Here is a 55,562-nt window from a genome sequence, read left to right as displayed (position 1 = left end):
GGTAGGGAGATAGTATAGCTGGAAATTAAAGAGTGCTAGCTGGTGTCTGGCATTTGAATACCTATTGTAGAAACTAAGTGAGTTTGAGTAAATAACTCAAGGTCACTTTCCATCTGTTAAACAGGGTAATGATAATCATCTAACTTGTAGGGTTGTTGGGAGCATTAAATGTCAATCCATATAAAGTTCTTAACAATTACCTGACACATACTGGATGCTCAGTAAAGGTGAGCTTTTACTATCTTAATTGGTAAAATCCCATTACAAAAATGTTTTTTTTTTTTTTTTTTTGTAACAAAAGTCATTCCATGTCTTCTTGGATGACTGAAAAGAATTGTGTTCTGGAGGGTACACTGAATTTTCTGCATCAGATGTTTGCTCTGATCCCAGACCAGCCATCTTTCTATAATGAAAGAACCTGATGGTGTGCACTGTGTGACAGGAGAAATGAACTTAGTTGGCTAGTTTTTGTTATCCTTTCATTAATCACAATTATCTTCACCTGCCTTCCTCTCACCCTACCTCAAACTTCCAAAAGAGGAAAGAGACCCAAATCCCATAAATACTTACACCTCATGTTAAAATATGCAAACGGATTCAGAGCCTGGGTTTACAGTACATTTTTAGCTCTGTTTCATCAATTTACCCTGTGGTTTTAGCAGTGGGTTCTTTTAACCAAATTCCATACAAAAAGAGAATTTGGATGTTATTCAGAGTTTATTACCTTATTTTGGTATAAATAAGAGTGAAGATATAATTTGAGGCATACAAGAATACATACTCTTAAAACTTTTTGTATTACACAGTAGAAAGTTGACTTACTTTAAAAGTTTTATTTTTATTAAATGCTTTCCTAAGATTATAGTGATGATAGACAAACTGAAAACAATAAAGGAAGAAAAACCTCAGCTTTTCTAAGTTGATAGCATATTTATTAACTTACTTTTAGACATAAATCCTTACTGCCTAAAAAGAGTATAGTTGTTTTTTTTTTAAACTGTTTTTTTTTTAAGTGTGTTTTTCCTGGACGTGTCAGCTCCAAGTCAAGTAGTTGTTTCAATGTAGTTGTGGAGGGTGCAGCTCACACTGGCCCATGCAGGGGTCGAACAGGCAACCCTGTGTTATGAGCATCGCGCTCTAACCAACTGAGCTAACCCCTAATGGTCTAGGGGTTTTCGTTTCCCCTTAGCTCCTTCTTTTCTTGGTCTGCAACTTACCTCTTTTCTGGGATCTTTTAAAGACTTGATGTAGTAACGGGGCCATTGCCAGCAATTTCTGAACTGTACTTTGAAAAATAAGTGAAAGCAGAAAAGTGAGTATGTAAGGAAAGGACCACAAAATAATACTTTTGACTCATTAGCCCTGGCGCCCTTCCTCTTTAACCATGGGCACCTTCAGTTGTCTGAAACAACGAAAGTAGAAAATTGAAATGTAGAAAATTCATCAGTGACAAAAACAGCTGAGCAGAGACAGTGAAGGTTACAGAATACAGGATGTGACTGATCACTTTGTGAAAGCAGAAGAGAATGCCTAAACCGGATATTGACATTGATGAAAAAGAAGCCCCACTAGTATCAAAGGCAAGCAAGGACAGGAATAGAGAAAAATGAGGGAAGAAGGGGAAAAACAAAGAGCACAAATACAATAGCAGAAATAAGAAAATGGGTCATTGTGATGCAATCTGGATAGAAAAGAATGACTAGGAAGGGAGAAAATAGAACTTTCAGCATGTCTGTCTCAGAACATTTGAAAAACATGCTATGATAAATCATGACAGAAGTTTCAGTTGTGTTTAGTAGACTGTTTATTAGGGCAGCAGTATGTGTAATAACTTTAGAACAATATTCTTCTAAACCAGTGCATTTTAAAAAGCTGTGTTTACCTTGAATAATACGAACAGTTTACTTTCCTGAATGTACATCCTCACTTGCCCCGGTAATTTAAACGTTAACTTTTTAATGTGGTGTGTTTAGCCAGTGTAGATATTCCTGCCTTTATGGAATAGGCCAACTCTGGAGCATACGAAATGTCATGGTAAGACCAGGTACTTCTATGGAAAAATCAAGTGGAGCTCTGACAGGTTTCAGTGCTCTTGGACATGTTTCATATTCAGAATCATTTTCTGGTGGTCATGGGTCCCTGCCCCCAACACCCAACCAGTAGGAGTTGTAGACTGTGGTAGCTATTTTACTGTGGTAATACTTCCAGTATTTTTCTGATCTAGGTTTTCCAGAATCAGTATTACTCCACTCTGAACATTTATTGATTATATTTTGTGTGCCAGGCACTGGGCTAGGGCTTGGTTATAAAGGAGACAAAAATGTGGGACTCACGTCTTGGAGATCTGTAAATTACAATGCCATCACTAGACAGTAAAAATGTGTAGGATACAGAAGTAGCAAAGAGGGTGTGCTTGTCACCCTTTTGTTTCTAGAAAATTCATCTTGGCCTTAGTATCCACTGCAAGTTCACACTGAAAATGTTAGTATCTCATCTGGATAGCTGCAGCTGATAATATTGGGTGTCACTAGTCGTTTCAGCCAGCACCATTACATTTTTCAAAAGTTTAAAACTAAACCATGCAATGCGAGATTATAATTTTCCTATACTAATTTTAAAAAATTAACAGCTGAAGGAGGTCTGCTATTGCCTTTCTGTGAAGATACCAAGGGAACATTATGTCACTCAGAATCCAAGTGAGAAATTCTATTTAGACCTCTTTCAGGAAAAGCTATACTTCCCCTGAGAAATCAATTCGCCTTTTTCTTATGGACAATGCAAATCATTAATTGTTAATCAGTTTTTGCTTTAGTTGTGAGAGATCTCATTAAAATTAGGCTTTTAATAATTATGTAGGACTCAATTGCTTGCATGTCTATAACTGATTATTCATATTTTTCTAGATTCTGTTTTTTATCTACTTAATGTTTTTCCTTATGTTTTTATAATGTTCCTCAAATCTCTTCTGCAATAAGGCTAAATAGTAATACATTTTTTAAAAAGCTCAAACTGCTTTATTTCAAGGTGTGAGGATAAGTAAGCCCCAATGGGAACTTTTTGGGGCAAGGAGCCAGTAAAATGGTGCCTCTCCAACTAGAATTCCCGAGGAGTGGAAATAATATATATGAGTTTGGCAGGTCTTGAGCTTACACCTTGGTTTAGGTTGCTGATCTACCTGGAAGTAGGGAGTTTGAATGAAAGCTACTATACCGTTTTCATATTTCCATTTACTCTTTTAGCAAGAGAATTCAGAAAGTAACCTGGTACCAAGATTTATTAATTTAGACTTTTTCATGTGTATTATTTTCACTACCCTCTTTTAATTCAAAATAACAATTAAGCCTGTGTTTACTTTTGAAAAAGAGTTCAAAACCAGTTTGGAAAAAGACTCCTAGGGGACAAAATGGCAAAGAAAGCATTTTGTAAAAAAGGGAAGTAGGCTGAGTTCTCAGAAGAAAAGAGCAGATTGGGCTGGCCTTAGGCCCAAAAAGTAGTTTTTAGTCTTTAATAAGATTAAATAAAAAAATTTACGTTTCCAGTACAGGATAACATAAATAATTTAAGGGACACTTTAACTTAATTAGAGCCCCAAATTTTTTTTTTTACTTTATGAAAATACAGAAATGTAAAAAAAATCAAACAGAATGTAGAACTGTCTAGTAATGTGATTTCTGAATAGAAAAGAATGTGGATAATGAATTCTGATTTTATTTTTCAATTAAGCACTGGACTTCCACTGGATTTCTGAAGTGAGATGGTATCAGAATTCTTAGTTATTCCCACTCAGCCTTCAATTTTTTTTGTAACCTGGGTTAGGAGAGAGACCTGTTACTTAATATTGTGATCATGACCTTGACTGATGGCAGGTTTTAGAGAATTTGTGCATGTGTGTTTTAATTTAAATTTTCCCCATGACTAAAGTTCCCTGCAAGTCTAGCTTTTAATTTTACTGACAGCATTTATTTTAAAATAACAGCTTATAATCTATTGTAATAATGGGAATGGAGGGTTCCTGAAGATTGATCCAGGGAGAATTACAGATGAGGTCCACAGGATAGTCCTTCGTCTCTTCCCCTCTCTGCCTCCTCCATACTCTTCCCTCCCTGTGGATGGAAATGCCACCTGTATTCTAGGGTCGCATAGGAACTAAGGTGTTCCCACTCATTGGTTTTCCACTACCACTTTTTCTAATCTTGTGACCAATAGTTGAGTTTTTTGAGAATGAAAAGAATCACTTCACTCTTTCATTGTATCCCTGACCTAACCCTTTCTCTACATTTACTGGTCTGAATGAGTATTTAAAATACTTTTTGTTCAAACAGCATTATTTTCCAACTTTTTCCTCTGGTCCAATAAGGTCTCTAGGAAATGGACTGTGGAAAATAGAGAAATTTCACTGGAGGCCTACTGGAGGAGAGAATAATTTTCATTTTTAGTCTGAGTTTCTGATTCTTTGTGCTCTGTAACTAATCTGACTTGTATTCTTGTATTTCTCTGATTGTAAATTTTGTTTTCACCCCCAAGACTAGTCTAAGAGGTTTTCATATAACATTGATTTTTTCCTTTTTGCTTTTAATTTGCATCACTCAGCATTTATTTGTTCATAGTGAGATAGCATGGTATAATGGAAAAAACAAACATGCACTTTGGATCCACAAATATTTCCACTCAAATTAAGAATCTTCATTATTCGTGGTTAATGAACTTCTCTGAATTTCAGGTTCCTTGTTTTAGAAAAGAATAAATATCTTCTACTTCATATAAATGTTATAATGATTAAATTAGATTATGCATAGACCTTTATAAAGAAGTTATATAAAAGTTTTTCCAACTTTACTCTGAAAATGTATAGAATTTACCTTTTTCCCAATAGGGTGTCTTTTTTGTTGTTTTATTTTTTTTAAATAAGCACTCAAAGGTAGACAGGTGGGAAGGAAATGCTGAGTAGGACCCCAGATTTGCTCTTAGAGAGAGAGAAGACATGAAAAAATAAAATCACTCATTAATTGAATATCTATTATATATCCAACATGAACTAGGAGCTATAAGAAAAGATTAATCTTTTACGAATATATGATTCCTGAGATTTGAATTATTCTGAATCCAAGAGTTTTCTAGATCATGGAAAAGACCTCTTATCTCCGTAATTTAAACAACAGATACTGCCACTTAAAAATATTTTGTCTGCCTAAATTTACCTTTTGACAGGGTGAAGGGAAGATCAAAACTGATTAAAAATTTGGATATAGCCAGCCTGTCATTAGAGAATTAAGAGGGTTGTCTAGAGATGAAAAAATAGATTTAGGAATATGTCATATACATAGTAAATGAAAAAATATCTTATGTCAAAAATATTTTAAATATAATTTTTAATAATTTAAAATTTTAGGAATATGAAAATATAACGTGTGAATCCTAAAAATGACCAGGAGGGCATGCTCCTTATAGTCCAAGATAACCAGTTAAGACAGTGTGTGGTAACAAAAAAATCATTTCTATTTTTGGTATGCCTTATACGAGTTCAACAGAATTCCTTTTCAACAGAATTTCCTTTTTAATTACGGGATTAAAAGGAACCTAAAGGGATGATATGGTCCAGAACCCTGATGTCAAATAAATGGTTGATTATTTTTCTGGACATGCTCTTCCCATAAATTGTTGCAGAAATGAAAACTGCCATTCCAGTATCTTAACAATCTGTGAGTCATTACATCATTCTTTATTTTTCACTACATTTAGTTTCTTTGTTGAAATAGAGAACAGTTGAAGTTAGCATCTCTTTAAACATCCTTTATCTGAGTACTAGCTCTCACTCTAGTTTCTTGGTACCATATCCTTTAGTTTTCTAAGTATTTCCCATTCTTATAAATGCTTTTATTATCCATCTTTGTACCTCCTTATTGTTTTTCTCTTAGAATTACAAGGTGTAGTGAAAGGATTAACTTAATAATATTGTCATTTTTACCTGCCTGTCTCCCCTTTGAGGGCAGTACACTCTAGCCTCTTGTCTGGCATGTAGAATATATTCAATAAATGTTTATTGAATGAATAAGTGTATGTTTTCATTCTATTCGCACATCTTGATAAAATGCTGGTTTTTTATTTTCGGTCAGGTAAGGCAAGATTTAATTCTTATAGGTGAAGAAACTGAAGCTTAAATTTGTTTAGTGACTTTCCCACATTTACAGAGGCAGCACTTTTTTGGTGTAGGGATTCCAAATGGAGAATGGCTAAATTAATGGCTATTCTCATGGCTAAACTCTTCAAAGCTCCAAGTGCAACTTGAACAGTTTAACAGCATGATTTCTCTCCGTGAAATTGTGTATGTGTGTGTAAAGCTTCCTTTCCCTCACTTTTTGGCCAGCCTCCACAGGGTAGCTAGAATGTGCTCCCTAACAGGCAAGTGTGATCATGTTACTTCCTAATTAAAAAACCCTTCAATGGTTCACCATTGTCTGCCAGATTAAGTTTAAACTCCTTGGTATACTAGCTAAGACAAGGCACTCAAATATCTGGCCCCTTCAATTTCTAGTCTTATCGCTCAGCATATCCTCTCTTGCATTCACTTAGCTGGTGGTATCAAACTTCTCACAGTTTTCCGCTACCCCCTCCCCCCCCCAACACAAGAGCCTGTTTATTATAGAGTTTTTCTTGATCACACCCATAGGTAGGACTGATTGCTCCTTTTGGTGTTTGTGTGCCCACACCTTAACAGGCTTACATTCTAATGTCTGTATCACTGTATCGCACTTACCTCCAAGTACCCACTGTCCTGCCCCACACCCCAACTCACACAGTGCTTGGCACAGTGACGTTCTACAACTGTTCAGTAAATGAATGGAGTGGAAATATGGCTGAGGAAATGGGAGAAGAAATGGAAAGCTGAAGAGAAAGCTCGTTAGGGCGAATATGAAATTGTTTTGGACATGCAAATGGTAAGTTGTGAGGAAGGTCAAAAAGATGTAAAAGGGAGGACCTCACTTTGACAGGTACTTACAGCCTCCTTGGGAGGCAAAGTAAGCCTTCTCAACCGTAACAAGGTAATTAGATATCTGGGTGAAATGGCTCGTGCAGTTTTATAAAAACTTAGAGGTTGGGGAAGTCCCGGCTGAGGAGGATGGAGCTGAAAAACGGCTTAATCAAGTGCTTTTAAGTGAAAGGCGTTTTTGTGCGTTAAGCAATTTCATCTTTACAACCACCCTACGATGAGGATATTCTCTCCATTTTAGAGTCGAAGAAACATGATCAGAGAATTTCGGTTGCCCAAAGTCACAAACTACCACCCCGAAGAACCTCATTTGAATTTGAGTCAGCTGCTTCCAACGGCCCCGTTCATTTCGCCATACGCCGCCTCTGAGTTCAGAGCCCCAGGCTCGGGAATTACCTGCTCTCGGGTCGGCGTTCCCGCTGGAGCCCGCGGGTCTCGCACCCCGCACGCGGGGAACGCACCCCGGGCGCACCCAGCCGCCTCGCGCTCAGTGCGCCGGCGCGTCCGGCTGCTGCCCGCCCTCCGGGGAGGGGCCCGCGGCGGCGGAGGCGGTGTCCACGCTTCGGGGCGGGCTGTCGGCGAGCTCGCGGCGGTGGTGGGCGGGCAGGCGGGCGGGCGCGAGGCCGCCGTGGAGGAGGAACTTGTTGCGCCCGCGGCTGCGCGGTGCCGCTCCCTCGGTTCCAGTTCGCCCGGGCGGGCGCGGCGGCGGCGGCGGCGGAGGTGCGGGGCCGGCGCGATGCGGCGCTACCTGCGCATCGTGGTGCTGTGCCTGGCCTGCGGCTTCTGCTCGCTCCTCTACGCCTTCAGCCAGCTCGCCGTGTCCCTGGAAGAAGGAGCGGGCGGAGGTGGCGGGAAGCCGCAGGCCAAAGCGGCTTCCTGGCTCGCGGGCGGTGGACGCGGCGCGGCGAGAGGGGCGGGCAACGCGGGCTCCACAGCGCATCCCGGCGGGGCGGACAGGTACGGGCCGTTTCCCGTGGGGTCGGGGCGGGGGGCTTAGTGGGCGCGGGGACGCGGGGCCCGGCCTGGCCCGGGCTGCTCGCCGGTCTGTCCCGCGCCTCCTGCCGCTGGGCCCGCGCCTCCCGCCTCTTTGCCGCTGTCTCAGACCCCCTTTCACTCTTTTCCCTCCTTCCCCTCAACCCCAGAGGTGAGCCCAGCGTCGCTCCAGCCGGAGAGCATCCCACGCTTTTGTGTTTCTCTCTGACCCTTTGCTTATGCGCTCTTTAAAGCAGAAGAAATTAATTTTCAACTTGTAATTGACAGTTGATTTTTTTTAAGGGATTCTTTGAAAATAAGAGGTGCCCCACAAAAGCCTTCTTGCTGTCTGACTAGTGGGAATTCCGTCTTGTTTCCATGGAGTTCAAGCTGAGATATTTAAACATCAGGCTGGCGCCCTAGTTCAATTTTTTTACCCCTCCTGAATGCGGCGTCTGTGTGTTAACGCTTAAGTTTGTCGTTATTAGTCGATTCGTTAAATCTGGACAGAGCATTTATGCAGATTGTGAATTTTGCTTTTGGAATCAGCAAGAAAAATGAGCGATACTTGACACGCTCAACGTCTTTCGTGAGATAGGATGGAGGTATCCTTCTTTAAAAATTAGCATAATGACAAGTGGATTTTCACAAATCACTGCCAGAGTTGGAATCAGCATGAGATTTAAATGGAGAAAAGAATGCAACGCATTATGAATGCTTAACAAACTCTGAGCATTTCCACTTCCTTGGAAATAGGCTCATCTTTTTGTGGACATCTCTCTGGGAACGATCTACAGTACTCCCTTAGGAAAGAGAGAGGAAAGGCTGCCTTGATATCGAAAGTATTATATGTTGGTCTCAGGGTGTGCAGTTGATGGTCATTCCCAAAATGAAACGGGGTCGTTGGGCAGAGGAGCAGCATGGAAATACTGGATTGTCATGTTTTTATTACCCTTTGATTTGGCTACAGTCTGGCAAATTCCTAGGATATCAGGACTCTATTCATAAAAGCAGACTATTTCCAGAGCCAGGTTTGACAACTCGCAGTTATCCGCCTGGGAGAGGCAGTGACTGCATGAGCTGGAAGACCTGGGTAAGCTTTGAAAAATGCTCATGAAAAGCAATTCATGGTCTGTTATGTTATAGTGAAGCGTTGAAAATTATGGAAAAGAAATTGTTATTGTATTGGCTAGAATTGTAAGGAAGTAACATTTTAATCAAAATACTGAATGAAATTAAACTATGATATTAGCATTTCAATTTGATAGAGTAATATGTTTAGTGCTTTGTCTCACATACTTATACTTTATTTTGTGACAGATTTTTATAAATTGTATTTGCTTGACCAACTTTTAACAAAATGATTTTTTTTTTGAAATTTAGAAAATAAGCACTTCCATTTTAATAGCTATTTTAAGAGCTATTACTGAAATCTTAAGTTTGATGTGTCAGAGTAGAGTCAATTGTAAAGCTGTATATTACAGGTCCTCTGAACAGCATAACCCCTCGTTTCAATGGGGCATACATCTAAGTTAAAACTAAAGCTGTATCAGTCTTGGTAAACATGTGAAGTACATTTCACCACGTGCGCATGTATAAGGAGAAGTTTGGGCAAAGGAGCAACATGGAAAAGCTGGATTGTCACGTTTTTACTCTACAATTTGATTAAAGTCAGGAGAATACCTAAGACATCAGGATTCTTAATTTTAGATACTGTGTGTGACATCTTTTTAGATTTCTCATAGAGGTCAGGTAACTTCTTTAGCTACAGTGGGATATGGAGTAGGTGTCCTTAATCTCTGTTCTTGTGTATAAGTCATTTGGCCAAGCAAGGTTCATTGGACCACGATTAAAAATTATCCTTTGATTACTCTCCAAGTGATTACTCTTTCTATAAAACTACTGGGATAAGAATCTAGTTTGTAGTGTTTCATCAGTGGAGAATGGGGCTGTGAGTCAAGCAACATCTTCCCTTTTTTTAGTAGGATTTGATTGTCATTACATTCTTACTTTTTTTGAAGCCATCTTACCTGAAAGATTAAGGCTGTTATTTCCCTTTTTCATTTAACACATGGGATCTAGGGTTATATTCAGCAGGTTCCATTGGTCATATCTTGTAGCAAGTATTCATTGCACGGCATTGCATGACAAAATACTTGGAAAGATTCTCCTAAGTTCTCAAAATAAAAACTAAAATGATAGTAACAATTTGTCAGTGAATTCTATTATTAATTAGTGCATTCTGTTTAAGTCCATTATTTTGGTAATTAGAAAATGTACAGGTCTTAGAGTCAGACAGCCTGTGTTCTCATTCTGGCTCTGCTGTGAAACCTTGACCACTTCTCTGCTTCAGCTTCTCACCTGTAAAATGTAGATAATAATTGATGTGTAATAGTCAGAATTCTTAGTTGTCAATGATCAAAATCCACTAAAACTGACTGAAGCAAAATAGCTTTTTATAAGCTTATATGAAAAGAACACAATTGAAGAAAAAATGCCCAGTTATTTCCAGAGACCTCAAGGACTAGGGGCTTTCTCATTCTCTTCCACTGTAGATGGGCTTTGCTCATGGGGTCTTTCCTCCCTTCGCAGTGTTTCTTCTCTAATCTCAAATTGGAAAAGGGCACTCATTAGACTTGCTTGCAGCACGTGTCCGTCTGTGGACCCGTCAGTGTTGCCTGGGATGGGGGCCTCTGACTCTCTGGGTCTGTGCCTCCTACACATACATCCCTGTGGTGGAGAGAATAACGTGATTGACGTTGGAGACCTGTGGTTCCTCAAAGGAGGGGAAATGCCACGTAGACACTGGTTCTTCCACATAGAGAGAATCTCTTAAGCTGTTCAGTATGCACAGACTCTGTTAAGGTGTTCAATTTAAAGCAGTTCTTACTACCAGCATCAGGATTTCTGCAGAAGGAGTTATGCCATTTTGTGACTTGAGCTACTCAGTGTGATTAATTTCTCACATTTCACTGATGAATCTTGGTCTTATCAAGATCTCATCCGATGGTGGCTCTATAGCATGTTGGTTGTGGGGAATTAAGAAACACTTAGCATTTCAGTGATACCATTTCTGGACTGGCCATGTCCTTCGTGGGACCAATTTTCATACAGGGAGGTTGTCACCTCATGCTCCTTTTCAGATCTGGTTAGGCCACTGAGTTATCCTTTATATTGGGTCCTGTGAACACTAGTAGGATACACGGAGAACTTAGAGTGGAAAGAGTAAGGGTTTTGGAGACACAGACTTCAGCTTTGCCACTTACTGTCTGTGTTAACCATGAACATATTTCCGTATCAGTTAGAGGTAAGAGTGCTTAGGATATTGAGTTGTTTGTGAGAATTGAAATGATATAGCACATATAGATTACTTAGTATGGTGCCTGGCATGATAAAATTGAAGCTAATGTGGTGATGATTTTGATCATTTAAATTTTGAGCAATTTTTTTTGTTCCAATTTCTGACCTTCGGGCAAAGATCTTCGCTTGGATCCCAGTCAAGACCTGCTAAACCCGAATGCCTGGCAGTGGGGTCTAGGAATCTATATTTTAGATGTGTGCTCCAGGGTATTGTTATAAAACCAAAGATTGAGTACCACTGATTTACCTGAGAATGACCACTATTTGTTCTTAGTAGAGAAATTATTCCCCCTCCTTGCAGTTATTTTTGAAGAAGAGAAGAGTTTTGGCAGTAAACAGTAAAGAAAGGTTAAATTACTTACTAAAGTCATTTTAATCTCTGCTTTGTTCATGCAGAGACATCTTATATAAAAACAATATTTTAGTTCATTGAAAATCATACTTAACATAGTTATAAAGTGCTTAGCACAAACTTAATAATTAATTAATTAAAATAATATTGTTCTATCCTTTTGGAGAGGAAAGTGATTAGGCTAATGACAAATAAGGAGTACTTTTGATTTAGAAATCCTATTTTGAAACATTAAGATTATTATCTATGTGTCTTATAGGTTGGTAGTACTTCCCTCCACATGTTGACTTGCATTTTTTTCAGTGTGTATACTGTGTGAAGTTTAAAATTTTTATGTATTCAAGATAGGCAGTTTCTTTCTTTATTGTTTTTGCTTTCTTCATGTGTAGAAAAACTTTCTGCCAGAGGGTTCCCCCCACCCCACCTTTTTTACATTTAAATTTTTCATCATTTTTTTGTTATTTTTTGGGGATATGGGGGTGGCTGTACAATGTAATGCCAGCTTATTTTTGAAATGGTTAGATAATTGTTCAGTGCCATTTGTATGTAAGCAGTCCTTTCCCCACCTCCTGAGTATTCGTGAAATTAGAGCTTTAAGAAAAAGAAGTGAAGACGTGACTTACAGCTAGAAAGTCAGTTGTCTGGAGACAGTTTTTGGTTGAAAATGAATGACCCAGGCACTGATCTTCAAATAAAGGCGATTGTCAGTGTCATGGGCATGGCTCCCATAAGGGGCTGTGGCCATCTCTGTTTCTCTGGCGCAGTCACCGCAGGTGTCCTGCCTCGCAGTTGCCCTGTTGGCTTGCAGCACTTCAGGCTTCCACATTCTTACACTGGATATGCCCAGACTTATCCCTCACTGTCAGTTGTGCACGGTTTTCACGAAAGCCTCCTGACAGTCGTGGACATTTTGATATGAAAAATACCTTGTCAGTTTAATTTAAAAGTATAAAAGACCTTCTGTTATCAGATTTAAGTCTACTTTAAGTTTGAGAACTGTTATTGTGGTGAGCATTATTATGTTAGATGCTCACTTTAATCCAGAGCATGAAATGTCTCAAATTTTGAAATATTTTTCAAGTACGTACTGACATTGTGGGGAATTTTTTGGCCAGGTTTTTTTGTTTGTTTTTACTTTTTACTTTTGAAATAAATATAAGGTCATATAGGAAGTTGCAGAGATATCCTATGTTCACTGTTTCCCTTGGTGGTAAAATCTTACATGAGCTTAGTGCAATACCACCATATCTGGAATATATATATGTATATACACATATATATATACACACACATATGTATATATGTATATACACATATATATATTCTGGAATATTCTGGAATATATATGTGTGTATGTGTGTGTATGTATGTGTGTATATATATGTATATATATATATATATATATATACATACACATATATATGTATGTATCAATATAGTTAGTGCACTATTATAACCCCAGAAATTGACGTTGTATATAACCCACAGGTCAATTTTCAGATGCCATCAGTTTTACATGTACTCGTGTGTATGTGTAGTTTTATACAATTTTTCACATATGTAGGTTCGTGTAACCACCCTGCAATCAGGATACAGAACTGTTTATCACCACAAAGATCCTTTGTGCTACCCCTGATCAATTTGCTTATAGACAAGCCACCTAGAGTTAGAAACATTCAGTCATACCAGATTTGAGGACGAGCCACAGTAAAGTTTTATTTCAATTTGATCCACAGTGAAAAAACTGCATTTGTGGACTTCACTGACTTTGGATGTCACTGTTTACTTAAGACATACCATTTACTCAGCTTCCAGTTTTGCTCCATTGAAAGTGTTTAGTAAACTCTTTGAATGTTGTACGATCTAATATTTCATTTCCAATAGTTCTAAGGAATAAAAGCAAAAGCAACTAATAACCAGAATTTGGAAAACTACCTTGACTTCTCTAGTATTTTTAAGTTTTATTTTCTTTTCCGGCCTGAAAGTATGAGTGCTAGTCTGCCTCCAGATTAGTTGCTTTCCCTAATTTATTGCTTGTAGCAACAGTTACTGGTATGTAATGAGTTTCTACTGTAGAACTTGATCTTTAAAACCAATTTTTCGTAAGTGAGAAAGAATGTAATTTGGGAGGTAAGAAACTTGAAATACATTATGTCACCTCTTGCCAGCGGTACCTCAGTGTTTTATGATTTTTTTTTTTAAATAGCAAGCAGCCTGTGTACTCACGAGTGCTTATGCTTTGTATTTCCATTAAAGAAATACAGAAAGAAAAACATCCCTTCTATAAACATATTTTCTGACATTAGATTATGGTCAAGAAACTTACCTAAAACTTGACTTTTCCCCTGCAGTTCCATCTGCATTAGTCACTCCTCAGTGATTACATGATCTAGCAATTCCACTGGTGGCTATATCCTCAAGAGAATTGGAAACATGTCCATAGAAAAATTGTGCATGAATATTCATAGAAGCATTATATATTAATAGCCCCAAACTGGAAAACAATTCAAATGCCTATCTTCTGATGAATGGATAAACAAAATGTGTATATCATCCATAAAATGGAATGTTATTGGCCATAAAAAGGAATGCAGTGTACTAATAAATGCTACAGTGGATGAATCTTGAAAATATGCTGAGTGAAAAGTCAGATTCAAAAAGCTGCATATTATATGTTTCCCTTTATGTGAAATTCTTAGAATAGGCACATCTATGGAGACAAAATAGATTCGCGGTTGCTTAGGGCTGGGGCTTGAGGAGTGCACGTTGAGGCAGAAAATGACATTATTACATAATTTCAAGCAATAACTTTTACAGAAAAATTTAATTAGGGAGTCATTTTCTTTGAGACTTTATTTTCCATTTCCATTTGATACGGTTGTAAGGTTTGACAGGGGGAGATGGAATAACCAGGTTAGTTATTTCCTTTTTGGAACAAAGGTACACTGTAGAGTTGATTATAAATAAATTGTGGATTTGTTGAAAGAAAGTGGTAATAATGTCTGTATCTGAAAGATAGTGATACCTGTTTGAACTGGTTTGTTGTGAGGCTTAAATGGATGTGAAAGCACTTAAATCTGAAAAGAACTCTGTTAGTTGTTACCACCGCCACTGAACCTGTCTATAGTATGAAATGCCAAACTTAAAAAACACGTAAGCCTGGGAGGGGAAAAACATAAATTTCCTGATCAAGTAATGTGTTTTACTAGTCTGCATACAGTTTCTTTTTCTGATTTATCAACCTTTTAAATTAAGATGTGTAACATTTTACCCTGTGCTTGAAAATAGTGTCCCTTTAAAAGAAAACGAAATTACTATGTAACTTTTCCCCATTGATTTTAAAATGGTCACTTTGTTGTTTATTATGCAGTAGTACACAGAATTACCTCTGCAGCATTTTAAAAACCACCAGTGCCGGAACCGGTTCTCAGAGGTTCTGATGTACGAGGCCTGGTGTGGGGCATTGACATTTGTGAGAGGTATGATCAAAGATCTTTGCAAATCTGAAATTTCATAGACCTTTCCTTGTAGAACAGTAACTTATAATTGAATCCATAGTGAGAACAAAGCTACATGATGATGGGACATGAGGTGACCTGGTTTAGTACCTGATCCTGCCTTCATACGTGCTTACTTTATTACCCAGGCCTCCACTGTAGTGAATGTCAAACTAGACTCTTGTTTGAAAAGGAATAACAAATGAAAAACATGCATTTTATAATGTGAGGCGTTGTTTTGTTTTTGTTCCAACCTGCAATCAAAGAAGAAAGAACACACTTAATCCTCCATTTTAGCTTGTGTAATACAGTGAAACTGAGATAATGTAGATAATGAAACTGAACCATGAATATCGGTATTATTTTTCAATTTAAAACACCATAGAGGTGTTTTTGAGGATTAATTTGAAAACATTTGAAGATCCTCTCTTCCTTTTCCACCAGCATTCATGGCATTTTAATTTCGCTTCAGGATAAGCAAATGTTTTGTTTGGCTGAAGTGGATTTTATCTAGGGGGAATCTATGTAGTCCGTGAAGGAAAATTTTAGATGTATTCCCTTACTTTTTGTGTTCTTAGGAGGGAGTTTTAATATATTAGGACAGTTTCTGACTAGAAAATGGGTTTCCAGTCTGTAGTATATATTCTACCCAAAGGTTTTAAAGTTCTATTTAAAATAATGATACCCTAAGTAAGAGAGAGATCAGTTTCCAAAAATTCTCATTACCATAGCAATATTGAATTTGCAAAATTGGATTTTCAGTTTTGGTGTTGTAAAATAGAATAGTAAGTTATATTATTTAGTAAGTTCCTTGTTTTAAACTGAAATACTCACAGAGGACTCTATTTCTGTCTTACTCTGTTAGGTGTAAAGATTTCTTCTCTCTGTGTTACTGGAATCCCTATTGGATGCTGCCCTCTGATGTTTGTGGAATGAACTGCTTTTGGGAAGCGACTTTTAGGTAGGCACTTAATATTTAATTGGTAGATCAGAGTAGGTAAGATTAGATAGTAGATAATAAATTTTTGACTGTAATAGGATGAAAAAATGTTTCTCTTCCAATAATTTAATATTATCATACAAGTAAATAATTCATTTTCTGATCAGATTTTCTATTCCTTTTTTCCTACCTTGTAGTTGTTATCTACACTATATGTAATTTTTCACATTTACTGCATATAAAATACTATTTTTATAGATGTTATTATGATAAACCATTGTTCTTAGGAGGATTTCTCATCTAATTTCGGTAACAAGTGATAAAATAATAAACAGGTGTTAAGGATAGACTTCCACTGACAGTTGCAGCCATATATGTACGATGTTAATTTAATTTAAAGCTGGTATACTGAAAATATATTCTGTAGGTGGATAGGAACAACTGGGGAAGGATTATGTTGGTTATTAACACAGAGATTGCATATTGGGAGGATAAAGATAAGTGTTTAATGCAGGAGCAAATGCGATGGCATTGTTTATTGACCTTTTAAGTTACTGAATAGTTTGGCTTTGTTCACTTCTCTAGATAAGGATTGGCTGACCTCTCAGGTCCCTTCCTGCTCTAACCTTCAGTGAAAGAAACAAGTATTGATAGGAATGTGATATCAGACTATCTCACTGAGAGAGTGGCAGGGGAGGATGAGGCAGCGGCCTGAAATGCCCATCCTAAGAGTAAAAACAGCTTTTCTTTTTTTATAATTGAGAGTAAAAACAGCTTTTCTTTTTTATAAAAAAAGAGCCATCTACTTTTACTGTGTCTTTGTGATTCATTTAAATTTCAATTCTATTCATTCAATTTCCCAGGCACAGTGTTGGTTCCAAATACCAGACTCCGAGTCTGGTTAAGGAGGCTCCGTCCTTCTGGGGCTTCACACTAATAAACCTGAGATTATAATAGAGTGTGACGTATTGTAGCTATGATGATGGGAGAAACAGGTGAGTCATCAGGTGGGATCATCTGAAGTCATCTAGGACAGCTTCCTGGAGAGAGCGAGTACCTGACAAACAGGAAATTAGCCAGGCTCAAAGACAGGAGGTGAAGTATTCCACATGGGGAAATCTGCGTTTTTAATATATGTTAGTAGCATATATTTTAAAATTCTTGTATTTCCAATATATTATGCATTCCATGAATAACTGGGAGGGAATAGTTGAAATCAGATGTGCTAATTATATCTTTTAGCTATGGAAAAGATTGAGTGATTGAAATTATAATATGGATCAGTCAAATCAGATTATTCAGACTTAAAAATAATCTAACTCCTTTTAAAGTCTTACACTTCAGTTTGTTTATAATTTTGGAGAATCGGGGCTCAGTATTTTTCATTCTTCCAAAAGTTTGCTAGTAAATAGAATATTGACAAGCACCGCTTTGCTATCTCCAGCCTTGTGACGTACATCTACTCACTCTAGAAGCTGGGTAAGCTTGAAAACTTTCGTATACTCTGATTTATACAACCCAGACGCTTTTGTAAGTTATGGCATCTTCCCTCCTCCTCTACTGCCAGGGTTAGCCTAGGGAAGCTGACCTAGTGTGAATCCTGGAGCCTCTGCTTATTACTCCTTTTGTTTTGGCTTCTCCAACTCATTCCTTTCCTAATGCTCCCAAATGTTCCCTGGAAGGAAATGATGTGGATAAATACATAATATGGGTGCTTGTTGTTCTCCTAAATTTGAGATTTTAAAAGTTATACTTCTCTGCTATACTATACTCTCAACTTGTAATCTTGAATTCAGAGTATATACCTGCGATCATTTTATTTTTCAGAACTTAGGATCCCTCACATTTACTCACTTTGTTCAACCATGCAGCCAAGCCAAAATGCCACACAATTGCCATAGCATTCTCACCCTCCATTTCAGTATTTACTCTTAAGTAATGCCTCATTTTGCCTGACTCGGAGAGCTTGTCTGCCCACCTCCTTACTTCAAAGAAGTAAAATTTCTTTGAAAGTCCCCTTTGCTGCCACCTTAGGTCTCAGTGGGCACTTTGCCTGGCATCAGTGGGCACTTAGCTGGCACCGTGTTCTTCCCAGCTTTCCCAACTTGAATTCTTTATATAATTTTATTTTGATCGAAGCTTACTTGGGGGGATTATTTCCTCCCAATTAATTTATTGTGCAATGAACATAAAATAACATAAAAAAGAAAAATTTTGTCAGCACCTATCCACAGCGTTTTCACGGTTGATGTATATATGCTTTTAGTAATCGTATCTGCACTGAGTCATCTACTTGTCAGAATGCTCACATCTCTTCAGTCTCTTCTGTCCTTGAAACAAAACCAAACACAAAATCCCTATGGCAGCTTGGTTTCAGCCCTTTATCCTTCGAGCATTCTTGTTTACTCTGTTTCTTTTCACAAGCAGACTTCTTGTAAGAGTATCTACTGGCTTTATTTCCTTAAACAAACCAACAGACCAGCCCTTCACTCCTCACCCCACTATGGGCAGCGCCTGCCATGACTAAAAACCCTCGCTCTCGTTGAAGTCACCTCTGACCTCTGACTTGTTCTTGGACACTGGTTGCCACTTCCTCTTTCTTTCAGTTCTGTCAGTCTCTGGCTCTGGAGACCAGTGTCTCTTAGCTCTTTGATCTCTCTGCTCCTGGACTCCTTTCACTGTTCCTGACTTCTAAATATTGACATTCCTCAGGACTCTGCTTTTTTCTCTCTCCATTGAGGATAACTGATCGCTCCAATCCAGAGCTCTTTTCTTTGCTCCAGAACTGTATTTCCAGCTGCATGTTGGTCATTTTTACCTTGCCGATTCAGATGCCTCAGACACTCTTGTTCAAACCTAAATTCATGGTCTGGCTCCTCACACTTTCCCTTGTTTGTTTCTTGGTTTATGACTGACTTTCCACATGTCGGTCCACAGTGACTTTTCTGACCGGTTTCCTGTCACTGGCGCTCCTGACCGCCGTTTCCTTCCTGTTTCCTTAACTACCATGCTCATCACGTCTTATCCAGCTAGTGTGAGCTCCCTTCCCTGCCCCCTGCTCCTCCCTTCTCTGTATCCTCTGTGTTGTTATTGCACCTACCCGACCTATTGTGGTTTTGAATCTTTCTCTACTGCTAGATTGCTGACTTTGTAGATGGATACCATGCGACCTTCAGCACATAAGCCCTGTGCCTAGCAAGGTGCTTGGCAACCAGCAAGCAACTAATGATTTTCCCCAGCACTTTCAGGCTAAGTTAAATGTTTGTGTCGGAAGCTTCCTTAGCATCTTGATTTTTTTTTTTCTGTTTAAGCAATTACCATGACTTCTGATGAAATCTCTTACAATTCTATCTTTTCACAATAAGCTGTCAATTGTGTGAGGTCAGGATTGTGGCTTTCTTGCTTATCCGTGGTGTCTAGCATATGAAAGGTCCAATACTCATTAAAAAGAAGTAATTGTACCATTACATTATATTCTAAAAATTATACAGAATTAAGCCTGCACCACCATTGTGTAAATGTACTGGTATCACCATAACCTTAGTATTACCGGGGCTTATAGTTTTCCCACTTATTTGGATCAAATGATAGCTTATTACTGATTTATATTTTGTTGATTATTTGTTGGACATGTTTTCATATGTGTTTAGCTTTTAAATCTTTTCTGTATTGATATTCTGCCTATTGGTTTTTTAGTGCTTATTTTATGAACTCTTAGAAATACATGTTCTGGTTTTGCCATTGATTACAAATATTTTCCTAATTTGTTTCAATTTTAATTTTAGTTATTTTTTCATTACACAATCTCTTAATGTTAGTATTATTATAAATATTCTGTTTTTATATATTAATTTTTCTGTTAATATGACTTGAGCTTTTAAAATATTTAATCTTTCTCTTTATGGTGGGAATTGATTTTCAGTTCATGGAGTCTATGGTTATAGGTAAATTTAATGTTACCTGTCTTCTGTTGGGTGGTCACATGCTAGTTTTAAGAGATATATTTTTACAGATTATTTTAAATTGTATTTTAGTAGTTAATGCTTATATTTAATATAGAATTTTTAGATTTTCTTTTCTATGCTTTGCATAACATCCTGAAGTTTTTTTAAAATATTGCATTTTGTTTCAAAAGTGATTTAAATACAACTCTTTCAAGTAGTTTTGTCTAGTATGATAATTCAGCACAACTCTTTTTTACTAGTAACAGGAAAAACATTTTTTTAACCTATACATTAAGGAAACGATCATTAGTGTTTCTGTAGATAGTTTTCTATTTTGTTCAACTACAAGTTTTTAAAGATAAGTTCATGGTAGTTATTTTTAGTTTGGAGAAATTGTTATCAGAAATTTAGTTTGTTTTGTTTGATTTTACAAGGTGTGATCAGAAAAATACGATGAATGTTTAAATTAAAACATAGGTCTGTGGAAAATAGGTTTGACTTTAAAATGTCCTTCTGGATAACATTTCTTTAAACCTACACGGACTTTTATCTTATTCACACTGTAATTAAAATACAGCACATTTTTACAGAGCCTGACAAGATTATGCCATTCAGTTGTGACCAAAATTACTTGAATGGCTACTTTGCTGTGACTTCGTAGAAGGTTTTAGTTATCCCTTCCTCTAGTGTAGAAGCTTACTTTAGATTTCTTCCAGTTGCAATTATTTCCTGTCCTTGGGGATCTAGGGACAGGCTGGTGGGCAGAGACATCTTAAAGAATGTTTCATCCTGTCAGTTTAAATGGAGTCTGTACTGTATATAATGCTTTTGCTAAGAAGAAAAGCAAATGCGCTGTAGGTGACAGTACTCCTTCCATAGAAATTGGTGGAAGGAGTGACGGCGGTGTGACTAAAACAAGTCTTGCTAAAATGCCTGGGAGGAGGAGTCCCTGGGAGTGATTTTAGAAATTTTTTTTTTCTTGAAGAACATTTGCCTTATTTTTCTTAAGAAAGTTTATTATACTTCTTGTCTCCATATAGAGAGAATTCTATGCATGACTGCTATGGCCTACTTTTAAAATTTCTTGGCTTTTAGCTTTGGGGCAGGATGTAGTTATAGCCAATTAAACAACCTGAGCCCATTACAGATTCTCAAGTCTTGGTTCTTTAATGAGGGATTTTATACCATCGTGAGAAGTAGGATCTGGAGGCATTTACTGCAAAGACAAGATAATTTAGAGCTCTGTGAAACTGCTGTGTGTCCTCACTGCCTTTTCTTTTACTGTGTCATTGTGAATTCCACTGCTTTGAGGTGAACTGGGTTCTCATCCCCTTGTCATAGGTATAGAAAGCATAGTTGTCTAGTCTTCCCTCTGATAGGATTTTCATGTTCTAAACTGAGGGGCTCAAACAAAAGAGGGAAATGGACAGAGGGTACAGACAAGGAAGAAGGTACTGCTTCTTTCTAATTGCTGTCAGTGGAAAAGAACAGAGCTTTAAAAAAGACCCAAGCTTATGCTAACACCAGGTACATATGGGAAAAAAATGGCACGGCGGGTGGATGGGAAAAGGATAAATTCTGTGGTAACTAACAAATGGTGCTTGCACAGTTGGATAACCATGTGCAAAATTTGTCATTGTACCCTACCTCAAACCATAAAATTCAATTTCTGGTAGATTAATCTAAATTTTAAAGACAAAATATATACCTAATATTATATCTTAATTTAATGATAATCCTAATACTTTGATGAAAATTATCACCATTGCTGGAATAGTAAATACACTTCTTGCAAGAACACCATTTTATATGTATCTTCTCCATTTAATACCATTAACAAAGTGGTGTAATAATATTTAACTTTATGTATTATCTGAGGGAGGTTCTTTTTTCCCTTAAAAAATACATATATTTTTAAAGAATCTCATCCATAGAATAATTGGCTCGTTAGCCAGAACAGAGGGCGAGTTCTCGCGGTATTGACGAGTGTAAGGTTCAGCCTTGAAGTAGAGGGATCTGGGAAGCAAATGACTCCTATGTTTTCCAGGAGATCGTAATTTGGCTGAAGAGTTTTTCTGTTCCTCTGCTGAAAGCTGACAATTAGCCAGTAATTGTGCATGTGAAAGATGTACCATGTAAGAGACACCCATTTTCAGGCCTAAGGTACCCAATCAGACCAGACAAGCATCACTTTCATCTGCTCTGTGAAATATCCCTTAGCAAAAAAAAAAACACCAAGCCTGTTAATAAGAAGGACTAGATCCACAATAAAAGCAGGATTCAGACTTAATTTTCTATCCTATTAATATGAAAAATTCCAAATGTTTAATGTTAAAACATTAAACTGTATGAATTTGATATTCAAGTATGTTTTCTACAGTCAGTTGTTTGTGTTAAGTATTATTGAGTATTTTTTCTCCTTTCTGGTGTCCTGGGTGGTTGAGGGATTACCCATGAGCAAGATCAAGCTTTTCCTCAGAAAATGGTTTTGGGACCTCTGTAACATGTGGACAGATGAATACTCAGGATTCCAAAGTCCTATGCTAAGGAACATATCTACAGTAATTTTAGCTTGTAAATTGAAGAGAAATGATTAATCACCCATCCCTGCTACTGCAAATCTCAGTAATGTTTACATAAAACTATTAATGTTAAATAATGTAATTTCTAATCTTCGTATATTTTACAAAAAGGATCTCTAAGCTAAAATTGAGTTAAAGTCAAATTTGTATGTTTTTAGTTTGGAATGTTTGTATTTTATAATACTTTAATATGTTATTAGTTTGTTTGATGTTGTTTTCCATTCTTACATTCCTTTAGCTGTCAGTTCCAAAAATATTATTTTATGCCATAATTACAGATGAGATCTTTATATTGTAAATACGTTATATAGCCTAGGCCAATAACTTGGGTTTAGAGAATCTTTCCTTCCAAAATTACATAACAGTGTTTGACTAGTATATTTTAGACTACCTCAGAAATTTTATGTTTCACTGATTACTTGATAAATGAATGTAGTCAGTGAGAAAAGTTATGTAAAGGAAACTTTTCTTGTAATCAGCATGGTTGAAGATTGGATATATCTTCATGAAATATTTGTAGATGAATTTATGTCTGTGTTTGCTTCAAAACGATCCATTGTTTAGTGAAAGGGGATGCGGGCAGAGGTTTTAGATGAAATAAGAATACTTTTGAATGGATAATTGTTACAGCAGGGACATGGGTACATGGGGATCTTTTGTTGTATTCTCTCTACTTTTATGTTTTTGAGATTTTTTTTTAAATAAAAAAAATTTTAAAACTTGAAGTCTTAAATCAGTAATGTTCCCTTTCTCAATTGGGGGGTTTCCTTGAGAGAATTAAGCCCTAATGCCCCAACACATCTAGTGTGAGTAATGAATTAACTTCTCTCCTGTGAATCTAGAAGGTTGCTAGTTATGTATCATTCTTGGGAGAGTTGAGAAAGTAGGCCTTTGTGTTTCGTAGTGGAACGTTGGCTGAGAAAGGCTGGTTGAGGGTATAGAAATAGATGATTGATTCAGCATTGTGCTGTTTTGCAATATGATGTTTCTTTGCTTTTTAAATAGAAATTTTGAACTTTGGTTTTTGAACATGGTCAAAATACCATTTTGTTAACATGTTACCTTATACTAAAACTGTTGGAAAATGTGGTCTTCTTTTCTATTAGGTATAGTCTGAAAATACAGCCTATTGAGAGCATGCACCTAGCAGTAGTTGCCTGCGGTGAAAGACTGGAAGAAACTATCACCATGTTGAAGTCAGCTATCATTTTCAGCATCAAACCTCTTCAGTTCCATATTTTTGCTGAAGATCAACTACATGATAGTTTTAAAGGCATAGTAAGTATTTGAGACTTAAGACTGAGAGTTGAATGTTTAATGGTGTACTATAATAGAATGTTATTTTATTCCTTCATTGAACAAAAATATTTGTCTGTAACTCTGCCCTCGTAGAGTGGGGAGTATTCCCTGCTACCACTTCGATCTGAGAGCCCAGATCTAGGGTGTAAGAGAAAGGTTTGTTTTTGAACAGGAGAAGACTATTTCAAGTCCTGTGCCCGTTATGGAGGTTTTAATTTACTGACTATAGTTCCAAGATGTTTTGACTGAGGAGTCCTATGATTTAATTTTGTTCTCATCCTTGGCTTGGGAGTGCCTCAATCAAAGTGTGCATTTTTAATTCTGTTTAACTCTTAGATGACAATATGGAGGGAAGTGGCTTCTTGCTCTGATAAGAAAGTTCTTTATTTTGGTTTGGTATTAGTTATAATCAATTTGGTTCCAGTGGCAGAAAACCCCAAATAATAGTGGCTTAAATAAGATAGAAGTTTACTTCTCTCTCACATAAAAGTAGGCAGTCTGCAGTGTACTTGTAAGGCAGCTCCACTCCTTCAGGGACTCTGGCTTCTTCTCTCTTGTGGCTGAGCTCCCTTTAATATAAGGCTTCTACCTCATGGTCCTATATGGCTGCTCAAGCTCCAGTTATCACATCCATATTCTAGCCAACATAAGGGAGGAAGAAGTGAAGAGGGCAGTCTCCTCCGTCCCTGTTTGGACACTTTGCAGAAATTGCATATGACGTTCCTACCACTATTTCATTGGTCTGACTTAGTCATGTGACTGTACTTAGCTGTTTGTGAGGATTGAAAATACACTCTTTGATTGGGGCAGCCATGTAACCTCCTTAACAAAAGACATTATTGCTATGCAAGAAAAGAACAGAATATAGATATGGGGGGGAAACATATAAGAAAAAGAAAATTCACCTGAACTCTCACTACCTTGTATTCTGAGATGCTGGTAAAGATGATGATAATGATTATTCCCACCCCTTCCACCCCATCTACACTAAATCAATCTTTCACACTGATTTGGATATGTATGCTTCGTCTAACTATATAGAAAAAAATGTAGGTGATTTTTTTTTTAAGTTAAATTAGTTCATTTTATACATCAGGTGAAAAATACTACTTGTGACCTAAAGCCTTTTAGTTTTCTGCCAAAATCTTTGATTTCAAGAGATAAGTTTTACTTATTGTTTTAAAATATTTTCATATATGTGTGTGTGTGTGTGTGTGTGTGTGTGTGTGTGTGTGTATATATATATACATATACATATACATATACGTGTGTGTATATATATATATATATTTTAAACTTTTAAATTTATTTTAAGTGTGTTTTTTCAGGACCCATCAGCTCCAAGTCAAGTAGTTGTTTCAATCTAGTTGTGGAGGGTGCAGCTCACAGTGGCCCAGGTGGGGAATTGAACTAGCAACCTTGTTAAGAGCACCGCGCTCTATCCAACTGAGCTAACCGGCCGCCCCAGTATCTATATTTTTTATATGAGCTTTGGTGATCTTGATCTCTTTGTCTGGATTGTTTTCTAAAATATTAACTGAGGAATTAATCTTATCCAAATAGTTCAGAGGATAACAACAAACTGCTACTGACTGTGGAAACCTTTGAAAATGTAGTACGAAAAAGTAAAATAAGTAAAAAATTCATTGATTCATCTTATATGCAGTCTCTTTGTTGTGTTCGTATATTGCTGAGTTATTGCTTATGTAACATATATTGCATTTTAAACTTAGTTTTTTATAGTCAGCTGAGAATGTTTGGTTTTGCTTTTGATGAGAGTATCAAGTATTTTATGGAACATGTTTTTATTGCAAAGAAGAAGACTAAGTATTAGAATGTTAAATAAAATATGATGAAGATTTCATTTTGAAGTTAGTACTGAAATTGATTTTTAAGCGATTTATAAATTGCACAGAGAAAACACAATGCTAGTGTTTTAAACTAATTAATAGAGACATCAAAGTAGAGTGTTGGAAGTAAAGATATTCCCTTAAACTATGTTGGAAGGCATTAATGTTTTAGAAAATTACTTGAACAGTCGTAATTCACAAAGAGAACATAACATCTTCAGCCTGTTACATAAACTACTTAGTTTTCATCCTCCCCCATAGATTATCAATGCTCTGTAGGAAATTTGAATCAACAATGCTGTTGAAGCAACAATGATAGGTAATACTTAAACTGAATTTGAAGCAAGTCAGTGTCTTGAAATGCATACAGAATACTAAAGAGTAAATGTATTCATTATAGATTTCAGATCTGTTTTGTTTTTTGTAATGATTTTTTAGAAGTTAGCATTGGGTATAAATTTATTAGAATGCTTTATCATCAAGAATATGCATATTAAAAGTACGTAGATAGACAAATATCTTCTAATCAGTTTCATATACATACTATGGTAATAAAATTAGTGCTTAATTTTTCTGAGTTTAATTTGTTTAGGGATTGAGAAGATTTATACATCAGATAAAGTTGAGGGAGATGTACAACCTGCAAGGCTCTTTCAACTTTCTGATTTTGTGATTAATATCATTATAATTTTAATTGTGCCTCCAATCTTTGTGGTGGAGTCTTTCTAGTATATTACTATAATTTTAAGATTTTGAAAGAAAACAATATGGAGAAAGAAGACTGACTTTCTTTTAACTGTGTATATCATAAAATGTATAATATCTTAATTTTCAGCTTTTTAAAAAATAATCTGTTGGTTTATGATTTTACAGAGAAAATTGAAATAAATCTAAACTGAGTTTTTCTTTTATATTTTTCAGCTTGACAGCTGGTCATTTCTACAAACATTTAACTATTCATTATACCCAATAACTTTTCCAAGTGAGAATGCAGCAGAGTGGAAAAAGCTCTTTAAACCATGTGCTTCCCAGAGATTGTTCTTGCCTGTAAGTTTTTTCCCCAGTGTTTTTTCTTTCCTTCTTTTTTTTTTTTTGACTCTTGCTTTTACACACATGGATTAATGAAGAGTTATCTATAAATCCATTTAATAAACACACACACACACACACACAAACACACACACGATTCCCGATTAGGGGGAATCCCTTCCCATAGAACAAATAAAAGCTATGATAGAAACCTCTGTTAAAATGAAAAATGTAAGTGGTTCTATTGAAATACTGTTTCCTACATTTTCACTTACTCAGTTGCTATAAACTTTTAGTTCTAGGAAGGAACAGAGGTTGTCAGATTTTAATGGAGCCAGGTCTGTTGCCAGGAGAAAGGCATGAGAGTATCACCTTCAAGTTGCAGACTACGTTTATAAGTTGGGAAGTGAAGCAGATTGCATCATTAAGTCACCATTTTTGTCTTATACTAAGCCAGTTTACTTCTTCTAACTGATATTTTAACACAGACACAAAATTTAAAGCATGTGAACTTAAGAGGGACGTAGGAACATTCATTCAATGGGGCTGTCCTTTGGTGATATACTCTATTATTGTTATTGTTATTTTTAATCTAAAAATATTCAGAGGGAAGGTTACCTGTTTCATTTTGAATTGATTTCACTCACAGTTTTGAATTTCACAGTAGTTAAGTTAGGACCACTATAATGTTTAAAATAGTTATAGCAGTAGAAATACTGTATTTAAGAAGCTCTGAAGTTTCTGGGAAGTATACATATTATGGGGAAGAAACTGCAATTACTTGTTATTAAGTGGATTAAGGCAGTTCTTAGCATACTAAGAACATAGTTTACGGAATCCAGGATGTCAGTAAGAGTGATAGTTATAATTTTCACAGCTGAGTCTGCCTAACCAGTATCTTTGTGTTGCTGTGCGTAAAAAATTTGGATCCCAGGATTTTTCTCACTCTCCACTTCTATTGTAAGAAGCACCCAAATAAGGGATTGAGATAGGAAAAAGTTTAAGAAGTTGCAGATACTTCATGTAGGCTTTATAAATTAAAAAAAAGAAAAAATATGTTGAATCATTGCAGTATTAGTCATTTAATTAATAATTTGGGTGTCTTTTTTTTTGCTAAGAATCTGTACTGAAGTGCTGGGTATATAGGAATGATTGGAACAGACAGGTTTCTTGTTTTTATAGAGCTTATTGTCTGATGTGGGAGACAGACATTAAACAAACACAATATGACATTAAATAAACACAAATATGTTACTGAAGAAACAGTGAGTGCTGAAAGGAGTGTGAGGTTGCATCCATTTATCTTCCGTTCTGCATTATTAGCACATTTAATTGTTGATGTTGTGATATGAAATTTGTGCGATCATTTAGATGTAATCTGGTTAAATTCCTAAATGGAATTTGAAATACTAAAGTAAAATGCTTGAAACTTAATCAAATTGTCCTCAAACCTCACTGTTACTTCTGTATCTTTTTTATCAGAATTTAAGTAAATCGATACTTTATTTTTCTAAGTTATAAACTTTTTTTCCCCACTGAGTTTCTCCTCCTTTAAAAATAGATGGATAAAAAGAACTGAGGTAAGCCCTGCCAATTCCTCCTTCCCCCAAAAGGAACCATAGAAAAATGCTGATGTGGTTGTTATTTAACCTTATGTCTGATCTTCAGTTGGCAGTGGCTCCTGGCAGTGAACTTAGAGCTTTATGCAGTGTCTTTCTAGTCTGCAACAATACAGTAATCTATAGACCTACATTGTATCAAGGTAACGAAGCAGAATGTTGATATAAAAACAATTCCCTGTATTCTCCTACTCCCTACAAAAGAGAGAGACATACAGACACATACACACATAACCTTTTAATTGGGGTCTTTGAACAAGTGAAACTTCCCTTCAGGCGCTGCAGCAACCATCAGATTTTTTTTTCCTTCCCCTCAGCCTGATATTAAATCAGTTGGCAGGGGGAATGGGATGATTTCAGCCTCCTAGCTGCTCGTTAAGGTAATGGCTTAACCTTAGCTGCAGGACAAGATAGCATCTTTGAAAAGGAGCAGAATGAGGCTCAAGCTCTTGTTTTCATTATATTTTTAATAAAAAGGTTTAGGTTACCTAATTATTGAGTTTTACTAATATACTGGGATAGGCAGTAAATTTAAATTTGCAGGAGTCAGATTAGTCTAAAGTTTACAGGTAAGGCAGAAATAAAAAAAATTATCCTTGAAAACCCCTGGAGAAGACATTAAAGATTGAACATGTCTCAGAAAGTAACAATATAGCCAGTCTTTCTTCCAAGACAAGTCTTGTCTTCACCCTTGCTAAGTGTGTGCACACTTTCTTCGATTTGTTGAGGAACAATAAGCACAGAAATAAGAGGATGGACTCTGGAGCTGGGTGGTGTGGGTTCCAATTTTGGCTTTCCCATTTCATAGTTGAAACCAAAATGATGTAAAGGTGCCAGTCGATGTTACAGGCTAAGAGAACAAGTTCAGATCTTCATTTGTTTGGTTTATTTCTATATTTATCACAAGAAATTAAGATTCGAGATATAAATTCATCTAAGTTAATTTTTTTTTCCATTATGAGAAACTTTCCTCCCTAATCTTGGAGGATATTGCTTTTATTTTATTCTTCCACTTGTTAGTTTTGAGTTTATGTTCTGATTTGCTTTTATAGCTTTTCTTCTCTAAAGTTAATAAAAATGATTAGCATAGTATCTCTATATGCTGTTATAAAAAATGACAGATTTAGGAAAAATTGCTCTACTTTAAAAAGTTCATGTAAATTAGCTTATCTCTTAGGCATTTCTTTTATAATTAAAGCCTCTTATGTTTTATATTAAATGAATAGAATTATAGTTAATAATTCAAATATCTCTGCTCCTAGTTAATCCTGAAAGAAGTTGACTCACTATTGTATGTCGACACTGACATCCTTTTTTTACGACCCGTTGATGATATTTGGTCTTTACTAAAGAAATTTAATTCCACACAAATTGCTGCAATGGCACCAGAACATGAAGAGCCTCGAATAGGATGGTATAATCGCTTTGCCAGACATCCATACTATGGGAAAACTGGAATAAACTCTGGAGTTATGTTGATGAACATGACTAGAATGAGAAGGAAGTATTTCAAGGTAAGTCACTGATACAGGTAGTTGGTTAACATTTCTGTACTTTTCTTCCAAATTGTTTGGTTTACGATTTAATTTTGCTTTATTAAAAACTAGCTTGAACTATTTGGAATTTTTCCATTTATCTAAAATAATTGATGACATGTGTATTCTTAGTATTTTGCTTATTGGAGCATTACAGTAGGTCAAATCAGAGGGCATAACAATGAAGTAAAATAACAGTGCACTAGGTAGCAAACATCATCTGCCTAGATGGTTATTCCAGGCAGTCGTTGCCATTTTGTAGTTGTGCAGCCATAGAATACTTGAATCTAAAGTATGATATGTCTTAGGGAACGCAGAGTCATGGTTCAGACTCTGGAGGCTGCGGGCTTGGTTCAAACTCTGGGACCTTTGAACATCTCTGAGCTTTAGTTTTCTCGTCTGTGAAATGAGGATGACAACAGTACCTACGTCACAGGGCTATTGGAGGATGAAATTAGAACAGCAGCTAATACATTGTAAATGTACGGAGTGTGGCACACAGTAAACACTTAAATATTAGCTAAGAACAGTGACTTCTGAAACACCCCTATGTTCTTACTGGTTATCCCTTTACAGCTAGTTAGGACTAAAGTAAATATTAAGGGATATTGCGTCTTTTATGTTGTGAGTATATATGTATGTTTGTATATGTATATATTTGTCAGATATTTTTCTTATGGCTTCTGGTGGACCAGAATTTACACCATTATTTATTACTCCTTTCTATGTGATTTAAATCTTTGCTTCATTTAGAGTTGTTCCCTTTCATCTTTGGTTTAGGCAGCAGTACTGCTTGTAGCCATCACATTCACATATCCCAAGATTTCAATCTTAGGGCAGTTGGTACCCATCACTCTTATCTTCTGTAGATCTAGTAAACAGGGTTTTTTTCCGCTTTCCCATTTTCTGAACCTTTCTGAGATCTTGATTTCATTTTAATTTTGTCTCCCACAATGGAATACATTAATGAAACTAGTATATCTTGTGCTCTTGCTTAACAGTGAACATCTTTCTTTAAGTATCCAATTTAATATATCTTGAGTTTCAAAATGTCATGTACCGAAAAGTTTTACTAAATAAAACAGGTATACCATGAGTTTTCTATCTTTTCTGATTGTTAGACTATGTATAGTAAATATTATACCAGAAGATGGTGCTGTAAGATTATCTGCTAAGGAATAATGTGACTTCTCAGAACTCTTCATTTGAAATTCACAGAATTATGAGAAGTTTAGTGTTGCAAAGAACCTTAGAGATAATTTAGTGTAACATCATTCGATTTTTAAAAAATTTCAAAATACAATTATATAGTTCAAATCTATGATTATTTTTTGCTTACCTTTTACTTATTTAAATGTCATTCTTAAGTACTTTAACAGTTTCTCCCCTTTCCCTTTTCTGTTTGTGTATGGCATGTTCTAAACCAGCTAGAGATATAGATACAGGAGATGAAATAATTTTTAAACTTTCAGATTTTTGTTTTGTGGATTAATGACTCAATGAAGAAAAATATGAGGGGCATTATTGTACATTAATTCAGTAGGTGTAGTTTAGCTCACACCTACTGTTTCTGTGTTCCAAGCAACCCTACTGTTGCATGTTGGGAACAACGCAGATTTGCTTTGTTTTCAAATATTATTACATTTATGATTGCTAAGATGTTACTACAAAATTTATTTATTTTTTAATTCCTTTTTCATATATCTTTATTTGTTTTCCAGACTATATCTGTAGCAAACATGGCCTTTTTTCCCCCCAACTGATTCTACGATTCCTGGCACAGATCTTAAAACTTAGGGCTCTTGTCATATAACTGAATTACTGAGAGTAATAACTTTCCCAACTGTTTCATATAGATCAGTGAATATTGTTCCATTGTTCTTGTCACATGAAGACTGTAAAGCTACCCATTTATGATGATAGCCATGATTTAAATTTTTACTGCTTTGCTGTCTCCCAATACATACCACTCAAGACTGTTCAGTTCCAACCTGATGTATTATACTTACATATATTAAAAATTAACATAGTAAAATTCAACTTTTTTGTATTTTTGTTTTTCGTAATACTTGATAGACAATGATAGAACTCTGGTTAAACTTTTGCTTTGTATTGTGTGTTATGATTGTATGTGCAGTGCTGAATCCCTATTAGTATATTTCTTACCCATTTTCTATTTATTAGAAAACAAACCAAAGAATATAAATAAGGCGTCTTGAGAATCCTTCCCTTGTATGTTTACTGTACCCTGTTCATGTCTTGCCAAATATTACTTTGCAAAGTAGTTTTTGTCTGTTTTCTCCACCTATTGAGGGCAGGGTGTGTCTTTTGTACAGCTTTGTATTCAGAATATTTAGCATGGTATCTGGCATAAAGTGACAACTCAATAGGGAATTAGCAGCAGAAGACAGATGAAAGTTTTAGAAACCGGCCCATTAATGAATTATTGAAAACAATGGAAAAGAGAACACTTACTATGAGGTGGACATAATGGTTGTTTTTACATATTTGAAAGATGTATGTGGTGGAGGACTTTTATTGTGTTACATATATACTACAGCTTATGAGAGCAGAGTATCCGTAAACATCTTACCAAAAGGGATAGAACTTTTCAGAGATTAGTGGAGTAACTAATCTTTGGGAATTGATGTGTTTCAATTTCTAGCATTGTTGGAACATAATATGAATAGCCACCTGTCAATTTTATATTTATGTATAAGATAGACTGATAATGAGCCTATTTTCAAAAGCATACACAATTCTAAAAATTAAACTAATTGATCTTAATACAATACACATGCGTTTGGTAGTAGGTTTGCTGAACTTAGTAAATTAGAACTACATTTTTTAAAATAACAGAACTAAATCATGCTTACAAAAATTTAAACAATTCTTTTTATGTGGAGTAAAAAGACAAGTCCCCTCTTTACATACCATTGTCCTCAGTTTCATTTCTTTGCCCAATGAGGTAAACTTTGCTATGTACCATATTCTTCAGACCCTTTTAAAAATGTATTTTGAAACTCATACACGTGTACATTAGCACTTATATATAGGATCTTTTTATATATCTTCATCTTGCCTTTTTTATTTAGTAAATATATAATTGACTGCTTTTTATGTCATCATACATAGTTTGACTCATTTTTAATGTGTGTACGATATTAGGAGAATGGATAATTTGGTTTTTATTTGTTATGTACTAGCATGAACATGTAGTTATATGGCTGGAAAAAACCTCATATATTTTAATTTGTGTTTTCCTGACTATACTGCCAATGAGGATGAAAATCTTTTCGTATAATTTTTAGCCATTTCTGTTTCCTCCTTTGTGAATGGCTGTTTGTCCATATCCTTAGACCATTTCTCTACTTGATTGTTTTTCTGTTTTTATTTTTCCATTTTAATTTTTTTCTTTTTCTATTTTTATAAACTCCTTTTATATATAATGTCTATTAAGTTCATTTCTTATTCTGTTTTCATTGGTTTTCTTGAATATTCTAGATTATATTATCATCAAATAATATTGATGTTAATTGCTTTTTGTCCAGTGTTTTTCTAGTAGGATTTTGTTACTGTATAAAGGTTTTTTCCCCACTTTGATTCCTCCCCCACAAGACTGCCTGGACCTTGTATATATCTTTCATTGATTTTTTTTTCATTGAATAGGTATATTTCTTTATCTGTCTATTTTTTTTAAACCTTCATCACTTTATTTCATAGTAATTGTACTACAAAGGAAATTATTACATTTTTACCTGTGTTAGATGCCTTCTTGGGTTATCCATCTTGTTTCTATACCGTCTTTTAGCTTAATTCTAAGCTCTACAACCTCAAGAACAAGTCATTATTTGTTTACTTATTAATTCATGGATTCAATTAGTCATTAGCCATCTAGTTTAGTAGCTAGGAGACTGGCTCTGGAATCAAACTACCCAAGTTCGAGTTCTGGATCTGCCACTTGCTAAGTGCACAGTTAAGGGCCAGTTATTTCACCTCTTTGCTTCTTAGTTTCTTCATCTTCCTCAGCTTTGAGAGGCTGCGTGCATTGCTGGCAGATGGTCCCTTCCATGTTCAAGCCAGGTGTCATATCACTCTGACCTCTGCTTGTATCCTCAGATCTCCTTCTCTCCTATCTATCTTTGAACAGATTGAATCCAGTGAAGACTGGAACATGGCATGGTATAGCTGGTCCACCGTCCTGTTGAATGTGTTGCTGGTCTTTGTCCTGTGCAATTCTTATTTTCTTTCTCCGATCTTACGAACATTTAGTTTACAGGCTCAATAACGTATTTCAGAGTCATCCTTTCAGTAAAGTATTTTCTTATTATTTCCTTAAGTAAAACTTGTGTCAGTCATTTTCCAGATTTTTGGAGAGGGGGATTTCTGATAATGTTATAATTACTATATTGGCTGCATTCTGAGAAACTTCACACAAGGATAATACAATTATAGTAGATCATATTTAGTTTAAATATATAGTTTTTTTTTTTTAATTCTAGCTCTTCTTTCTCTTAAAAGATAGATTGTTTATACCCCCATTGAGTTTATTATGTATCCTAGAATAGCTTATACCATGTTTCCCTGAAAATAAGACCTAGCCAGACAATCAGCTCCAATGCGTCTTTTGGATCAAAAATTAATATAAGACCCGATCTTATTTTAATATAAGACTGGGAATATAATATAATATGACATACTATAATAATGTAATATATAGTATAATAATGCCAGGTCTTATATTAATTTTTGCTCCAAAAGACGCATTAGAGTTGATTGTCTGGCTAGATCTTATTTTCGGGGAAACAGGGTAACAATGTTTTTCAAACCATGGCGAAGTATCAGTGTTGTTGTTTTTTTTAATTTACCATCTGTAATGAGCTAATACTTTTATAAATATGAAGTAAATAAGTTACTAGAAAAATATTAGACTAAATAGACATAATATTATTGTGTTAAATTGCTATAAAAGTTTTCTAAATCTTGCCCTTAATTTCCATGCCTAATCTTGTAGAGGGCTTTAAAATTTCACTGATTGCCACACTGCAGACTGCACTTTGAGGAATACTGGTTTAAGTTTGAGAGTTTACAAGTGAGATAGGTTCATAAGAGGCTTCGTATTCAACTGCACCCCTTCACACCCTACATTCATACTATCCAGAGGTATATTCATACCCTCTTTCAACTCTGTTGTTTCCTTAGGCATTTGACTTCGTATTTTAAAATAATGAGCTATGAGCAACTTCATAGAGGCTGGAAAGGCACCTGATGAAATTCAGTATCTATTTTTGATTTGTCAGTTTCAAATGATCTTTACGAAATGCCAATTATAAAAGATTAGCACATCAGTCGAAGAATAATAGTGATCATGGCAATAATAGTAATAGAACTGAGGATGTACCATGTATCAGGTGTCATTCCTAGTACTTTTCATTTGCATATTAACAGGTTTAATCCTCAAAAACTCTGTGACATAGACATGGACAGAGGTGCTGTGTCTAGACATTTGCCATAGGAACTAAAACAGTCTGCATTTTAAGATGAGGTCACAGTCTCAGGACTTAAACTATCACCTACTTTCTCTTTCCTGACTTTTATTAGTTTTATCACCTCTACATGCAGCTTCAGATAGCTTCTTGTGTTATCTTCCCCACTCCAGCTGGACAGCCTTTCTCACATACAGGTTTACATTAGAGTCACTGGGTTTTGTAACAAAAGAAATTTACATTTCTTCTTGTTGCTCTGTAATGATTGCTAAGGGATGGTTTGGGGAACTGCCATTATGCTGCCATTTTAAACCTGGAAGCCTGAGTATCTTTTTAATGTATTTACCGACAGAATGATATGACAACTGTACGACTACAATGGGGAGATATCCTTATGCCATTGCTCAAAAAATACAAACTAAATATCACATGGGGTGATCAAGATCTGTTGAATATCATATTTTTTCATAATCCAGGTAACCATTTAAGTTTCTTTAATTTTCATTTATAAACAGTTATAGATAATATTTAGTCAACAGTGAAGAAATGCATTTATTTGATTTTGGCTTATATTAATGGTAATCACTATATTTAAGACAGAGTGAAACTTTTCTTTAACATTGAGTAGGAAGAAATCTAAATGCCAAATATCCTTTACCATTTAAAATTTTCTGTAAGAGCTGTATTTTTAAGCTAGAATTTTTTCAGAATGTTAATTCTGTGGAATTAGGGGTATTTGCTTCATTGTTTTGTTTTTCTTCACATAGAAAGCCTTTTTGTTTTTCCGTGTCAATGGAATTACCGACCAGATCATTGTATATATGGAAGCAATTGCCAAGAAGCGGAAGAAGAAGGAATCTTTATTCTTCATGGGAACAGAGGTGTTTACCATGATGATAAACAACCAGCATTTAGAGCTATTTACGAAGCACTGAGAAATGTAAGCATTTTTTTAAAAAAGTTTTTATGTGGGTATACTTAGAAGCTCACAGAGAATTTGGGAGAAATAGTACAAAGAATGTCCATAACCTTTACTAAGCTTCATGAGTTACTAACATTTTACCCCTTGCTTTATCAATTGATTCTTTATATATACATTGTTTTTTCCTGAACCATTTGAATATAAGTTGACTACATCATGGTCTTTTCCCCCTAAAAACTTCAGTGTGTTTTCACTAAGAACAACGACATTCTCTTATTAACAACAGTGCAGGTATCAAACTCAGGAAGTTTAATATTGACACAGTGCTGTAACCTGCCATCCATGTATCTTTGCTCTTCTTTGATCTAGGACAGTTTCTGAGTCTGTCTTTTATGGCGTTGGCATTTACTGAAGGATAGAGTCCCATTCGCCTCTCCTATTATTAGAATGTTCTTCATACTGACTTGTCTGATATTTCCTTAGAATTAGGTTCAAGAATATGTCCTCCTGAATACTGTGTAAGTGATGTGGTGTCCTTCTCAGGCTGTCACATTCACAGTTACTGTTGTCTGCTGACCTCTCACTGGGGATGTTGATTTTAATCACTCAGTCAAAATGTCGCTCAGTTTCTCCACTGTATAGTTGTTTTCCTCTTGTAAGCAGCCTGTAGGGTGGGGAGACTAAAAGATCATGTAAATACTCTGCTCATCAAAACTTCCGTTACTATATTTAGTATCCGTTGTGAGTTCTTGCTCAAACCAATCTTCACTGTGGTGGTTGCAAACTGATAGTTGTACAGCTGTAGTACTCCTTCCACATACAGCCTTGGAACTCTGCTGTAAGTAAGAGCTTTCCCTTTTTACCCATTTATTAATCTACACGTTATCAGTATGAACTCATTAATATGTATTTTTTTGATGATTTATAATGCATTATTCCATTTTATTTATGTTGGGGAGCCCCTTTTGGCTACTTCTTATGCCCTTTTGACAAATTCCCATCATTATTTTGAGTACCTCCTCATTACCTGCCCCAACAAAATATTTCAAGCTCATCTTGATATACCTTCCCAACCCGAGCCCTGAATTTAGCTGTCTGTCAAATGCGCTCTGATTCCTTTTGGTGGGCTCTGGGTGCTACCGTTTCCCCAAAAATAAGACCTACCTGGTCAATCAGCTCTAATGCGTGTTTTGGAGCAAAAATTAATACAAGACCCAGTCTTATATAAGACCCGGTCTTATATTGGGTAAAATAAGACCGGGTCTTATATTAATTTTTGCTCCAAAAGACGCATTAGAGCTGATTCTCCATCTGGGTCTTATTTTTGGGGAAACATGGTACACATGCTTGTTGGTACCAGGGTGTCTTCTCTTCTTAGCCCTTTCAGTGTCACAGCTAGGGAGCAAACACACACACACACACACACACACAGAGAATCATGCACCCACGCCAGTGCCTCCAGTTGCATTCCTCCAAGGTCCTTCTTTGCCTTGTCCTACTCTATGTTTGTGTTTTATCTCCTTTCTTCCATATGTAGAATCCTGGCTCCTAACATAAAACATTTCCTCATTTGCTTAATCCTACAATGCATTTAAAACAATTTGAAAAATGCTCCACTCATACCATTATCTGTACTTCCCTCTTCACAAAAAAACCAACCTACTAAAAAGAGTTCAGGATTTGTTTGAAATCAACGTTGTATTTTAACAATGCTTTATCATGGGTGGTCAAAAGGTAGTAAAAATGAAGAAAAGTACTTTTGGGAGATTGTGAAACTTTGTAGGATAGAAAAGAATTGCATTCTTATAAAAATGTGATTTCTTTGTTTCCTTTGAACATTGAAAATACATTATTAACAAATTAAATCTTACTAATTTATTTGACCTTTTTTTGATCTTTTATAAATATGTACTATTAAAAACCTGAGTAATAGTTTTAAGCTGATTAATTACACTTGATTTTTTAAAAATAAATCTTTTTAAATGACTTCACATACTGAATTAATGATTTTTTGTGTTTGTTTTGGGTCTATGGAAACTCCCATTTTCAACTTAATGAAGTTGATCAGTCTTTTATGGTGCTCTTCATTAGTGTTTTTACATTCTCTTATCTGTAATTCAGTAAGAGGTATAATTTTTGAAGGAATTCAGACAAGGGTATTCATGCGAGTTTCGGACAGATGCTTAGTCATAGCCGTCGAATGCAATGCACAGTGTGAATTATAAAGGATGTGAATCATCTTTAAATCGTAAATGCATGGCTATGTCAGCTAGCAAATCAGTTTTTACAGTCCATACATATTTGTTAAATATTAGTTGCTGAGTGAATAAATATATTAAGATTAAAAATTGCAAATTCAAAATGGGAACAAAACATTTTATTGCTCTATAAGATATTTTCTGCTTAATGTATTTCATTCTTAATTACTATATTTCTTGGTGTTTCTGTGTTAACTTTGATTTACTTCACACCATGTTTATATTTGCATAACTATCTCTGCAAAGGAGGAATGAGTGTTTCCCTCCTACGCTACCTTCTTGCATATAGTAGGTACTCAGCATTTGTTGGATTGAACTGCCATTCTGCCGTATTTTTAAAACATGTTCTGTTCTTTGAAAATGCCTTGAATTATCTACTTGTGGTCAGCATAGCCTCACTATTTATTTGCTGCCTTTCAACTGATAGTCTTATATACAGAGCATGACCTTCCTAAAAGATTGTGAACTGGGTGCTGTGCCCATGACGAGGGAGTGATTAACTGTCAGGAAAGACTTCTCAGAGGAGCTGACAGTTGAACTGAACTGTAAGGATGAGTACCGGGCAGAGAAGAGAAGGTGAAGACCAGTCCGGCACCCTGTGCAGTGGGGAAGAGGCCTGCAGTCAGCTCAGGGCGCATGTGGCCTTTGGGGAAGGAGCACCTACAGGTGCAGGTTATGTCCTGCTCACTCTGGGCATTCAGTACACATTATGTGAATGGCAGAATTCAGTGACTTCAGGCTGTGTTTCCCCGAAAATAAGACCTAGCCGGACCATTAGCTCTAATGCATCTTTTGGAGCAAAAATTAATATAAGACCAGGTATAATATAATATAATATAATATATACCGGCTCTTATATTAATTTTTGCTCCAAAAGATGCATTAGAGCTGATAGTCTGGCTGGGTCTTATTTCTGAGGAAACATGGTATATAGGCAGAAATTTTGGTAATTTATCATCTTCTCCCTTAAAGGTCAAATTACTTGTGTTATGTGTCGGACGAATAAGAGCTCTAATTCAACAGGTACTGTTTTTATTTCAGGAAAATAGTCATCAAAAGACTTTCCCAGTGAAGAAAAAAAATTTTAACCCCAAATATTGGGATTTAAATCACATGAGAATGAATGGACTGAATCTGGAGTACTTCATATTCCTGGGAATTAACTTTTGAACACCTTTTTAATGTTTTCATTTTATTGTCATTGCATAATAAGAAATCGCAGTTTGGTCTTCCCATTATTATCCATCTCTCAGCCACAGTTGGCCAAGTATGTTTTGCACACGTTGAAAGGTTATAGTATCACTTGGTGGAGGCGATAACCCTTCGTGAAGGTTACCTTCTTCAACTTAGCTGCCACTTCTAATCCCAAATCCATTTATGCGTGTCTATTACGCAGAGCGCTTCTCCCAGTTTCCCACGGTTAATTGAGCTTCATCTTTCAACAGGGTTTTTGGAAACTGACCTGGCACAGTTTCGTTGCGTTTTTTAAATTATTTTTTTGCCTTTATTTTATTATTATTATTTGTATTCTTTTTTAAATTTTATTTTTTTATGTTAATTTCAGGTGTACAAAACAACATGATTAGACATTTACAACCCTCACAAAGTGATGACCACCCCCGAAGTCTACAACCCCTCTGATATTGTACATAGTTATTACAGTAACCATTGACTCTATTCCCTATGCTGTACTCCACATCTTGGATTACACACACACACACACACACACACACACACACACACACACATATTTAATTATAGTTGACATTCAGTATTATTCTATTTCAACTTTAGGTGTATATAGTGCAGTGGTCAGACATCTACACAATCTAGGAAGTGACACCCCCCCCCCCCAATAAGTCCAGTACCCATCTGGCATCCTACATAATCTTTACAACATTATTGATTATATTCCCATACTGTATTTCACATCCCCGTGACTATTTTGTAATTACCATGGCTTCTTTGGATTAAGCGATGCTGTGTGGTGGAACAGCACTTTGACTTTGGAGCTGGGCAGCTGGGGTGGAATCCTGGCTTTCCCACTTACAGTGGGAAAATTATCTCTTCCTGCCTTAGTTGTTTCATCATAAGTTGGAATAATTATAGGACCTATTTTGTAAAATTTCTGTGAGGCTAGCATGATGTCTGGTGTGTAGGAAGTGGCCTTTTTTTAAGCCAGTCCAGCTTTCAATAGTTTCTCCCAGATATACCTGTGTGCTAGCTATTATTATTTTCATTACATTCTTCCTAGTTAGGCTTCCTCCGTTTTTGTCTTTGTAACAATTTTAGGTATTTATCTCCAGTATATGTGATTTGGTTTTAAAAATCACCCAAAGAGTAATGTTAATGCTCACAGTTTTCTTGCTCGAGAGTTACCAAGTGTTAAGATCTCTTTGCATCTATCTTTACATTGATAAAATCCATGTGATAAATTAGCATCTGAGTTTGTCTTTTTTTCCATAGATTGACTTCAGCTTCCTGCAGACTCAATAATTGTGATTTGGGGGGTGCTTTCATTTCTTCTTTCTCTGTTTCATGGCAGTGAACCTCAGGGATAAGCGGGAGTCATTTGAAGCCCTCTGAGATTTCAGGTTTTGAATTTTCCTTTGGGATCTTGCATTTTTCACTGACTTCAAACTTTCACATAAAAATGTTCTATTTTTAAACTCCATCCATCTTTCTAATTGAAAATATACCTGGTTGCAAATGCTAAATCCAAAAATGTATCTGGTTAAAAATGCTTGGGCTGTCCCGGTGGCTCAGGTGGTTGGAGCGTCATGCTCCTAACACCGAGGTTGCTGGTTCGCTTCCCACATGGGACAGTGATCCGTGCCTTCTACAGCTAAGATTTTGAACAATGGCTCTCCCTGGAGCTGGGCTGCTGCGAGCAGCCGACCGCGGACCGGCGACCAACTGCCTCAGTGGGGGGAGCGCAAGGCTCATAATCCCAGCATGGGCCAGGGAGCTGTGTCCTACACAGTTAGACTGAGAAACAACGGCTTGAACCGGAGTGGGGAGGAGGCGGAAGAAGGGGGGAAAATACTAAGATCACAAGTTAACCATTTAACCACTGCCACATTGTTTTCCAAAATATATTCCTTGGGAAATACATCTTATTTTACAGTAACAAAGGACTCTGGTCAAAAATATATTTTGGAACTAGTGGGCCAAACACTATTCAAAAGATGTATTTTCTGTTTTGCTTTTTAGAGTTTGCCAGTGTGAATCTTCATGAAGGGTGTCTGTTATTTTAGGAATGTTATTCTGAAAAGTGTTTATCCTTGGGACACTTTTGTGCAGTTAGGGTTCTTTGGGAAATGCAGAACCATGCTATCATTTTGCGTTCCTCCCACTCCATGCCTCTGTCTGCTTCCTTTCCAGTCTAGCCTCAATACTATCATCAGAGGGATGCTGGGCTTTCATGAGTTTTTCTCAGATACCTTCAGAGCCTTTGGTCCTCATCTCACTCCAGTCTGTATCTCTGTCTATCTTCTCTGCTCTTAAACGTGTAAGAACTCTTGCCTTGGCTTGGAATGCCCTGTCTCTATTACCTCTTCTCAGAAAAACTTTCCGTGATACCCTCAGTGATTTTACCATTATTTTCTCCCTCCTCTAATGTGAGATCATAGTTCTATTTAATTCATTGAAAATATTTGTTGAGCATATACTTTTTGTGAGATTTGGAGATTGTCAATATTAAATTGACTGAAGAAGTTACTTGGAATCAGCTATGTACTTATATATATCTTTGTCTTTTTATTTTCTTTTTCTAGTGTTCTTTTGAAGATGACAACATCCGTTCCTTATTGAAACCTTTAGAACTGGAACTGCAAAAGACAGTGCATACATACTGTGGAAAAATTTACAAAATATTTATCAAACAGCTATCAAAAAGCATACGAGACCGTTATGATAGACCACCAAAGGAAAGGTGATTCTTGGTGACCACTAAATCAAATGAATTAAAACCACAAAATCAAATGTGTGAAGGAATAGTCTTAGATGAAGTATTCAGGAAGGAATTATTCATCTTCAGAATAATTATTTTCCTGAAGAAGTTAAATAAGCAGTATATTCATGTAATGAAGAATAAGTTAAAGTCTTGGACAAGAAGACATTTTTCATCTCTGATGTTTGTATTGTTATATACAGTCATTCCAGTATTGATGAAAATATTGAATGGTTGTAGCCTACAGACTTTGGTTGACTCTTATTCTCAAGTGAGTAAGAACAGTAGGGGTGTATGAATGGAGAAAATGTACCTCATACACAGTGGAAACACTCAAACTGTGAGTATAGCAATACTTTTATGTCAGCACTAACCTCACTTTAAATGTGTGAGAAAAAAGTTGTTTACAGGAGCAGAAAATATTCTGTTTGTGATGTAACCACAAATGTGATGTAACCATTGACAATCTATGTGTGCCTTTATAGATGTCATCTCTGTTTTAAAATCTTTTTTTGTGACAATCATGTTTCAATTTATTTTTAGATTGTAAGTAAGCTGCACATTTAAAATTGAACTGTATAAGAAAAGAAGAAAAACTGAAAATTTTGGAGTTTTAGTCTCTGTGTGTATGTTTGTAAAATGTGGCATTTTTATTTGTCTTGCCAAATTCAGATCTAAGATTGTTAAACAGATACTTTTGGGAAATTTTTTTTATCATTTTAAATGGAAATTTTCAGCTTTATTGGGCATTCTAGAAGCAAGAAAAAATATGCTGATAATAAAGTGAGAACCTAAATAGTATTCTTATATGATGGTGGAAAATGTGATGGACCAAAATGCATAAGCTATATACTTCCCGTGAACAGTAATTTTAGTTACAGTGAAGCAGAAAAAAGTGATCCATTTAAACTTATTTTCTTCTACCTCAAAATGACTTTGCAAGTTATTTTTGAAGAAGCAAATATATAGAGCCTTACTTAAAATACGTTAGACAACTTTCATGAATGATTTGGATTAAGAAAATTGTTACCTCTGATTATAGAAAACGTAGTTTTGATTGGGTTAATGTGCATTTTTTCCTTTTTTGGACATCACTTAAGACAGTTACTTTTTTAAATGTTGAAAATACGAAAAATATTACTTCTCTTACTGTTCTTGACAGCTGTCTAATGTAACTATAGATTTTGAGTATTAAGATGTACTCTGCAGGGGCACATATCATTTTACGAAGTGCTATATGATTATAGTCTTTTTCTCTTTTTGATATTTTAATGCTTAAATAGAATAAGAGAAATCATGAAGGAAAAATATAACTTATTTGAAAATAGTGATGATTGGCTTTATGAAGACCCAGTGCCCTCTGTGGAGACATGGAATATATCGAAAGAAATGGTTGTACAGTTGTCTCCTGTCTTTTGTAGTTCAGTCAGGGACACACTGAGAGAAGAAAGTATAAGAAAGGCAAATCTGAAGTTGATAAACAGCCAGCACTCTTAGATGCGTTTAGAGAGTACAATCTGTACGTCCTTGGCAGAATGCCATAGTGAATATAAGAACTTGTGAACTGTGTTGACATTGAATTTGCTAAGTAGAAAATGAGAATCTGAGAATTTTAAAGTTTGGAGGGTATATAGAAGATGGTTTCCAACAGTTCCCAAATAAGTCTGTTGCCTGGCTGTATTAGACAGTCACAGGGAGCTTGTTGAGAATGGATTCCTGGGCTTCACTGTTAGAAGATTCTGTCTGGTCCACTGTGTCTAGGATGGGGTCTACAAACATTTGGAAATAGTTTGGGATTTCATTGGAAATAAATTTAACTGGAACTAATTTTGCCCACTTGAAGGTTGAAGTTCGGATTTCACAATTCTTGGCACAGTTGGTGGATTATAATTATGATTCTGAAATATTAGAGGAAGTACTTTGGGTTATTGACAAGATAGGAATTTATATTATTAGTAAGTTCCTTAGATTTAATTTCCTCAGTGAACAGAGAATTTCAAACCCCTGGGCTCTGATATGCTTGATTGGGACTATGTAGAATGTGGTCGTAGTTTAATCCAACTGGACTGTGTACTGTGGTCTCACAGTGTTGTGGTTTATTTAGATTGACATACATTCTATATCACTGAAAATTATTGGAAAATTCTTCATCTGGTGTATTTAGACCTTGCCTATTGGGCCTTTTACCATAAATTGGGTGATGGTGAAAACTCTCCACTTAGGGACTATTTTTCCCTTAAATTTAGGATATCACAGAAAGTACATAACATTATTAATATGAGTTTTCTGAATTTATCTTTAGATAAGGTAACTTTTTCTAAGGTAACTTAGAATTCTCAAGAAATGCAGTTCTTAGCATTAATGAGGTTAACTTACAGAACAACTTAGAGAATATTATATTTCTTTTCGTGAAAAACTATATTTATGCAGTTTATATAAATTACATTCTATATTCTTTGAGTCTATGTGTTAGAACAATTCTGACCTCAGAACTGTCTCTGGGCTGCAGTGTTACCAAAGTGGAATGACTAAAACACAGTCAAACTGCATTTGTGTGAAGTAGTCATCGTAAAAGAACTTGGAAACCTTTAGAAATATATATTGTGATTTACATTTTAAGAAAATACATTTTTCCCCCCATGAAGAGTGGTTAGTAATGTATAAGATAACCCAGTTATCCTTGGACACTTTGGAGCCTGAAACAATATTAATGTGCATTCACTGTTCTCTCATCTTGCTTACAGTCAGATGTTACAGATGTAATGGGAAGAAAATCAGACTGTGAACTAGATGTGGATTCTCTTCCTGGTCAGAGACCCCAGGCATATCATTTAACCTTCTCTGTGCCTTGGGTTTGTAAATAATCAGTATGCCCTTCTAACTTCATGAGACTCAGAAGTCATGTGTTATGAAGTTATGAAGTTCAGAAGCGATAAAGGATTGGAAAGCATTTCACATGGCTTATATCATGCAACGTCAGCGTTACTGTTGAAGTTCTGTTTTGTCCTGTTACTGCCTGTACAGATCATTCTGTTTCCTTAGGCTGAATGTTTTCTGACATGTATTGTATCTCCAGTACAAATTTGCTTATATTATGGAAGGAAGAGAAAGCAGAGAAGAAAAGAATGATGTAAATGAATGATCAAAAAAGAAGGAAAAGAGAGAAAGTGAGGAAAGAGAAATAAGAGTGAGAATGGCAAAAGGCAGAGTAAGAGAAGAGATGGAATGAGAGCGGGAAAATTGAGACATAGAGATGGAGAGAATGGTGTGGAAACAGTCACTTACTGAATTGTAGCCCCCACCCTGTGCTGCTGTCGCCTGCCTTCTCCTAGTTCAGCGCAAGGCCCTCCAGGGTCAGGGAGGGTGTTGGCTTTCATGGAAGGGGCAGCAAGGCTACCTTAGACTTGTTGATGCTAGAGTCATTTCCCGGTCACTCTGCTCTCTGGTCGTGTAGTGCTAATGATTCAACGTTACATTTTTTTACTGGATCCCAGTTTGTGAGCTACGACCTCTAGAAACACGGTGACAAGTACCTTCCTTTTTAACGTTGTCGTTGTAGTCATCGCAAATGTTGGATTATGCACGACTAGCTGTATAGAATCACGTGGGAGGTCAGGGTGGAAGGGACAGACTCATTAGGCCTGAAGGGACCCAAGAATTTATTGCAGCGGTTTTCCAAGATGATACTGGTAGGAAGCTGGATTTGGGAATCATGGCCCTACCTTGCATGGCAGCTTAAGCAATTAAGTCACAGCTGTTGATTCCTCAATAGGCGTACTTTCAGCTGAAACATTATGAACGGATTCATGGGAACAGGAGAGAGCAGAAATACATTAAAGGGAAAAACCTTACAAGATACTATTCAGTGTCTTGTTTTTCAGAAGTTTATATTGTAAGTAATAAATACCTTAGTAGTAATCAGAGCCTCTTTGAGATGATTTTAGAAAGACCATTGATCTGTATTTTTTTAAATAACTTTTTTTGGTTCCTTAGAGTAAATGGAGAAGGAAAGTAGGGGAGCAATGTGTCAGGTATGTGGGGTCAGTTATCCATTTATCAAATGTAATTTCAAGTGTCTTAAAACAAAATTGCCTTTTAATATTTAATAAAGATTAAATAATGATTTGTACTGTAACAGTTATCTTTTTATACACTGCCAAAGCAACCCTTTTTGCCTGTTAGATTCTGGCTGAACTGTTTTGATGTTTGTTGTTTCTTAATTCATTGAACATGAACTAGATTTTTAAAAGTAAGTTATAAAGTTGTATAAACTTAAGACAAGTCTAAAAAGTGGTACAAGAATGTTCTTTTTAAAAAAAAAACTAAAAATGAATATGATGTTAATTCAACTATTTTGCAATTATAGTATCATGAGAAGAACATGGAATAGCATATTTGACAAGGCAATTTAAAGTTGATTACAAACCAATTGTCAGACTTAACTTTAAATGGAAAATATGTATTGTCACCTCATCTCTCTTACTAACTCAAAATATCTAATGGGATTATTTTTTTAGAATTTTCTGTAAACTCAGTATTCAAGCAAAAGAGAGCCTTTGAAAAGATATGAAAAAGAAAAAAAGAAAATTTCTCTAACTACTAATATTGTGAATGCTATTTGGAGGATCTGTAGTAAGACATTTTGATACCAAATTTAACTGATTTGGAGTCTTTAATTATGTTTAGTTTATATATACAATCTGAATATGTGAGTATATTCACACACATAACACCTGTAAAAATTGAAAAGAACACAACAGTGTATATAGTCCATTTAAAAAGTAAATTGACTTTGACTATGATGGAAAATAGCTATTTTCAACCTTTGTATAAAATCTCTTCAGGGAATATTGGAATGTTGTGCAAAAATAATTCAGGGTTTGTAGTATAGCTATAGAATATGTCATTTATTCCAAACTTAGCAGGACACACATGTATCACATGCATTGTTATCATTATTTGAGAGCCGGACCAGTGGTTTTTGATGGATGCTGTAATAGAAGATCTATGAAGGAGATAGTGATTTGCACCTGTTCCTGAAATCAGAAACTGGAAAAAGTTGCAGTTTCAATTTTGCACAAGCATTTTGCATAAGTATATTAATAATTTGAGTAGTAATGGCTGTAAAACTGTATCTTGGTGTACCATGATATGCAGAGATTACTACCTTTAAATTGCTTTTTACCTTAAAATGTTACAGCTTTAGGATAATTTGGATATAATCCTCCAAGTATTTTGTGTATCTTGACGTTTATAAAGGGGAATATACGATTATAGATTCGACTGTTACCTCAGAATAATGGAAAGTTGCTTCGTTCTGTTTTTGGGGAAGTTCAACTCTTCTTTTTCTTCAGAAACTGTGTGTTGCTGTTAGTAAATAAACATATATTCAATAGATGTTTAATTTCTTCAAATGATGTGTCTGAATTATTCTAGCAATCAAAAACAGTTTTGGAATCTTTAGGGTTAGTATGCTTGATAACTAAGTGTCTAGCAACTATATCCTAAGGAACAAATTTCCCTCAGGAGCTTCATACTGTGCAACAACTTGTTAAGATCATGAATTAATTAAGGTAAATCTCAAAGAAGAAATGATAAAAATTGAATGAGATTAAAAAAGAAATCAAAGACCTAAGAAATAAATTGATCAAAAGGATGCCATTAAAGATCTGATAAATAAATTAGAAAGGACCAGAGAAGACAGTTGAAAATTAATTGCTGACATAGAGGAAAGGTTTAGCGCAATAAGTCAAGTACCACTCAGCAGCAGCACAATAATTTGAACATATTTCTGAATGCTTACCACGAGGATGGGTAAAGCTAAGGGCAATTTCCTAGGCTGACCTACCACCCCTTGAAAGAATTAGCCTTCAGAACTCTCTCAGGTTCATCCTGCAATATCTGAGCAAAATGTAGAAGGTAGAAGGTAAACAAAGGAATGGGGAAAGGCATAGAAGAAAAATAAATAGAAAAGAAAGAAAATGTGATGTCATAAAAAGAATATAAAATCAAGATCCGACGTTCAAAATGGGACAAAGGAATATTTTTAAACAATTTTTTTGTAGTACTAAAATACACATTAATTGTAGATAAAACATATATGTTTACATGTAGCAGAATCTCCCAGAAATATAAGCAATTGATAAAGCCACCATCGTAGTGTTAATCTTTAATAAACTTCTTTCAGAATTTGCACATCAAGAAGATAAAAAATAAACAGATGTATTCAGAGGATTTAAATAATGCAATAAATGAATACCAAGTTATATATCCGTATTATATCCATATTTATAGAATTTAGTAATAGGCAAAGAAAAACCTTCATAAGTTTGTGTATTAGGTAAGATTACCAGATGAGAATTGGCTACAAGTAACTGAAATCCAAAATAATGGTGACTTAAAGAAGATAGAAACTTATTTTTCTCTCACATAAATGTGAGTTGTCCAGGTAGATGTGGAGGTCCCACCATCCCTAAGGGACCCTGTCTCCCTCTTGCCTGCTCCTTTGTCATTTCCAGTAAATGGCTTCCACCAGTGGTACAAGAATGTCCATCAAGCATGTCTGCTTTCCAGCTATCAGGAAGGAAGAAATGGGAGGAAAAGGGCCTGCTCCCACCTTTCAATAAACTTTTGTGGAGTATTACAAATTACTTAAACAATTCTTTGGCCCAGAACCTAGTCATATGGACTCTCTAGCCACAGTGGAGGTTGGGATATTTGTACATATTCATCACATGGGCTCAGATAAAATTTTTCATGTCTACTATTGAAGAAGAAGAAGAGAGAATAGATATTAAAGGAAAACAATCTGAGACATCTTGCACATCTGAAAATATGTGTGTGTGTGTGTTGTGTTTTTTTTCCCTGTACTTCCCCTGTTGAATAATTCACCTGGACATAGACCTCGGATTTGGACAACATTTGCCTTTCAAATTTGCAAAACGTTGTTCTGTTGTCTTTTAATTTCCTATGTTGTTTGTATTAGGGTTCTCCAGAGAAACAGAGCCAATATATACATATGTACTTATTATAAGGAATTGGCTTATGCAATTGTGGAGGCCGAATAGTCCCATGATCAGCTAGCTGTCTGTAAACTGGAGACTCAGGAAAGCTGGTGGTGTAATTCAGTCCAATTCCAAAGCCTGAGAACCAGGGGAGCTGATGGTGTAAATCCCAGTCTGAAATGATAACAGTATGTCAAAGCAATACTTGCTTTCCCATTGTTCTTTGCAGCATTATACACAGTAGCTAAGACATGGAAACAACCTAAGTGTCCATGGATGGATGAATGGATAAAAAAGGTGTCATATATATGATTGAATATTATTCAGCCTCATAAAAAGAAGGAAATCCTGCCATTTGCCACAGTGTGGGAAAATCTGGAGGATATGCTAAGAGCCACTTAAAAGAAGGTACGCAGTACAGTATTTCTAACTATAGTCACCATGCTGTGCATTAGATCTATGGATCTAATTAGATCCATAGATCTAATGCACAGCATGGTGACTATAGTTATACTGTACTGCGTACCTGAAATTAGCTAAGGAATGGATCTTCAGTGTTCTTACCACACACATATGAAATGGTAATTGTGAGGTAATGGATATGTTAGCTTGATTGTGGTAATCATTTCACAATGTGTATGTGTTTCAGACATCATGTTGTATACCTTATATGCTATTTTTGTCAATCATACCTCAGTAAAGCTGGGGGGCGGGGACGGGAATCCCAGGTCATGTGCAGAAGATAAGATATACTAGCTCATGTAGTAAGGAAGGGAAAAAAACGGAGGGGGAAGCAAGTCCCTCCATCCTGCCCCTTTTATTCCATTCAGGACCTCCTGGCTTGGATGATGCCCATTTACTTTGGGGAGGGAAATCTACAGAGTCCAATTGAAATACTACTCTCATCCAGAAGCATCCCCAGATACACCCAGAAATAATGTTTAATCTGGGGACCACTTAACCCAGTTAACTGTTAACATACACAGGTTACCATCACATTGTTGAGATGTTTGATGGAATTCTGATTCTTGAGCTCTTGGATGTGGCCTGATTTTCTTTCCTGAAACTGTTATCTCTTTTTTTTCCTGGAGTCCTGTTTTTTGCTTCATTCTGCCGGGTAATTCTCCTTGGAATTCTGAAATTTCATGATGATGCATTTTGGTGTGGGCCTTTTTCCTTTTGGTGTGCTGGATACTTAACAAATACTTTGAATTGGACATTTGGTCCTTCATTTCTTGAAGGAAATTGTCTTGAATACTTTCTTTATACCTCTTATCTCTCTTTTTGGAACACTTATTTTTCAGCTATTGTATGGCCTGGAATAGTTCTCTAATAATTTTGTTATTTCTCTCTTTTTTTTTTGTAAGTCTAACTCATCTTCCACACTTCTATTCAGTTTTTCATTTGTTTTCATATTTTTAGTTTCCACGAATAGTGTTTGCTACCTAAATGTTCCTTTTAATAACATCTTGTTCTTGTTTCAAAGATGCACTCTTTTATCTCCCTAAGGACATCAATGATTTTACATGATCTCAGAGTTTCTTTTTATTCTTTGCTGTGATCTGTCTTTCATGTTAAATCTAATCTTTCTAATGTCTGGTGATCTTTGACTGTCATATTTAATATCGAGGTACCTAAAAGTTGAGTGGAAACTCTGTGCATGGTGGGATTTATCACCTGATGGGACTTTGCTACAGGGTCATCTGTGCTGTTTTATTGGGAACTCCTGATTTTCTCAGTATCTATAGGTCCTTTTCCTTGGGCTGGTCAGACTTCTCAGAAAGGAACTCTCATTTATATAGTTGGAGCCTGACTGCAATATTGTGGGAAATAAGTGGGAGAAGGGAAGGGGACTGTTGCTTTTCACTTAACTTATCCTCCCTCCCTGCTTTTTTTGGTTAAGTTCCACTTGCCATCAGTTGAGCCTGATGTACCCAAATTCAGAGTCTTTAGATCCTATTTGTTCAAACTCTCTAGCCAGTTGAACTCCAGGCTTCTGCCATTGTGGAAGAAAGGCAAGGGGTCGAGGCTGTGGGTGGGTGGGGGTAAGGGGAGGGCGGTGAGGTCTGACAGCTTCAGCTAATTCACATTTGTGGAGACGACCAGTTCCTCTAATTTTGGTTGCACCGTATTCTCTAATTCCTGATATTTCTCCAGGATTCTTTGATGCTGGTAGTTGTTTCTGGGCTTTCATTGCCTGCTTACGTTTCAGGGGGAGAAAAAGTCAGAACTTCTTATTTATTTGCTTTCTAGCTTTCAAATTTTTTGCTGCTTTCATTCTCCTTTTTTTGGGGGGGGTGTCCTTTGTTTGTGTGGGTTTATGTCCCTCCTGTTTTACGATCATTGTAGTGGAAGCAAAGGTAAATATGTGAGTTCAATTCACTGTTTAATTCAGCAGTGCATCTTGCTTTACTCCACACATGAGTTTATTCAAGGAGCTAAGTCTTTTCTAATATTGAGCACGAAGTGTGATGCTTTTTGCTTTATATTTATTATCTCATGAAATCTTCATGACAGTTCTAGGAGTTAGATAGTAGTGTCCCCACTTTATATATGAGGAAACAGAGAGACGGTATGTTATTTGCCTAAGGCAAAGCAACTCATAGGTGGCAAGGCAGACTTCCATGCTCTTATTCTTAACCTCAGAACAACAAATATGCATCCTTTTGCTTTTTGTGTTGTTATTCTTCCCCTTTCTATTACTACATTGTCTTTTTTGGGGAAATGTAGTTAACTACTGAATGAATCATTTAATTTTCATTTCTAAAGTGACTTTCTCTTTTTTTATATTAATATTATTTCAAGTTATTTGAGATGGGAAATTTATTAGGATGCTATAAAGTGCTTTTTACTACCCTCATGTTCTAGGAGGCCAATTTATCTCATACTTTTCCTTTTGATAGCTTAGGACCGTATCCACAGTTCTGTAATTATATGCTGCACACTACAGATTAATTTGATAAAATTTTATTTTTAAAGAATTGTCAAGTCTGCTGACAATTAGCTAACTTTTTATACCAAAATATTATCTATAAAATTAATTTATAATATTTACATTAATTATTCCAAGTATGTGCCCACTCTGTCTACAGGAAAATCACGCTACCCTACAAAAGCAAGCAAACAAAAAAACCCTGATAACCACTTTCCCACCCAAGACTGCCCAGATATAGACACAATTTGTATATGTTCACAAATATCTTTGATCTTTATTTGAAATGGTTTTAGAAGACATTAAATATAAAATTTTGATTATGAATTCTTTAATTGACTCATTTGCCTAGCGTGTCAGTCTCTCCTTTTGTAAAATTAAGATTTATATATTTTGCCAGGGTGAGAAAAGAATCAAGAAATGTGAAGGTGATCAAAATTTATAATCATTGTATTATAAAAAATATATAGACTATTTCAGAGATGCCTTAATTGTCCCAGGGAATAAATTGAGTACCTCTGGCTACATATATTGAAGAGGAGGTTCTCATACTGATGCCAACCAGTCCCATTCGTTCCTACTAGGGCTCCTCTTTCACAGGTGATTAAGAACGGGTTATTGCTCAGTTGTCCTGTAAATAGATATTTTTTTCTTTCATCATTTAAACTTACATGCTTAACCCATGGTCATTCTTAAAAGAAATTAGGAAACAAACAAGTAAAAAGGAAAAAAAAAAACCTTATAAGCCTACCACTCCGAGATATCCAGGGTTTCAATTTGGAATGTATCTTTTCAGATATTTTCCTACACACATACATTGCGTCAGGGTTCAGTCAGGGAAGCAAAGCCGCCGTGAGTGATACAGAGTAATGGCTTGTTTATAGGAGTTAGACCTTACCCAGTTGGGTGGGGTGCAGCTGGAGAAGTGAAAGTCCGGAAGAGGGTGTTGGAGGATCAAGTAAGAGCCATTAACCAGGTCTGAAGTGCTGGGGTGGGTGGACAAGTTGGAGCTTGCAGGGACATCCCAGAAGCCACACCATGTCCCACTACCAAGTGAGGTCTCTGGGAAGCTGCTGCCTTGTGTAGCTGCCTCCTCTGGGGGTGGGGACTCAGGGAGGGGACTGCTGTGGCAGCAGCAGCAGAATTGGACGGGGTGGGGGAAGAGGCCTGAGGACAGGTTGGAACCCACCAGGGAAGTCTGGCAGTGTGTCTTACTGAAAATTCCTTCCGAGTTTGGCTACCGACTTGATCCAGAGCCAGACGGGAAAGGGGCTTCTGGGAAACACAGTTCCCAGGTTAACAAACTTGACAATAGCGTGTGTGTGTGTGTGTGTGTGTGTGTGTGTATGTATGTGAGTATATGTGTGTATGTTTAATATATGTGTACATATATGTATATATGTGTATATGTATTCGTGTCTACATATATATGAATTTATACAAGGTGTTCTGTAATCTTTTCTCACTTAAAACGTTGTGAACATTATCAGTGTTTATATAGATCTTTAACATAGTTGTAATGGCTTAGTATCCCATCATTTAGAGGGTTTATTTCATCTGTTTGTTAATCTCACTTGTTTAACACTGAAGGTTTAGGCTGGGGTGCTTCTGAAGCAGTGAGTTAGGTGAAGGCGCCAGGACAGCTCAGAGCAGAGTAATACTTGTTATAATCTTACATTATTCCAGGACTTTTAGTAAATTCTCATTAAAATTGACATTTTTCTCTGATGTATTTTAAGAGGGAAGACTGCTCCTCTGAGGAAGGAGTGATGATATGATCTTACAAATGTCAATGTCATCAAACACAGTGACACATGGACACGAGTTGGCCAAAGCAGAAGAGCCCAAAGACCCTGCTCTTGGGGGGTTCATGAGGTGGCCCCCTGGGTTCTCAGATATAGCTGGAGGACACTTAGGAAGGATTAGTCCCAAACCCTAAGGCCAGGTGAGAGAGGGTTGGGGGACGGTGCCTGGCAATTCAGGTTATCGCTGGGACATCACAATATATTTTAATTAACAGTATTCAGTTACATTTTGGCTTTGGATTGTGAGCAATTAGAATGCATGGCCATGCTTTAGTCATCTTTGTATATCTAGTGTCTAGAATATTGAACTAAATTGTGATAACACTAACATTAGATGAAGTACTAGGGCTGGGAGAGCAGGAGAAATGATGGCGGCCAAGAGCCTGGCCAGCAGGAGTGCTAGCCCCCTTTTTGGAAGGAGCAGTAGAGTTAGGCCCCTTTGAAACAGTGCACCTATGAAGGTACAATATCAGCAGAACCTACTTCCACCCGTATACAGAAAGGAAAGGAATTCAGGAGTGTGGAAGCAGGAAAATTACAAATCTTGCATATTTAAAATTCAAATGTATCCATAAATTATAACTGAAGTTGGCTTTTCCAGTGGTGGTTTAATAAGAACCTTTGAAAGATTGGGAGGGTACTGATAGCACATTCAAGTTGGGTGACCAAGGAGAGGTTACTGAAGAAACAGTTTACAAATGTGTGGTCAAGGTTTAAGGAAAACAACACCAGATAGTGGAATATCCAGGGTTATATGGTGGAAACTATAACAGTGGGAATCATTGCCACTTCTAAGCCTGAAGGGGCAGAAGAGGGAGGTAGAGGGTGCCAAAACTTAGCATCTCCCACTGGTCAAATCCAGTGGAAGACCAGAAGGCACAGAGCCCATTGATGGAGCCCTTAGAAGTCAGCTTCCCAGGGATCAAGCCTGCGCAAGGAAGGGTGTGAAGGGGCAAGTGCGAGATACCCAGCCAGCTTAAAGCACCGTTTGGCAGACGTATTTTTGAGAAGGGAAGCCCTGAGCTAGCTGTTAGTGAGGTCATATCTGTTACCATGAATTTTAGGCAACTTTTTGTTTTAATAAATTTCAAACTAGAAAAGTTTCAACAATAGTTCAAGGAACTCTTCTATATCCTATATACCTTTAACTCTTTTGCATTTTGCCTCATTTGCTTTATTCTCTTCCCTGCCCCTTCTCTTAAAGTAGCAGACTTGGCCCTAGAGTCTAGAGCTTGG

The 55,562-nt window shown here is 36.2% G+C and overlaps 1 protein-coding gene across 2 annotated transcripts; it reads left to right on the top strand.

Moving 5' to 3' along the window:
• Positions 1 to 7,533: 7,533 nt before the first annotated feature.
• On the top strand, positions 7,534 to 47,973 carry GXYLT1 (glucoside xylosyltransferase 1). 2 transcript variants are annotated; one of them, XM_033118375.1, is made up of 8 exons: positions 7,534 to 7,945; positions 16,035 to 16,130; positions 23,742 to 23,913; positions 26,706 to 26,831; positions 29,695 to 29,946; positions 35,806 to 35,929; positions 36,221 to 36,393; positions 42,410 to 43,100. In XM_033118375.1, the coding sequence occupies exons 1-8, from the start codon at positions 7,725 to 7,727 to the stop codon at positions 42,569 to 42,571; spliced, it is 1,326 nt and encodes a 441-aa protein (XP_032974266.1). In that variant the 5' UTR covers positions 7,534 to 7,724; the 3' UTR covers positions 42,572 to 43,100. The 2 variants fall into 2 exon arrangements, with proteins under 2 accessions (XP_032974266.1, XP_032974267.1); XM_033118376.1 differs by lacking the exon at positions 16,035 to 16,130 and having other exon boundaries at positions 7,646 to 7,945; positions 42,410 to 47,973.
• Positions 47,974 to 55,562: the final 7,589 nt, after the last annotated feature.

Source organism: Rhinolophus ferrumequinum, chromosome 10 (assembly GCF_004115265.2).
Source record: "Rhinolophus ferrumequinum isolate MPI-CBG mRhiFer1 chromosome 10, mRhiFer1_v1.p, whole genome shotgun sequence".
In the NCBI taxonomy this organism is placed as follows: Eukaryota; Metazoa; Chordata; class Mammalia; order Chiroptera; family Rhinolophidae; genus Rhinolophus; species Rhinolophus ferrumequinum.
This window is presented reverse-complemented; position numbering and strand designations above follow the sequence as displayed.

Coding starts and splice junctions, on each gene's coding strand:
- GXYLT1 (XM_033118375.1), top strand. CDS start 7,725: ATGCGGCGCTACCTGCGCATCGTGGTGCTGTGCCTGGCCTGCGGCTTC. Junction 23,914..26,705: donor ATGATAGTTTTAAAGGCATA/GTAAGTATTTGA, acceptor TATATTTTTCAG/CTTGACAGCTGGTCATTTCT. Junction 29,947..35,805: donor TGAGAAGGAAGTATTTCAAG/GTAAGTCACTGA, acceptor ATTTACCGACAG/AATGATATGACAACTGTACG.